This window comes from Rhipicephalus microplus, chromosome 9 (assembly GCF_043290135.1).
Source record: "Rhipicephalus microplus isolate Deutch F79 chromosome 9, USDA_Rmic, whole genome shotgun sequence".
Taxonomy (NCBI): Eukaryota; Metazoa; Arthropoda; class Arachnida; order Ixodida; family Ixodidae; genus Rhipicephalus; species Rhipicephalus microplus.
In genome coordinates this window covers 47441490-47513578 of record NC_134708.1, presented here as the reverse complement: position 1 = coordinate 47513578, position 72089 = coordinate 47441490, and the positions used below count along the sequence as shown (strand labels likewise).

Below are 72089 nucleotides of genomic sequence, written 5' to 3'. Positions count from 1 at the left end.
ACAAGAAGCTTCGCCTGTAAAAATTCTAGCACAAGCAAATATTATTTAAGCTTGAAGTTATGTTATACTGCGACTGTATTGCAGCTGCGCTCCTTGACTGCCAGCTACATGTCTACTGATATTTATGCTATCGTTAATTTATACTCATAATTGTACATTTTTCAGAAGTCCTACAATGCGTCCATATCAGTTCTTGTTGAGCCGTTCGTTTATTCGCAAGTCCTCAAAAAATTGGTGAGAGCAATGACGTAGTGTTTGAACTTATATTTCAACTCTAGGGTGCGCGGGAGCCATTGGCGTATACGACATCAGCGTCAGCATCACATCTTGCTGCAAGGTCGTAGCGCGTGATATCACGCCTCCTAAAGCCCAGTACTTTTTCCAGTATAGTATAACTTTTTCTTTGAGTACTATTCCCATTTCGCCAGAGGTGAAAACTCATTTTGTGCCGACGACATCGCTTTCTTTGCTGTGGCCCACGACAACGGCTTGCGAGCATACTTAGATTCGGAAAATGCCCAGGTAGTTTGCAGTTGAAACTGAATAATAATAAGCGTGCTATTTTTTGTTCTCCCTATTCGTGGCCCTTAGCCCATGTTCTGGAAGAGAATTATAAAAAAAAACGTTGAAGCTATTTATGAGGAGCTTCTCAATTGAAACCTTCATGTTGAATACGGCGCGACAAAAGAAGTACGAACAATGGCCGTTTTGCGCGGGTTGAACAGCCTTAGACCTGGGAGGAGAGGGAAAGTACTTTTGATGACGAATGAAATATATGTCTCTTTGGTGTTAGAATTCGGTGTCGTTCTAGTTTCTGGTTCACCAGCCTACAGGCTTCGTCTGCTAGTTCTGTTATAAAGCGAGAAGCGTCTACTCCACCCCTTTTATGCCGCTTTGACCTTTCTAGAGGGTGCAGCATTTCTGAGGATTACGCGTAAAACCCCCTAACCAGGATCACTGTAATCTTCACTTCTAATCTTTACACAAGTTTCTCCGCGCATTGGCACCCCACCGCGGTGGTCTAGTGGCTAAGGTACTCGGCTGCTGACCCGCAGGTCGCGGGATCGAGTCCCGGCTTCGGCGGCTGCATTTCCGATGGAGGCGGAAATGTTGTAGGCCCGTGTGCTCAGATTTGGGCGCACGTTAAAGAACCCCAGGTCGTCGAAATTTCTGGAGCACTCCACTACGGCGTCTCTCATAATCATATGCTCGTTTTGGAACGTTAAACCCCACATATCAATCAATCTGCGCATTCGCGCGGGTTTCACAAGCAGAAAAATACATTTGTTCAATCGTTACTTGATCCACTAAAGGCACAAATTTGTTATTTGCTTCCTATAACTACTCAACAATATTCTGCACATCTTGTGTACCACAATAATTTTTTTTCTCCTCGAATGACGTTAGACTATCATCCTCTGGCTTTTTAATTGGGTTGTTGCAAGGGCATCTAAATACTGAGCTGAAGAATGTTGTTATTGAAACGGACGCATGACAATCTCACGAAACATCTGGCATCGGAACGTTTTGCCGTGAACTTGACAGGTCATTTTCTCTGCGGTTACCGTGATCTAATCTTTCTTGCGCGATTTGTGGCAAGCGTATTATCTTAAGCCAGGTTAAATTAATTCTGTTCAAGTAGCGGCAATTATAACTGACTCATATTCTGCGTGCTCTTCTCTTTCCACATTCAGTGACACGCCTATACTGATAATAGTTAAGTGTCTTGTTCGCTCTCATCTGAAAAGCATTCGTTTAATCTTGTTACATGACCCCCAAATTTTCTTTAGCACAAATGTTACATGATTTGGAATACTATGCGCTCTACTATAAGGGAGAACAATACCCGGTCTCAGCACCAAGAAGTTACCGAGTAGTAACTGATCAGCTTGCAAAAACGACGCTTTCCGCCACCTATAATCCCCGTTTTCTCACTAATAGCCCACATACCGATGACGCTATTTCACAGCCTTAGAATCGGGCAAAGTGTATCCGACTAAGCAATGGCAATTTTTCTGGAGTACTAACTTTTTCTTATTTATCTGGTGCAGCGATCTGTCTAATTCGACATTATTGGATGTTGCGATTACAAAATTTCGTTGCCGTTTTCCCCCTCAATTTTTGCGTATATATATCAGGTTCTCTCTGTACGTTTTCCGCAATAACTAGAATACAATTGGTCATATTTTTTATACCTTGTCGCCACTCAAATATATTTAATAAAATCATACTACTGAAATTAATGACGACGATGCCGATGATGAGGATGATGATGATGATGCATCAAACATGCCTCATACCCACTGAGGAATATCAGCCAACAATTGATTATATTAAATGGTGAGACATTTTCAGTAGAATATCAATGACCAATATAAAGAAAGTGTACGTAAAACGGAAAGAGTGATCAGAGCACGTTCTTCTATATCTTGGGGCCACTACTTTGGAGCACACGCTCAGAGATGTTTTCTGCGCCGTTGAGTAGTACGTCATGATCACTGAAGAATAATATCTTCCTAAATTTGGCGCGCAATAAATTTTTTAATATTGGTAATTTGCATTTCGTATAAATATTTCACAAGCATAATAATCAACTACATGAGGCAAAACTTATGGCAGGAATTCTGTTTTTCTCGGCTAATTCCCTCCATTGGGTCTGTGCCATGTGCGGAAGTCAACAAGAAAAGCTGGTTCTTCTCCAATTCCCTGGATTTTTTTTCAGGGTCAGAGCTTCTTAAGGCATGCGTCCGTCCATCCCTTGTATGTATGTAGTAGTACTTAGCCACCGGTGGCACATATCCAATCTAGAGCTGGTATGTGCCACAGAGAATGTGAGATGGCGGTACTTTGAGTATTCACTAAATGGACGCACAGACGGACGGACAGACTAGCAGACACATGGACGGATGCATAGACGCGCGGACGTACGAACGGATGTACGCATGAACAGACAGACAGACAGATGGATGAACGGACTCACGGACGGATGTACAGGCAGACGGACGGACGCATGGATAGACGCGCGGATGGTCGCGCGGGTGAACGGAAGCAAGAACGAACGGACAGACGGAAGCACGGACGGGCTGACGGACGTTTCGCCCCACTCATCATCATTCACTTCGCGGATATGCTGTGTTTTTTTGTTTTTTGTAATCTTGTCGATTTTGATAGTTATTCTGTAATGACTAATTCATTTCAACCCATTCTATCTGTAATTGAATTAGTTTACAAGGCAATGCACCGTCCGATTGACGGCCTATCTTCTGGAGCGGGTTGCACGAATATTTTGAGGAACTAAGCAACTAACCATCCAATTCCAGGGAGGTTGTGAGCCATACATATAAGTCATCATCATCAGCAGCAGCAGCCTGACTTCGTCCACTTCAGGACAAAGGCCTCTCCCATGTTCCGCCAGTCAACTCGGTCCTGTGTTTGCTGCGGCCAATTTATACCCGCAAACTTCTTAATCTCATCTGCCCACCTAACCTTCTGTCTCCCCCTAACCCGCTTGCCTTCTTTGGGAATCCAGATAGTTTCCCTTAATGACCAGCGATTATCCTGTCGACGCGCTACATGCCCGGCCCATGTTCATTTCCTCTTCTTGATTTCAACTATGATATCCTTAACCCCCGTTTTTTCCCTAATCCACTCTGCTCTCTTCTTGTCTCTTAAGATTACACCTACCATTTTTTTTTCCATTGCTCGCTGCGTCGTCCTCAATTTAAGCTGAAGCCTCTTTGTAAGTCTCCACGTTTCTGCTCCATAGCTAAGTACCGGCAAGATGCAGCTGTTATATATATATATATATATATATATATATATATATATATATATATATATATTGCCACCGTAGATTGGATGGTGGCCACCATATATTGCCACTATCCCTCAAGAGGAAGTACGTATATATATATATATATATATATATATATATATATATATATATATATATATATATATATATATATATATATATATATATATATATATACGTATTTCCTCTTGAGGGATGGTGGCAATCTACCACCTATGATTCGATCAATCCCCTGCATTGAGTATGAGCCAAGGGGTGAGGAGAAGAAGAGAAAACAGTATGAGCCTGGGTTGATGCATCATCATAATCATTACCAGGCTGCCGCTGTGCGATAAGTAGTTCCATTACAGTTGTAATTATTGCTCACTCATTATCTGTGTGCTCTTTTCGCATCTGGTGAAAGTAAACCCTGAACTAAAGCACTTTAATGTACTAGTTCCCGCTCGCCTTCACTGTAATAATTTAATTTCCGTACCAGGTGAGAAAGGTTCGTTGGTAAATAAAGCACTCGTTATTTAGCAAAGGCGGCGCTTTTGGCGGTGATTATTCCCGTTTTCCCTCTAACAACACACATCACCATTGGAAAAGTTCGCACACAAACATTCAGAAAAAGCCTATCTGACCCTGTATTGACAGCTCCTCCAGAATTTAAGCACCTCTCATTTGCCTGGCGAAGCGATTTTTCGAGGTCGAGAATAATGGAAGTGCCTATAATCGAATTTCGCTGCCGCGTAATCTCCCTCCGCGCATATTCTGTGATGAGGAGGAAACCATTGGTCATTACATTCTATCCTTTCACCGGGTCACGTCCTTGAGGAGAAGATTCATAGTACCACCTCTTCGAAATCTTGGTCTGTATTTATCAGAATCATCTATTCATTCTTTTGGTGCCTCTACTGTGGTTGGTTGGTTGGACCCGAGAGGAGTGGCAGGGATGTTTTGTTGGCCATCAAGGAATTCATCAGTCAGCCTGAATTCTTGCTTAATTCTCACTAAATTCTTCATCGTTTAAATAATTTGTTATATAATTTGCTCTTAAATTCGATATATTAGTCAATAGTAGTGATACCTTAAGCCAGTAATGCACTAAAGAAAATACAGAACAAATTCATCTACTACTGGGCCAATTCCCCGCATCGGGTGCGAGTCATGACAGGAGGAGGAGAAGAAGGATTTGCCGGCATCAGTAACATCATGCACTGAATTTAGACATTTGGAATATCGATGGAACTCCAACTGGTGCCATACTAGACAACTGGAAGTCGTGCTAACAAGATTGTGATGTCGTGTGCCCCCTTTGAATCTATATTCACCCGCAGAGCCGGTCTCGGAATATCTCTTCTATGCAGCTTTTGTACAGATCTGGAATCAATAGACCATTATTTTTTGTCATGCCGCCGTTACAGTCTATTAAGAACACGTCTCGTTGTCATCCCATTTGCTAATCGTGGGCTGCCCTTCACCATTGAGGATATACTCTTCTTTGGTGATTCGGTTCTGGGCTACAGCCACAGGAATGCCTTTGATGCCGTTTGCAGTTATCTTCGTGAAACAAAACGAATGCGCCTCTAGATTCCTATCTTTATATTTGTTATCATAATAATATTTGGCAAATTCCAAACATCAATTTTAAACGTGTTCGTAATTACTGCAATTTCAGTTCAAGATATATATTATTCTGTCCGTTCAAAATGGCAAAAAAAAATATTACACTCTTTCTGTATTTACGTGTGCTTTATCTTCCTTCAGCTAGGATTAAGTAGCATTTGAAAGGCCTTGAATTTCATGTTCTCAGTTCTTGGCTAATCCCCCTGAGTGGACGATAGCCATAGTGGAGGCATCATCATCATCATCATCGTCATCACCATCGTCATCATCACTGTTTTCGTTTTACGTACGTTATTTTTCTCATAAAAACGGGTCAAAACGGGATAGTTAACTCATGTAATGAATTTTTGGTTGATCCCCCTGAGTGGGTATGAGCCATATTTGAAGGCATCATCATCATAACCTCGGTGTTCTTCCACTTGCGCAGTTCAAGTCGTGGCTACAATGCCTGTGGTTGCTCGGCACTCATCTGCCTGAGTGCCTGGCCCAAGCTGCTGGCATCGTTGCGTCCGTTCGATGCCTTGGTCATGAGGCATCGTCTACCAGCTACCCTAGAGTCTACCATCGACGCCTTCATGGTGAGAACTTCCGTCAGCTCTTACGTGATCGCTTAAACTTACAGAGCTTTGATTGCTTAGACTGCACAAAATTGTGTAGAATGTACGGTTTATTGAATAGTTCGTTTTTTTTTTTAGTGTAAGCTACTTTTTTTGCTAAAAAAACTTAGGTTGAGCATAGCTGGTTCAGGGTTGGGCGAATATTTAAAAAATTCGGATATTTTAACAGAATTCCGTTCTAGTCGATTAGTTGCTCTAATCTAGTGATGCATATTCTAAGTGCCAAATATTTCAAGAATATTCAAGAATATTTTTTAATGATAAGTACCGATTGGAAATGGATGTGGCTTAGCTCGGTGAGGTCTGGTTATGCGATCGAACGCGTTAAAAGGAAACGCCAGGCCCCTAAACCACCAACACACGTCCACACACACATGTTTCTCTGCCAGCGGATGCGTGCGTTCCTTGCGTTGCCACTTCAGACGCTGGGGAACGACATTCGGAAAGGTATTCGGTCGATGTAGGCTATTGCGCAGCTGCAACGTCACAACTAAATTTTGCGTGGCCTGTCGCGGGGTGTTCGTTGCTCACTTCAAGGGCACGAACAGCTACACAGCTACGAACAGCTACTCTGTTGACGAGGCCATGAAAGCTCTCGCTTAACAAAAAGTCAAAAAACGAAAAGTTGGACTTGAGAGGTAATGTTCCTTGTTTTAACCAGCGAATGGCAAGCATGCAAGCAGCCCGACGCTTTACGGAAATATTGATAATATAAAGATAGGAGCGGTTTAAATACAAAGCAGCTCATGGCGAAGGTCAATCCGGTGTGCATGACCACTCTTACTGCGTTAAGACCCCCAGGCGATCAAAATTTTCGGAGCCCTCCACTATATGGCGTCTCTCATATTATTATGGTGGTTTTGGGACGTTAAGCCCCACATATCAATCAAATCAACCCTTACTGCGCGTTCGCAAAAGCTTGGTGTTAGCGCGTTCCGGCCTGTGAAAGGGACTTGGTAAGACGCTGTGCCCTCTCTTCCTTAAACCCTCTCAGCAGTTATATGATGGCGTCGGAGAACGATATTCTGCAGACGGGCGATAAACTAACGTATTTATTTATTTATTTATTTATTTATTTATTTAATAATTTATTTAACTAATTAAGGTGCTTTCAAGGTGAGAAGGCACTAAAGAAAGGAGTGGTGGGAACAATCATAAATATAGCTTAAAATAAACAAGAGAAACAGAAAAATCAAGAGAAAATTACTGGGCATCGTGACGGTGAGCGTGAAATCTTTTCGGCCCGTTGTACAGGCGATGGAGACAAAAAGGTCGTTCCAGGCGGCGCTTGTCCTCAAATGAATCACAAATGAATCATTGTGCAGTTTGGTGTGACATGAGGCTACGCTCACCTTAAAGCTATGATCGCTCCTTGGTAATATAAAGCGAGATAGATAAAAAAAGTGCGTCCTTCAAATTACTGTTGAAATGATAGATTTTATGAAAAAAGTTCATCATTATCATCATGAATCTGACTACGCCCACTGCAGGGCGAAGGCCTTTCCCATGGTCCGCCAATCAACCTGGTCTTGTGTTTTTTTTTTTTCTGCCACGTTATAAAAGATCAAGGTGGGACAATTTGCTGCGCAATGAAAGATCAGACAAGTTTGGGGTGCTCTTCATGAATCTGACACTGGAATGACATGAATGATTTGATAAGATGTAACGTGCTGGGCGATTCTGAGTGACTTCGAGAGATCGAATGAGAATGGCACGAGTTGGGTCCCATATAGCGCATATGCGTGCTCTAAATTTTTTATACAGTGTTAACTTGGAGTGCTGATGGAGCAGAGGAAAAGTTACGGTGCAGATAGCCAAGCATGCGGCCAGCGTTGTTAATTGCATGTTCTACGTGTTTCCTAGTTATATCCTAGCCAGAGCACACTGGCACGCTCGGCCTGCCTAAGCTGCAGGGTAAAACGTGGTTGGTGGCTTCTCCCCCTGACACTCTCTCAGCGGTAACATGGTGGCATCGGGGAACGAAATTCGGCAGACGCGCGATGAACCAGCGTGCTCCCGCGTGGGATGCTCCAAGTGTTCGGGACGAGTAACAGCAACAGAAACTATACGGTGAATTCATGGTGTGCTCCACTTTCAAAGACGCGTTAACGTTGGGAAAGGCGCCCGTGATGAAAGGAACTTTAAGTCGACCCATTCGGTGCTTCGCATGCTGGTTCCTTTTCGTGGGAGATGGTGTAATTTTTTTCTCCTCTTATTTCTTTCCTTGCCATCTGCTAGTGTACATTTTACAACGTCATATTCGTGACACTGATACGTCAGTGGAGCTGTGTTGTACCCCGAAGTAAAACACTTTTGTGGTAACAGTCTGTGGCCAGTCAACGGCAGCTGTATAGTTTCGCGGCAGGTGTTGTTACCATGCCCCTTTGCTGGTAGAGTATTGTCCCATTTGTTGATATTACATCTTGGATGCATCCATCTGTTGCCTACCCCGTGAATTACTGTGAATGAATGTGAAAGAGGGCCAAACGTAATACTCAAATCAATGCTTGTGAACGTAGTAACAGTTTACAGAGATTTATATTCATATTAGACATTTAATGTATACCCGGCTTAGCGGGATAGCTGGCTTACCGTGATAGTGGGATCGAAGTCTGCATGCAGGAATACGTACGTTACCCGCACCGCTTGCCATACGCACGCTATTTTTCAGATTGAACGTTAGCGTGTTAGCGTGGTCTGTACATAGTGTGCGTAAAAATGGCAGCGCTTTGCGACCCCCGCTTCGAAGTGATTTTGGCGTAGTTGTTGAAAGATTGACTTCGTTCACAGCAAACGACTATTTAAAATGGCTTAGCTTGCCTTCAGTTAGCTTCAATGACCGAGTATTACGGATAAGCTAGCGTAAATTTTGAGATAGCTTACCATGTCGAACGTCTTTAGGCCTGCCTAAAAGATCGATATATACAAATTGGCAACATAAATATTTTCGCGCTTGGTGCGTGGTTCATATTAAATTATTTTTATTATTACTAATATCAACTTGTAACAATGCTTCGCGCAGGGACACAAGCAAACAATCTCGTTTTCTTTTCCTTTTCACTGTTTTTTTTTTAACTTATCAACCCTGTGACAAGTGGCGCAATCATCCCAGCTGGGGCACGTAAACCACGTAAACGCTATCCCGCTAAACCATAACAGGCTGTCCGCAGCCAACCTTTGCTGCACGCTGACACCATTCCCTTAACCCGCACTATCACGCTAACGGTAAACTATAACTGTATCTTTATGCAGGTGGACTGCAAATCACTTGAAGAAGCATGACCAATTCTGACCGACGGTGGGCTGAGATTTAATGCTTTCACCAGCCATTCGAGTACAGCATGGAATTTATGAACGAAAAGATCACAGATCACCTTGTTCCCTGTACGGCGTCAGAGAACGAAACGTGTCAAATTGTTACAAAGCTAGTGACGTGGAAAAAACTGCTACTTGGGTCCACATTTGAAATTGAAGAGGAAGCCGATACGTCTAACCAACACTCCCTAACGAATTTCATCTCCGAACCACAACCCGCGCATAACAACGATCCGCAGCAACTTCAACAATACTCGGAACTCCTTGAATGGTTGCTGACAACACATCGGTGCATCGGTAGCGTCAGCATCAAGCTTTCCATCGATCAGAATACAAGCTTGAGTCTCCTTCGCTCAGTCTGTAAAAACAGAGGCGTCAAAACTTTGAGGATAGGGGACATCAACGCGTCTGCAATGAACTCTCTCGCTTCTATTCTGCCTTCCTTGACAAATATAGAACACCTACATCTAAAGACCTGGTGGCTCGACCCGGACGCCTATTTACCATCTCTGTGCGCACTTCTGCGGACGTCGTCGTCTTTGAGAGGCTTGCACCTGCGGGGCAAAATCACCAACGAGCAGACGGTCGGCATGCTCTTAAGCACGTTCCAAATAAATCCCGCTCTTGAAGAACTGAGTTTCGAAAACTTAACGCTAGATTGGGACCCGTATCGTCAAGCTCTGAAGGAGTATCTCGGCTCGACCACTGGGCTGAAGGTCCTCACTATGTCCATGAGTAACTTGTCACTGCAGATGGCCGTGCTCGAAGGCGTTTTAGAGAACTGGAGCATCGAGAAGCTCTCACTGCGCATGTTCAAAGCAACAGCAGGCAGCACGGCCCTCGTATCACGAATAATAAAGGAGAAGCGTGCAATGCGCTCACTCTCAATTTTGACGTCACACGACCAACCTCTTGAACTGCCCTCGGTCTACGACTGCTGGGTCACGCCCCTTATCGATAACGACGTATTGGAAGAAGTGACGCTTCCTTCGTCTGTGCTCAGTACGACGAGGTGGTCAGATTTCTTCTGGGCCCTGCCAACGAAACGAAATCTGCAGATGGTGCACATTTTTTCAAGATCGAGCTATTCTCACATCCAGTGGCTCTGCGCCGAGCTCAAAGATAGTGGTGCGGAAGAAAAAGTTTACCTAAGATACGATTCCGAGTTCAGAGAAAACACCGAACTGCTGCACTGCAAGGCTATTTGGGAAGCAAACTTGTGGTCAGTAACCTCCAGCGATCGATTGTTAGGTGCTCTACGCCAACTACTAAACTGCCAGCACCTGAAAACCTTGGGAATCCGCATCCAGAGTGACCACATGAGGCTGTCATCAGCACTGGCCGAATTTCTGAGGTCGGCTAAGGCGTTACATACACTAGATCTTCACATCAGAGGCGGTGGTCCCCAACAGGCACAAGGTCAAAATCAATGGTGGCATATCATCCTTGAGTCTATATGTCAAGGAAAGAGCGTGAAGAATCTGTTTGTCAAAATGTCTAGCATGACCATCCAGGACAGCGAGGACTTGGCCGACTCAATCAAGCACAACACGCGTATGCGGGAGGTGTCCTTTGACAGCACACCCAGGGTGAACAACACCGCTTTCTTTCGCCGCCTTTCGGAGCGCATTGAAGAGAACTACACATTAGCGTCGGTGGCATTCTCGCGTGGCCTAGACACGGATGGCATTAGTCACTGGCTCGCCGTGAAGGAGACAACATGGAGGAACTCGGGTCTCGTACCACGGGCGGCGCGTATAAAACGAGCTTCGCAATCAGACAGGTACGTGCATAGAAATCGTGCTGTCGTCTTCTTATTCCGGTAAGCGCATTCGGTCGCTCTTCTAACGCAAATCGTATTTCGTTCTATTGTTAATGGGAATTAATTCGACTACTCCGCGTATGTAGGGCAATTCGTGGATGTCTGGTTAAGAACATTTAAATGGCGTGCATAACCAGGTGCGTTTATTTCCATCAAGATTAGGGGCCAGCCATTGACCAACATTGAAATCACCAAACATTATTTCGTAGCAAAGAAAGAAAAGAACTTGCTCAAGGCCACGACTGACGTGCGCTGATGAACGAACGCATCTGCTTAGCGTGCGGATGAAGGCGCTACAGTCATATGAAGGCAAAACTTGTGTAGCTGACTCAAACTCACTCATAATTCATATCTTGCGCTTTGGACTCACTCGGTCTCGCAAAAGTTTTCTTCAACTGGGCTCACTCACTAAAACATTACTCACGCGGAATCACTCAGACTCGTAGCTCATTTAGTGTTATCGATGACATGTCGGGAACATTCTTTATTTCATCTGGATAAATAATTCTCTCTTACATTTGACCAAGTTCTACTGCAATTGATACGCATACCGTCACAATAAATGTTATCCATACCACATGACTAGCACGAAATTAATTTAACTACTCGTTCCAACGCCCACCTAGCTGAACTACAGTAAGATTTCCGCTCTGAAGCGATACTGTCACATTTCAGTTTTCACTCAATCATTATACTTGTAAGCGGATATGAACATTTGTTCAAGTGCATAACATAACACTTTGCGTTACTAAAACCTTTTGGACTAGTTCATACATGTTTCAAGAAAATTAGAGCTAACCACGGGAAGAATAGGCAAAGGAGCGTGACATTCTTTACTTTTGTTTTATCTTCTCTTGGAGGTATGCGCCATTTAGATTTCTTATAAGTATTACGCTTTCCTTCCCGCTTACACTGCAATGCCACTTGCAAGAGTAAGACTTTCTCAAGCCAGCGTTACATACCGTGCAGGTACGTCACCAGTGCCGTGGACCGCGTCGCACGATACCCTGCCCTCTTGGACGAAGTTGCTAGACGCGCTAAACTCGACCAGGCAGAGTTGGAGGTTTTGGTACGAGACCGCCTGGCGGCAATACAATCCTTGGACGGTTTCATGCGTTTCGTCGGCGTCGTGAAGGAGCGAGTGGTCTGCCATCCTGCCGATGATGGCTGCATGCAACTGAACGAACTTAGCGAGGACTGCTGGAGACACGTCCGACGGTATCTCGTGACCGATGACATCAAGATCGGTGCAGTACAAGTTGACCGTGTGTGATCACGGAAGAAGGTTCGCTTATGTAGGTGCACGTGGGACCGTGTGCAGGGTGCAGGGCCATGTGAGCAATAATATGCTGTTCTCGCAATTTCTCGTATACTGGTCTTTTGCGACTTTTGTTTGCTTGAAATCTTGCGTCTCGACTTTCAGCTGAAACAAAATCATCCGCCCTTGTACACTGCGAAGACGGTCCATTCGCTAAGCGGTGTAAACTCACATATAATATCAACATTTACTCATGTGTCCCATTCCACGCCCATATTATACCGAGCGTCAGGCATATTACATTTGCGATCTTCACTAGGTAACCCTTAAGGAGGATGGCACTGGTGTCGATATATTACCGGGAAACTTCGGCAGATACCGCGTACCTTCTGAATCGATGTTCTGCAAAGCATGCGGATGGAAGGTGACTATGTTGTAATTTTTATTGAGTGAAATGTTAAGGATTAGCGCTAAAGATATGTACAAATGCACGTAAAGACATATGTTAAACAGCCACATATGATTTTTCTAACCAATAGTTTACAGTTGTGTAACCATATACCAACAGCAACATGGACATTACCAACAACAGAAGAGGTAAGCTGATATGAAGCGCTGGAGCTCACGAGAATGGTAGCCTTGGAGAAAGCTACATAAATCAATTTCAGTGGACTGTATCTAACTACTGTAGACATTAAACTGACGCGACGGCTGTGTCATACGAGTACACATGTAATGTTTATAAATTGGATAGCCAGCCCTGCCACCACGATTGACGTTTCACGAACAATAGGTTCTATATAGAAAGTAGTTGAGAAGCCTGGCGTAGTTCCGTGGTTAAATCCTTCATGGCCAAGCAGGGTGCTGAGGTTCGATTCCTGTTGGAACCCTGACATTCATTGTTTAAATTCGTCGTTTCAACGGTGGTGATGTCAGCTTTTTCTTAACGCTTACGCGTTAATATTTTCTCTACTTCTTCTCGCCATTCTTAGATATAAGCTCTCAGTCACATGTGGCACATACGCGTATACCTGTGGCACATATCCGCATGCAGGTATGTGCCACACGTCTGGTAGAAAGGGCTTGATGACGTCACATTTGATGACGTCACTTGATTGTAACATTATTCATGTCATGACCAGCCAGTGATATTCATCAAGCCATGCTGCAAAATAATGTTTTATTTGATATACCCCCAAGTTAAAGGAAGGAAGGAAAGAAGGAAGGAAGGGAGGGAGACAGGCAGGCAAACACACACACACACATTTATTTATATATATATATATAGACAGGCAGGCAAACACAGACACACACATTTATATATATATATATATATATATATATATATATATATATATATATATATATATATATATATATATATATATATATATATATATATATATATATATATATATATATATATATATATATATATATATATATATATATATAAAAGGGAAATAAGTGTATACCTAAGGGCTCGTTTTTCCGTGTTTTAACACAATATTAATGAGATATAACAGACAGTAATGCCAAGGAATGTCGAACGCGTTATTCGAAGGTCGTAGGTTCGATTCCTGCCCACGGCTGGTTATTTTTTCATCCACTTTTCTTTCTTCTTATTTACATTCCATTGGTTCTAATAACTTCCCCTGTACATTCCTTGGCATTACCGTCTGTTATATCTCATATATATATATATATATATATATATATATATATATATATATATATATATATATATATATATATATATATATATATATATATATATATATATATATATATATATATACGTGACGCCAAACAGGCTCATAAAGAGTGTAACACACTCGCCGCCATGGCTACTAGTGGCGCTGACTGACACTCCCACGTTTAAAGTGACATAGATACCCAATAAAGTGGCTGGGGGGATGGCTGTCGTGGTAGCTCAGTGGTAGAGCATCGAGCGCGTTATTCGAAGGTCGCAGGTTTGGGTCCTGCCCACGGCAAGTTATCTTTTCACCCACTTTTCTTCTCATTTACATTACAATTGGCCTAATAACTTCCCCTATACCTTCCTTGGCATTATTGTCTGTTAGATCTCATTAATATTGTGTAAAACACGAAAAACGATCCCTTAAGTATACACTTGCTTCCCATATATATATATATATATATATATATATATATATAGATAGATAGATAGATAGATAGATAGATAGATAGATAGATAGATAGATAGATAGATAGATAGATAGATAGATAGATAGATAGATAGATAGATAGATAGATAGATAGATAGATAGATAGATACTCAGTGTCTTCTGTAGGCAAAAAAAATGCTTCGCAATTAAAAGCAATTTCGCCGCAAATATCACAACGGCTGGTTATGTCCTTTCCAAATGAATGGACCAGCTGTGGAGCATGCGTGTTTGCCCGTGAACAATGTTCCATTTTTAGTGGTTAAATGGTGAGTAGTGAGTCTTACCCAGTACCTCTTGAGAGAAACAAGGCTAGGGAGCTCGCATGCAGTGGATGTTCAAGCTAGCTGAAAAGAGCGTCCTCATATTCAGTGCACTATTAATGAGAGAGTGGGACGTGTCTATAATTGGCGACAGATTACCGTGAAAAGCTTTTCCCAAACGCAACGAACATTCGAGATAATTACAAGCAGCCTAACTGTTGGTGGAGCAGTTGTAAGATAGCGGCACTTTTTCCACCTCCGTAGCAGACACTGGCGAGCAGTTTTAAGAGTGAAGCTGTTTATCAAATCGTTATTCAAGAGTCTATCACAGAAAGCTATCACCACTTTAACGTATATATGTGCCCCTGCGTCCTACAAGAAAACTATTACCATCATAAATGGAGATTTGTCACAGAAATTCGGGTAATTCTAAAACTCGCCACTGGTCCGATTAACAGAAATGAAGAAGGCAGCAGTTAGCCGAACAAATGGCTGCCTTAACGAAGTGTAAAGGGACGCCACGTTTAAGCATAAGACGACATAACATGACGCATAGCAAGGAGTCACGTGACATTTTTCGTACAAGAAATGACGTGATGATCCTCACCAAGTGGTGGTGCCAATGGCCAAGTGACACATTTCCACCAAAGGTGGAGTTACGGGTCATGTGGGCCGTTCCTGCTGGAATAATCATGTGGGCTACCATACCACCTACTTGTACGCTGCTTACAATTCCACCACCTCCAGTGGTAGTCGATCCGCGAACTTCTTTTCTCCTGCTCGGCAGCACACACCACCGACCATCATACACGCCATTGTCCTGCGATACTTCGTGTTTATAAAAACTAGTGTACAATCCAGAACCAACGTAGAACCTGCTTCATCTGGGCAAGACCTGTAAACAGCCTACAAGCAATCAGATTAGTCTTCAATATCGTCCAGTTTCACTGTTCCAAGCCAGCGGCTTAGTGGAAGCATTTCCAAATATCTCACGCTAGCTACAGACAGCTACAGACAAAGGCCGTCGCTATAGCTGCATCGCTATTATGACGGGCCCCGTCACCATTGTTATTTTTGTCACTGCCGAAACGTTATGTCCTCCCCATTTCTACCAAACCCATCGAATAACTCTGACCGAACCCCACTCGCCATACCGCAAGGTCTTATGGCCAGCGTTACACCGCCAACGTCGCTGGTGAAGAAGTTTTGATGTTGAAAGATAACGCAGTAAACAAAGAAAACGCGCCTGAGTCACTTGGATGACTGCACATACGCGCACGTCCAACACAACAACCTGTTCGCAAAGCTCAATGCTCAAAACTACTCAAGACGAATGCGGTAAAGTTTTAAAAGAGATAAAATAGAACTTGTCGCACGCAAAGCAGTCCCAGAACATATATGGAGTCACTCGCGTGCCCTGTACTTTTTATAATTATACATGCCTATTGCTTTTTTGAAAAAGAAATAGATCGCCTGCGTGAAAAATCAAATTCGAAACCGAAACTGCATAACGTTGCTTGTCAGGTGACAGCACTGGAATTTACAGTTGTGCAAATGGCAATCTGTGCTTCTAGTTGTGTGGTGGTTGTGTCAACGGTGGTGTTTGTTTTTCGTTCTTGTGGTGGACGGATGCGCCACTTTCATTTTCCGAACTTGTGTTTGGTGTCAGTAAAGTGGCAACCTGCCATTGACAGTGTGGAGATTCGCGAAGATGTCATGGTGTCATTTGATGTTGATGGGTGCAATGGTAAGTGTTCTCGGGTGCACTCTCCTGATAGCCGCACGGAACGTCAAACGCTCACAAAGGACGGCATGCGAACGACTTTCACGTGTGAATCAACCGGGAAGTCCAAGCTTCGTAGGTGACGTACTGAATGCTTGTGTTCTTTTTTCTCCTCTTAATTGCAAACCAAGGGAGGCACTTTTACTCATTTCTTGTCGCGAAAAATGGTGTGCGCATCGATTTTTTTTTCCGTGTGCGCGCGTAGTCTTGAAAACGCGGTATGCTGTTGAAATGTAGCAGTGTGTGTAATGAAGGCTTTGCTACAGCGCTAACGTATCAGCTCAACTTCGAAATGAAGGAATATCATTTGCATAGTCACTGTAGCGCCAACAATGAGCACATGTGAACCTCGAGACACGCTCACAGTGCGTGTGAGCGTGTGCCGCTTAACTAGCTTTTAACGTTGTCACTCTTGCTGACTTTATTTTTGTATCGAGTTACGATTACGTGTCTGTGTGTTTGCGAACCCGGCCGAAGACCTCAACCCTTCAATGGTGTGTCCTTAGTTTTTTTTTACCGTTTTTTTCGAGCGTTGCGGCCACTATTCAAGTGCAGTGCTGCTGTGAATCATTGCCACTCTTGCGAAGGGTAATTATAACGCGAGTAACCTAATTCGTTTATGTGCTGGAGATGTGTATTTGGAAGCGTGATAAAACAATGTACCTAACATTGACATCTATTTGTCATTCTTTCAACAACACTAGTAGTACCCTATTTAATAATTCAAAGATTTCTGTCAAGGCTAACGTTTCGGTGATACTTTTTTAATCGCTTTTAATTTCCTAGTGTTGGTACTACTATGGTCCACCGCCGCCGTTTGGCGATGCATGTGGTGGTGGCGCTGTACGCTATCGGAGCACAGCTTCATAGATATACTAAATTTAGAACTACATTACGAGGTCCGTCCGCGTGAGTTACTAAATGTCTGTTCCGAAACGGCAAGCGGTCGTTCTCCGAAATTAGCCCTGTGTGGTTGAAGTGGACATTGTGAAGCCGCTGGAGATTGTTTGCCAAGGCCATAGCCGGAGGCGATAAAATTGTACTAGTAAGTACCAGGTTCGGTTTCGATTCACTGACGAGCTGAGATCACGCACGTCGCAAGATTTGAACGGTGACCTTGCCTGGACCGAATTTTATACCTGGCGTCCCACCTGTCATGCGGCGAAGTACCACGTCCAGTCGTCTGTTCATGGTGACTTTGGCTCGAACACCAAGCTCCAGCGCAGTGCTACAATTTCTTAGTGCGATAAAAATTATAGAAACTCATAGTGCAGATCGGGCAAGTTGGTGCATTATAAGGTCGTGTTGCTATAGGGAGCTGAGTTGCCTCTTTTCTTTATGCTCGAAGTGAGCTGCGCTGTTGCAATATGGAAATTATGTGAACACTCCAAGCGTATTTAGTTGTTGCCGTCGCCGTCATGTTTTGTATAACGCTCCAAATGATAAAATTTCCCACCACGTCGTAGATTCTGTTCGAGTGACAGCTTTCGAATGCTGCAGACGGGTGCGGCTCAAGCATACTTGAGAAGCCCCTTTTAGTGGAAGAACGTGGCGGTGGAGGAAAGGCAGTAGATGCGTCGTTCTTTCTGCAACTGCATACTCTCATCGAAACAGCGTGACCACGTGTGCTATTTCTACAGACATCTGTAGCAGGCTTCTCCACCTGAAGCTGTTGTGCTCTAATGGCTTACTTCACGTTGAGGCGACAGATAGCACGAAACCGGGCCGCATTCTCTTGCGCCTTTGTTTTGCCGGGTTACGCCAGATCAGATCGTAAAGGGCCTAGTTGCTAGCCTCACTTCGCGGAACATTCGAATTTGTTGCTCTCGCATTCATTTACACGCTGTTTGCACGCTTTTTAAACAGTGTGTGTGTGTGTGTGTGTGTGTGTGTGTGTGTGTGTGTGTGTGTGTGTGTGTGTGTGTGTGTGTGTGTGTGTGTGTGTGTGTGTGTGTGTGTGTGTGTGTGTGTGTGTGTGTGTGTGTTGCATCAATATTATCGCGAAAACCAATTAACTGAAAAAAAAAAATACGGACACGTTTTTTGCGCGTTATTTCTCATGGTGCTACAACTTTCCAGCAGTAAATCTTTCCAAACTATCCGTCTTATTTATATTTGCTTTGCAAGGGGACCAGCGTTCGAAGAATTTGGGAGATTTGCGTTATATCTGCGAAGAGATGCGTCACGTTTCTTGGCAGCGACGTATGACAACTGAAGCCTCCGGGAGGGTTCACAGGCAGTGCTATCAGCCTCAGATAGTCATTCCGTCTCTCGTTTAACCCGTCGTGGGTTCATCAGTATTGCTCACATGATCACAAAAGTTATGCTTGCAAAATATCTAAATAACATGCTTGGAAATAGTATGAAGCTATTTTCACCAACATAAGACATTTAGTTAACGAGAAAAAAAATGGGTGGTATGTGTCCAGTTGCATCATGAAAAAGTGGGACAAAATCTGTGTCATTGTCTCATGAAAGCGCTGAATCCTTTTGTCAGGTTTCTTGCACCAGATGGCCCGATGTAGGTGCTACAGAAAGACACTTAAAAACACTGGAAAGAAAAATTTGCGGAAGTCCTTATGTACCGATTTGGCACACAATATGCGCCTGTTGCACGGCGCCTAGTGACTCTGTTTAAACTTTTTGCATGCGACAATTTAGGCTCGGAGTAAATAAGGGTGAACACTTCCGTAATGCCTGAATTTACTCCAGTTTATAAGATACCGGATAACGACACTGACCCTGACTCTGCCGCTGACACTGACCCCTGAATTTCCGCGAAACCATCTCACTAACGCTTACGCGTTAACACTGCTGTCGCGGAAAGTGGACCACTTACGGAAAGTATAAAGCTTCACTTCACAACAGCAATGTCGGAAGGCGCACACATGCTTCAGGCCGAGTGTCCGACCAGGCGGTACGCACAGCGGTTGCGCAGCATCTAACCACACCTCGTACATCACGCCATCCTTCGCCTTCTAGCGAATATGATCCGATACTTTCGTGACAATGTCAGACAACAAGATGGTCCGCATACGCCATAGCTTTACGGGATATTTTCCGAGGACGTTGCTACAGCATTATTAAGTTCACGCGGACGCACCTCTCCTTGTGTTCGAAATATAGCGGCTGTTAAGACCACATTTATTATGGAAAAACTGTGAACTAACCGACACATTGTAAGCATTTTGGGAAGTTTAAAAGACGCTATACATGTTCCAATAGCTGTTTCGATGAGACAAACTGTTCGCTTTTGTCATCACAGCCCTTCAAAAATGGTGGTTGCGCTTTCGTGCGCATAAATGCAGATGCATTCAAGCCCTGCAGTGAAGTTCGGTCCGGATCTCGTGGACTATTCATTCGTGATGTTCTCTGTCTGGAAATAGGTATCTGTTGACTTCAGCATTGCTCGACGGGAGTTCTCGACCGACTCTTTTTGCTTCAGGGCAACTGCGCAACTTCCCCCCCCCCCCTGTAATTAAACGTTATTAAACAAGTAATAAAGTAAAGCTTCCTCGTAGTACAATTTTAATCCCCAGGCAACAGATAACAGAATTAAACATTACTTTCACCAACATTATGCTGTTTAATTTATGAATCTACTGAATACTACAATACAAAAGTTTCGGACTGCGTCGGGGTAGGGAGTCAGCTAATTTTTGTTGCTAATGTTGCTATTGGTGTTGAAGTTACTGCCGTGTGCCCCGCTGTGGTGATATAGTGGCTAAGGTACTTGGCTGCTGACCCGCTGGTCGCAGGATCGAATCCCGGTGGCGGCTGCTGCCTTTTCGGTGGAGGCGAAAATGCTGTAGGCCCGTGTACTCAGATTTGAGTGCACGTTGAAGAACCCCAGGTGGTCAAAACTTTTGGAGCCCTCCACTACGGCGTCTCTCATATTCAAATGGGGGTTTTAAGACGTTAAACCCTACATATCAATCAATCAATTATTACCATGTGTTGTCATTGCTGCCCTTGCTCTAGTTCTTCACATGAAAAGTTGTCACCTACTCGCGGTATTGTCCAGGAATCGGATGTGTCCTGACAAACGCGAATTTTCGAGGAATAAAAATGTTCGGATGAATCGGAAGAAAAGTAATGTTCTCAGCATACACTTTTCGAAGCTTACGGCGAAAACAGTGTTCATTTTGAGAAACACGTTGCCAGCATTCTCGCTGATGTTAGCATTGCAAAGTGAGCACTGTTAATTATGCCATAATGGCTCTAACGAAAGTAAAGAAAGTTTTATGTTTCTCGAAGAGAATGGTATTGAAAGTCCTCAAAATCCACTTGACCACGCACTCACTTGGGCATGGCACTTTGGTGTGTGTGTGTGTATTGTGCGTGTGTGCGTGCGTGTGTGTGGGTCAGACGATTGCACGGTAAGTCATTACCATATGTGCTACAGCTTCGTCATACCTCTTTTGTGTGAACGTACGTTTGTGGTGTGTGTTGTTTTGTGTTATTTCTATGTGTTACGCACCTTTAGTGCACAGAGTTTAAGGCTCGTATACAGTGACTTAAAATAATCATCGTTCACATCTTTTACCATGAGACCCACGTCCATTGCTCTGCCATGGAAATATTTGGCCATTACTGGGTCTTGCACCATCAAACGACATGTGTCACTAATTAGCGACATGTGTCCTTAACGACATGTCTCATTAAGAAAGCTTCAAAAGCTTCGACCACCTGGAGTTCCATAACGTGCACCTAAACTAAATAGATCCAAATTGGTGCACCTGTCACCTGAAAGGACCACGCACTCGACAAGTCTGCGCTGTGTAGAAAAAAAAACACAGTCGACGAAAGGCCAAATATGATGTTATTTTGTCACAAAATATTTCCATGTCGTTCATTCGCTTAAATTTAGACTTCTACGCACGGTGATCAGGTGGTTACGGTGGTCGGCTGCTGACCCGCAGACCCCGGGATCGAGTCATGGCCTCGGTGGTCTCATTTTCGGTCAAGGCAGACATCCTCGAGACCCATGCATTTAGCTTTAGGTTGGTGTTGCAGAATAGCAGGTGGTCTAAATTACCGGAGCCTCCACCACGGCGTCGTTCATAGTAATGTCGTGGTTTCGGGACGTTAAACTACACAAATTATTAAATGCGAAGCATTTCTTAGCAAACTCCAGCGAATTTGAGCGTATCTATCTATCTGGCCGCTTGCGTTTGGGTATTCTCGAGGTCACACCCTTAACTTGGCATGAACCAAAACTATCACGGGAGGGTACGATGGTTTGACGAATGTGACGCGCTGGTCAAGACAAGAATAATGTCATAATCCCTTCGCGTGAGTCGTCAAACACTTAATTCCCTCCAGACAGTGCCGCATACGCACGGGTGGGTATGTGCCACTGGTATGCGGGTATGGGCCACAGGTGATTCCCACTTAGAATCTACCCAGGAATGACTAGAACACACACGGGCAATTTCAACAAGTGAGCGTTAAGCAATGCCCGACATAGGTAGCGTCGATCCAACGAAGGCCTAGAATAAATGCCAGTGTTAAGAAAAACCTGAAATAGGCAGTGCTGACTCCCCGACGAATGCAAATAATAAGTTTCAGGGTCCCACCAGGAATCGAAACCACGCATTCTACCACAGAGCTACGCCAATTATCTGAACTGATTTTGAACTAGACGCTATAATCTTCGCGAAACGTTAATAGTGGTTGCAGTGCTGCATAGCCAATTTTATAAACATTACATATGTACTCATTTGATACAGCCATCACGTTGGGTTAGCGTCAATTTTGGTTAGATGCCATGCGCTGAAGTTGATTTTTGTAGCAGTGTCCAGAGCCAGCATCTTCGCGAGCATCAGCGCTTTGTATCAACTTGTGGTGTTGCTAATATCCATGTTCCAGTGTACATCGTTGCGCAAGTGCAAACAAATGGTTATATAAACATCTGCAATTTTTCAACATATGTCTGTGCGTGCAACATTTGTACATGGGATTAGCGTCATTTCAGGACGTGTCACTCAATTAAAAATTGCAACATGGTCAGCTTCCCTCTGCATGCTTCGCATAACGTCGATTCCCAGGTACGTGAGATCTGCCCCCTTTTTTTTGTTTACACTTCTTTTACGGGTTAGCTGAAGCCAAAATGAAGAACCAAATCCAAATTTTACCCCTGAATACCAACGATAATCGGCAATATAGATCTCAGCTTCATTATAGATTTCAGGTATTTCGCCGAGATGCACACACTGGCGAAAAATGGTTGCAGAGGGTCTGGTGGTGTTGCCAGTAGCAGAAAAAAAAAACTGCGTATTTCGCAGTTTCAAGTTGAAGTGTACTGGTTCTTTAACAAAAAAAAAAACTGCTCATATGTTTAGGTCGGGAACATGCGTCAGGCAGACGTTTATCGCCTTTTGTGATAACTGTACGCATTTATTGTTAATTTTTTAGAATAGCAAAGTTTACTGAGACAGCGTGCTCGACTAGTGTCACGAGGTCAAATTTTCTGCGTATTAACTTCTTGATTGAAAAAAAAAGAAAGAAGAAAGTCCTCATTCAGCGCATGCGCACCCCTTCTGGTAGTCTTCGCGAGGCACGCAGAAGTCGATTCGCACCCCGCCGCGGTGGTCTAGTGGCTAAGGTACTCGGCTGCTGACCCGCAGGTCGCGGGTTCGAATCCCGGCTGCGGCGGCTGCATTTCCGATGGAGGCGGAAATGTTGCAGGCCCGTGTGCTCAGATTTGGGTGCACGTTAAAGAACCCCAGGTGGTCTAAATTTCCGGAGCCCTCCACTACGGCGTCTCTCATAATCATATAGTGGTTTTGGGACGTTAAACCCCAGATATCAATCAATCAGTCGATTCGCAAGTGCAGCTGGAAAGCACTTGACCTTTTTAAAGGGCCTCCATTTTCGATGCCGACGCGGGCTAGCAACAATTGTGAGCGACTTTATGTGTTTAAAACAAAATGTTCGGTGTTTTTAGTATAATGAGTTAAGAAAAAGTGCTTAATGATTTGGAGTACTGGTTCTGTGTGTTAAAAAAAGTAGTGAACTATTTAGAGTACTGGAGAGCATAAAGCTGTCCCGTGGGCCTGACATAGATGACGCCGTGTCGACAAAAATTAGGACGAAGTCACAGACAAAGGTGTTCGACAGTGTCAATGTTCCACGGTAGCATGTGCTTTGGTCGGAGTACTTGGTGTTTAAAACAAATGTTCGGTCGTTTAGAGCACGACATACTCTAGTACATGGAAGCGCAATAAGTTGTCCCAGGTGGTGTTATACTCTGCGTGTTTAGAAAAAGTGGCTAATTATTTAGAGTATACTCATTGCTCTACTATGGGTGAGCTGAAAGCCGTCCCGTAGGCCAGACATAGATGCGGCCGCATCGACAGAAATTACGCCCGGGCCGGGCGCCGTTGGAAAATCTGGCGCTCCGTATAGACCTATACTATAGAAGCGTTCAAACATATACCCTTCAGCACTGATTCTGGGGCTCAGTGTTAGTCTCTTTAGGTATACCTGCCTACCCACTCGAGCAGCCCTGCCTCAATCCAGCACTGATGCTGTGCGGTACAGCTTTGATTTTGTACGAAACGCCACAAGCACACCAGAAGGCACACCAAAACACCGCACCACACAACCGTGCTTTAGTGTGCTAAATCGAAGTCGTTCGGTTTATTGGCAAGCAAACCCAGACTGAAGTGCTTCTGCAATGGCATTCGGTTACCATGTTCACGGCAGATTGATGTACATGTCAAAGCGTTCCTAAATATGTTAAGGAAAACGTTGGAGGGTGACTGGCATTATAATTAGGTACGTCTCAGTAATTAAGCATTTCTCAGTGCCACTTTCTCGGAATATAATGTGTGTGTTTGACAGTGTCACTGAAAGAATAAAAAAAATTACGTGGGATCGGGGGTGGCGTTCGGACTTGTCCTGGAAGATTAAACTTGGTGACAGAGAGATAGCGCACCCAGCGCAAGATAGCATAGACACCAATTGACCCGATGCGAGACTCCAGACCGCACGTGCAACGTGAAGCTGGTACTGCTGGAAGAAGCAGCAACTCTTTGTGTCTACGCGGCGGCCAACCAATGCGTCGACGCGTTCAACCCGTGGTCCTTGCGGTCGGTCACATGCACGAGACCGCGCAGGCTGTTCCCGCCAAAACGTCCTAAGCTGATCACACCAACTTGGCTGGTGTCGAGACAGAGCCGAGCCTCTCTGTTAGATCAAAGATTCCAGAGGTTTCAATCACGCCCACTTGGTGAGGTACTCAGGAGCTGTTGCTTTTTTGGCAGTGACGAAGAGGTCATCGTACTAACGGTCAAGTTGGTGCGGAAGTCTGACACGATTTGAGGCCACATCTAAAAATAATTGCACACCATGTTGGTTATTGATTCGATTGATTTGTGGGGTTTAACGTCCCAAAACCACCATATGATTATGAGAGACGCCGTAGTGGAGGGCTCCGGAAATTTCGACCACCTGGGGTTCTTTAACGTACACCCAAATCTGAGCACACGGGCCTACAACATTTCCGCCTCCATCGGAAATGCAGCCGCCGCAGCCGGGATTCGAACCCGCAACCGGCGGGTCAGCAGCCGAGTACCTTAGCCACTAGACCACCGCGGCGGGGCATGTTGGTTATAGTAAAGATATATTGTAGAGAATGGAGACTGACACACAAAAGGTGCATGAGTACGCAAACACCACGCAAAAATAAGAGATAAACTGTTGCTGAAATGAGGTCGCATTGGAACATCTCTTCGTAACCCAACCTTAGCGCACAAAGCAGAAGTACCAGTTGACGCCTTGCGCGTCTATTAATGGAAATTCAGGGATAACGGCGCTTTGAAAGTGCCTCGCAGAGAGTCAATGGACCAGGTACACGCGTCTGATTAGTGTTTTTTTTTTCAAATATTAATCGCTTATTGCAACATTTCCTAGAAATTCGAGTTTTTCATTAGTGTATTTCAAAATCTTTCTGCACTAATAAACAGTTTGTACTCATGTTGATATGTTCACATGCATAAAACATCAACCACAATGACCGGCTATAAAGCTAATGTCGCAAGGCAAGAACTGAAACATTTAGCTTACAGTACTCCTAATCGTTCAACATTAGCACATACATGTTTAACACCCCGAGAGAAAAATTTTGATGCCATTCGTGTTCTCCACGCCCCTACACTTCTCGACTAATGAGCACAGGTATGCGCTGGTTCTCTAATAAGAGGCCGACAGCTCACCACAAGACTAAAGATAGGGAGTAACCAGTTCTTGTAATGCAACACCTGTTATCGTCAGCCCTCTCAATCGTCTGAATCCGTCCGTATCCTGCAAGGTCCTTAACTGGCACAATAAACAATGACGTGCGAATAGGCCGGAGTAATCGTGTGGTTGCAGATTTGGTACCCCCCCCCCCCCCCTTTCACATGATTAGGGAGGTATGTGACCACGCCACACGCTACCCTTGCTCACGCCTCTGCTAATATGCCACATAAGGCTTTCGCCTTTATCAGAGCCCGTGGCTTAAATTATCCTGCAAGACAAACAAATCTTTAGCGTGCAAGCCACATTTCGAATTTGAGTTAGCAGATAAGATTTTGCTGTAATTAAATTAGCTTAGCGATCGCAACTTCACCTCCAGGGTTCACCTAATTATTGCTTTCTTGGGTATGGATGTCAAGTAATGCGACCTTAGCAGTTTTAAATAAGGCGAGTACAGTGTATATGTCGGATTTTGGAACCTTACAAACCAAAATAATCTATGGCAGACGGCATTGATAACTGTTGCATACTGTGCTCTCTTTTTTATTCATGATTTATATTTTATTCATAGAACTTTAAAACGACCCTAACAAAAGCTGCACATCGAGTGCAATATGTAATCAGCTAGTCTTCACATTTATACGTGAGAGCGTAATTATCCAAGGTTGTAAGATGTATAATTCCCTTATTCTAATTACTATCAGGTACGCCGCATGTGGCAAGGACGCTACACGTGCAGCTTATGTAGGGTCACGCATACCAATATATTTCAAGCCGCACGCATGTTGCCTGACGGGAGAACATCGCACGTACAGCAGTCTACTGAATAGGGCTTTTGTTTGGATGTGTTTTCGACGTGTTTCGTACGAGTGTAAGAATTTAATCACTGCATTAGGAGTAGAGAGCACTGCATGGGCTTTCCTGCTAATTTGATTCCTAATTGTTGCTTCAAAGGATGCGCCACTATCGTGTGTTGTCTTATAGTGTTAATTACAAACGCAACAAAAAAAAAGAAAAAAAAATTAGCCGTTTTTTTTTTTTTGCGAGTAAAAAGTCGGTCAAATTCTCCCGTCCAGTTATGTCAAACAGATTCACTATGTCCAGTCGAAGAACAATGAAAGAAGTAGTAGCTCACGGGATCCGGACCGCCCTTCAATGGTAGTGCAGTCTGGTTCGGTATATATAGGCAGGATAGAAGCAGACACTGTTCTTTCAGACTCTTTGCGTTGGGATAAAATTCTTATGAAGTGATAGACTTTTTTGCATTACCGTTTCATTCGTTACTCTGCGCTGCAACATTGAAGCATACCTTTTAATTTCATGTACTTCTTTAATGCACGGCTTCGTAGAAATATTGCAAATTGAAGTACGCCGTAAGGTCCGTCCGCGTGAACTCTTCAACCTCCATCCTGAGATGGCGAACTGTCGTTCAGTTGGATATTGGGTTGCGTTGCTGAAGGAAGTGCTGCTCGCGACATGTCTTTCAATCGTTTAGCATGAAGTAGCTGAAAACAATTATTGAAGCTGTACTGCTATGCATGAGTTTTGCCTTCGGTTCGTTGGCGAGCTGAGATTGAAAGCCTCGAAGTACTTTTAACTTAACGAGGACCTACCTTGGACCGAGTTCTTCACCTGCTGACGAAAACGTAGGGCGGAGAAGCACTACTTCACCAAGGTGACAGTTGGCAGCGGTACTAACTCGAGCAAAAACAGGTCAGCGGGGCGTGTTATTGAGGCTGACTGATGGAGGCGGTTGATTGATATGTGGTGTTTAACGTCCCAAAACCACTATATGATTATGAGAGACGCCGTAGTGGAGGGCTCCGGAAATTTAGACCACCTGGGGTTCTTTAACGTGCACCCAAATCTGAGCACACGGGCCTACAACATTTCCACCTCCATCGGAAATGCAGGCGCCGCAGCCGGGATTCGAACCCGCGCCCTGCGGGTCAGCAGCCGAGTACCTTCGCCACTAGACCACCGCGGCGGGGCTGATGGAGGCGGTTGTGACCGATACTTGCACTCTTATTAGCCCGTTTCTTTGGGTGATTCACATTTTTATACGCTTTTCAATCTGCACATGTCATTTTCTTTTAACGACTCTTTCAGTTGATTCTTTACGTACAGCATTTCTTTTTTTCGTTTTTTTTTCTGTGTCATGTACAGCTAGCGTGTCGAGCTGTTGCAGGAACATAAGCCTTTGTCAAGCCCCACGGTCTTTGGGTTCTGATTTCTTTCTGTTGTAAACAGGAGAAATTAACTCAACTCAATTTGATTGAATTCTATCGTAACAGGCTTTAAAGGTTCTTCTAATTTTTTAATGTATGAATCTATTTGTGTATCCAAATATTTTAAACGAGTGTACTTACGTCTTTTATTAGTTAGAATGTGGATGAGAATCAAACCAGTGGCATTGAGCACCAGCACCAGAGTCACGACATTGGTTTCAACTTGGAAGCAGGTACTTGTACCATGTGTACTGGGTATTTTTATATTGAATCAATGGTTATTGTCTTTATTGCCATCGGATAACCGGCTGTTTGAAGCACACTTAGGAAATTCGTTCCGCCAGTTACGCTGCACTAATGACTCAAACGCCACCGTCAGTAACAATAAAAAGATACATACACCAAGCTTAAAGCGACTGGAATAATCGTGCAACTCTGCGTTCAGGCTATGAGCACTTACGTGGCGTGATTCGTTCACGATATTCTTGAACATAAGTCCTTTGAAGCGGGAGTTTTGGGACACCACAAGCACAAACTGGCTGTTACAATAGTATGTTCGAAAATGCAAGCAGGATGATTTTGAATAATTACTGCAAAAAAGGTAATAAAAATATCTACATATCGAGGTAGACCTCTAATGAGAGAAGTAGTTATGGATGTTCGAAGCGAATGTTACAAAAGTAAATTGCATCACTGAAGTGACATTCAAAGAAAACAGGCACACCGTCAAGTAGTAAAACATTTCTGTCAACATCCAACTTCCCATTTTTAAATCATGAGGAACACTGAAGTTCATAATCTATGGTGTATGACAGATGGTAAGAAAAGCACGTATATTATGCGCAGGAATGTAAGCAATTGTAGTGCCTATCTGTACTACTGTGGAATGATAGCTACTCGTATACAACTATTTCCGAACAGGTGAGAAGCCCACTTGTTTCATTACCTTTGTATTTCACTCGCGCATCTTTCAGACCGACATTATTTGGCATGCTTACCAGGAAATCCGTCACCGCGTTTTCCTGGGTGCCATAGATATAGCGGAAGAACACGCCCTCATCGGCGTCGTTCTCTTTCCTGCCACGATCGTTACACCTTGTTCTCGCTTTACTTCGAGCACAGCTTCGGAGACGAACGTGAGAAAAGCAGGCAGCGAAGCCCGTGGCGCACAGCACCGATCCTCTTCGCAGAGGCGATGGAGAACCGCAGCACAATGTTGTCCGCTACTGCGGCTTCGGTTGCGTGTTTAACAGTGCTTCTTCTGGCTACATGCAGCACCAGCGCTAGGCTGGACGTGTTTCTGTTCGCCAGGCGTCAAAACACGTGTTTCGCCGACCCGCTGTCGTCACGAATCGAGGACCGGGCGTTGTGCCCGTTCACGAGGACCGTCGACTCGCAGGCAGGCCGCATTCCGGCCTCCATCCCGACGGTGAGGTGCAACTGTCCCGGCAGCCGATGCAGTCAGATCAACGACTTTCACTGCCAAGAGGTTCGTGTTTCTATATAGCGCTAGTATCTGACGTGCAAGAACCCACAAACGAACTTTGAAAATGCTGTAAGAACTTTTGTACTTCACTCTTTATTGAAAAATAACTGTATCCGACTGTATCCTGTCGGCTGCGTCATTGTAAAAGAAGGAGACAAAGAGACAGAAGCCTTGCTACGGGCCGGCTGTTCTATTTTGTAGTCGTCGCTCTATTCCTCGCGATTGCCTAGCGGGCACTATCTTTTTTACAATACCTTTATATTTATCACCGTGAACGTGTTCCCTGTACCAAAGCTTAATCAGCTGGTTCTGAGAAATATAAGGCGTCAAGACCACGACTGTGCTGCTGCCTTTGAATACAGAGAATAAACGCGTCATTTTCTACCGGCGTTTCCAGTCAGTTTAGCACAGCCCGTGACGCCGGCTGTGTATTCAAACGATGTCGTGAGGAAATAAGTTCTCGATTGGTGAATATACGAGAGATATCAGCTGTGAATGGTCTGCTGTCTGCTTCACCATGAAGCCTCACGTCCTTCGTACCTGGTCTCGCCCGAATTATGTGCGCGATCTATTGACGTCGCATGGTTTGACCTGTTTTTGACTACGCAAGCGAAGATAATCGCGTGTAGCCGAAAAACGTCAAATCTTCATAGGCTGGTAGCTTAGTGATGACATCGTCAATCTCTAACATGTCAACAAATAAATGGCCAGGAGGAGACGGCACCTGTAGGAATGGTAGCGTAGAGGAGAAAACCTGGGTTGCTCAATTCAAAAGGCAGAAGAATAGGCAAAATTTTGGAAGAATTAGTCAGAAAGTAGCCTTCCCCAAGGGCAGCGGCTGCGACATTTCCAGGTATTGACTGCTTAAAATCAAGGAAACAAGAAGATAGCCAAAAAGTATCCAAAACGCTGTCTCTGCCGCCACTGCCTTAAAGTGTATACATAGGCCTGGTAACTGATCATTGGAGGGCTGTCAACCTGCACCTTGGCGCTTCGCCGTTATCACTCTTTCACTACCGCCCCACCGCGGTGGTCTAGTGGCTAAGGTACTCGGCTGCTGACCCGTCGGTTGCGGGATCGAATCCTGACTAGGCGGCTGCATTTTCGATGGAGATGAAAATGCTGTAGGCCCGTATTTTCACATATGTGTGCACGTTAAAGACCCCCAGATGGTCTATATTTCTTAATTCCTCCACTACGGCATCTCTCACAATCATACGGTCGTTTTCGGACGTTAAACCACACATATCAATCATGAGCTCCTTTACCACCATTACCAGTGCCAAACCCAGGCTGGACATCAATGTACCACTCCTACAATGACGTCATACGCGACGGTCCCGCATGCGACGATGACCGCATACTCCCCGGTTGCGCTCTTTAAGATATGGAAGCACGCAGCCCAATGTCACCCACAGCTTGGATGCTCCGTACACTTTCAAAAAAGGTTGCAGTTCACCTTCGCTCTAGTTGTCACATATGCTACTAACCAAGTAGTCAGTGCTGTTAATAACGGAGAAGTTGGCAACTATTACTGCCCTCGCCATTACAGGCGCAGTTAGTAATGGTTACTAATGCAGGTAGTAATGGTAACTAACTAGAGCATGTGGTAGCGGTGATCATCTCGCCTCCTGAATCAGTCGTTTTTGTAACAGTTCATTTCGCTAGCATTAACGTTCCGAAATACCAATGAGTAATTACGCTCATAATCTTATGAATCAGAAAAGCACACATACAGAGCAAATCTACGCGACACGTACAGTTCAGAAGTGGTTTCAGGAGTATTTTATATCCGTATACCTTCGAGGAGCGCAGCTGGTATCAGTGGGCGGCCGTGCTTCAGAATAAATCGCTCAAGTTATGATCGTCAATTGACACAGCGTCGGACAAGGCTTGATGCAGCGAAACTGAACTATTCCGAAGACTTGTTTGGCTGCTTTTAGGTTGTTTCTAGGTATTGGCTAGAAAATGCACGTCATTTGTTTTCAGTGACTTCTAGGTGGTTGTTGGCCTTCAGCTAGATCAAAGGTCGGCAAACTTTTTGAGGTAAAGGGTCAAGTTGCACGAAAGAGACGCCGCAGGGGGCCGCATAGCAAACATGGGTTGGGGAGCAGGGTTGGCGTGTAAGTGAGCTTTGCAGGAGAAAAAAAATTCGGCAAAATGAAAATAATTTTAAAGAAATGGGTTATAAATCACGATTATTTTCCACATTCATGTCAGAAAGCTGCAAGCTGCAACCAAACGTAGGCAACACGTGAAAAAGCCATTTTAAGTCAAGACCGGTATACGTCCGTCTTTAGATAGGAATCGATAACAGGAGGCGTTTCTACGTCGTGCGGTAGGCCACATAATATCACCCCTCCCCCCCCCCCAAGCCGCATGCGGGCAGCAGGTTGCCGACCCCTGCGATAGATGACGCTAGGTTCTTTGTATACGTCCTCATCGCTGAGAGGTTCGAGTTAAAGCGTACACGGTCACAGACGTTTCGCGGATGTCCCAACTCCAGCGCCGGAAACTCGCGCTGACACCAAGCGCTCTCTAACGGATCTACGGACGCGTTGTTGTTGGCGAAGGCTTTCCATGGCTTCGGAGTCTTCTCGGTGCCGCCGTTGTCTTTACTGTTACCCAGTATTCTCCGGTTGTACGTAGTCGATATCTACGGCTGCTCTTGGCGCATAACCATTGGGGGGGGGGGGGGGGATTGGGCAAGAATTGAGTGTTTATTTTTAAATAAAATGCAATTTTAGAATGATAAATGTTACGCAATAGAAAGATCACAGATTACCAATAAAAATTGCGGTACTTGATCTGATGCATATAATTATTTAAATTAAAAACACTTTCCGTAAGTTAGAGCAATAGTCTGATTTTCGTACGTATATAATGATTTAGATACGATAAGATAATGGTAATGGTTAATTAGTTAACCGATTAGTTTCATTATTATATTATCGCACTCTAAGACAGCCACGCATACCTTCCCACTGGAGAACCCATGAATGAAGGCTCCGAAAATCAAAATGACAGGCACAGGTCATACCAATATCATACCAATTTTCATACCAATATCGCGTAACGCTATTTCTCAAATTAGAAAAAAAAGCTGTTATAACTGGTATTAGAACAAAAAAGGGCTAAATCTGATACGCACAACAGGTTTTTTCACTATGTTTTCACGAAAGATAACGCAAATATCCCGCACATTACTACCCCTAGTATTTCAGGAATCAATGCAATACAAGTAAATGACAAGAGTTCTTAGTCTTTTGCTGAAACTGGACCCCTAAAAATCTTCGGGACCGTACGCCATTCTAATTCATTTCTTAGGTAATATACAGATTGGTGCAGTAAATACCTCGGTTTAATTTTCACCACATCTCTCCCTGAATTGATTGAAGACTGGAAAAAAGCTCAAATGACACGGAATCCCAAAGCAGGCAATAGCGATGACCTTCAAACTTTAGGCTAATATTGTTAACCAGCACTTGATGCAAAATGTTAGAACACATAATTTTATAACACTTGATCATTTTCTTGAAAACCAATGGTACTTTGTCATCTAGTCAACATGGGTTCCGTAGTAGGTTATCGACAGTAACGCAGCTAATAGTAGTTGTTCACGATTTCGCGCTATTCATTAGCAATTGCGCGCAAACAGACGTCATATTACGAAATTATTCTAAGGGATTTCACACCGTATGTCATGGCAAATGATTGCAAGACTTCGAAGTGAGACGCTGATATATCATATGAACATGCAGAGCGAATGAACCCGATATCTCGAATTTGAAGTCATTTGAGTTTATTTATGATATGTTTGGCAGGATATCTAGATGCAAAGGGCATATTCGAGTTTTGATTTGAAAAAAAAAAGAATAATTTATATGCTTTCAGGTACGCGAGGTGCTCCAGGTTGCCTACACAGAAAACGCCGGACCAACGACGTTCAGAAACGAGACGTTCACGATGGCCTGTGCCTGCATCACCAGCAGAACGGGGCGGGCAGTGTCAGACCGGCTAACAAGGGTCGATGACCACCCCAGCAGCCCTTACGGCAACCGAGTGCGGGACTTCAGGTGGAAGTACGCCATGAGGCAGTAGAACAGGCTTCGAGGACTTGTCAGCGCGCCACCTACTGCGGCACCACAGCATGCTCCTGGAGAGCAAGAATGACTATCTTAATACAAGCCGTGGATACGAACTGACCTACAAGGTTCTTGCGACGTCGGTGGAAGATATGGTTTGAATTGAGGCTTATTATATGGTTTAATGCTTCTGCCTGATCGACTTGTTCATGGAGTAGCTACGGCATAGACAGGTGGAGCACTATGTAGAGAGCGGCCTCGAAGAAAACCGGTTTAGACCCTTCAGGTGATTCTACCGGGTTTTAACGCAACACCCTTGCACCTTATATAAGGGTCTTTTTACGCATAGAAATATGCATACCATGCTCTCTTCTCAATGGCCTAAACACTCTTACCAATGTAAGACAGTGAAACGATAGTGTACCCGTCATAGAGCCTGAAATTACAGATCAAATTAGCACAGAATATGAATGTGCACGCCCAACTATGTGCATATCATAGCATATCGGGAGATACCCCATGGACGGTGTGTTCACCCTACACAGTTACACCGACCATGCAATATATATAGCCATAGTACCTCAAGCCGCTGTTGAGTGCCGATCAAAATGTAGTTCCTTGGCTGCCTGCCTGAAAATCTTTGGAAGTCTATAGGAAAAATAAAGCTCTCTACTTCAGGCACTGTGTAGTGGACGTATTAACTGCTTTGGAACTCCAACGTGCGTCCGTGGAATTAGAATGCCTTTATAACTCAGCGTAGCCCGATATGCATATATACGCGTTAGTAAAGCGTACACATCAAGTCGGTTACATATGACACATGTATACTTCAATAGAGCTCCAGTGTATTTATTTCACTGATTCCTTCGTCACTTCTGCACCTGCTACTTTACAAATGATCGGTGGGAAATACTTGAGCACGTCTAATGTCGCTCCTGCCCGAAGGCTAACTGGAAAGATCGACTCAGTTGGACGATAGTAACAAAACTACAGCCACCGGCAAAATTCGCGAAATGAATGGAAGTTTTCTTACCTATTTCTGCACTCCTCCCAGGCCCTTCGTCAATCACCGTACTAGATAAGCAACGTAGTTTGATGATGGTAGAAACAAGGGCTCGCAGTGCTCCACACAGCAGACAAAACATTGGCGCTTATACAACATAGCAGAAGCTGGCCAGTGACGTCCCTGGCTTTTGTGGTGACATGATAGTATTTGTTGTCGAGTAGGCCGACTTTTTCACGGGTCCCCGAATGCGCCTCGAAATCTATACTGATTGATTTAATTGATTTGTGGGGTTTAACGTCCCAAAATCACCACATGATTATGGGAGACGCCGTAGTGCGGAACTCCAGAAATTTCGACCACCCGGAGTTCTTTAACGTTCACGCAAATCTGAGCACACGGGCCTACAGCATTTTCGCCTCCATTGAAAATACAGTCACCGCAGCCTGGATTCGATCCCGCGACCTGTGGGTCAACAGCAGAGTACCTTATAGCCACTGTACCAACGCGGCGGGGCTGGAAATATACAGTGCTATAGCACATGGGCACACAACTAAACATCCGTCTCGTGTTGGGGAAAATGAGTTCTTTTGCGACTATTAACGAGTTAGTAGCCACCGATTAGGATCGAAATTAGTGGTTCACAAATGCTCTGTCACCACCTCTTTAACAGCACGAGATTAGGATTTCCGTGTTCTTGACGCCACTGCATTTCTAGACTGGTGAGCATGCTCGAGTGCAGGGCTCTGCATAAAAGAGGGCGAACTTTTGGTGCCTTGATGTGCGTTTTGCGTACACGTTAGGGTGAGGACATTTGCGGCCTGTACTACGGTGTGGCAAGCATATTGTCACGACGTCAAAACAGAGGTATGCCGCAGAGATTGAGACACCAGAAGCAGGTCGGTCTTTTTAATAGAACGTGCAAGCGGTTTTTTCCCCCCTTGAAGGCACACGCACAACTGCATCGTCTTTCTGGCACATGCACAACTGCCATCGTCTTTCTTGAGCAAACACGTGACAATATTGCTCCACATGGCGTCTTGTCGGCCTTTTACCACTCTAAGGTGAGAGGTACCGCAGCGACACCCCGTAATCGTTGGACGAGTCTGGAGCAAAACAAACTGATACAAAAATGAATATGAAGCGATGTTGTGCTTCTTCCTCTGGCCTCCTGCTTTCGAGGCGTCAAGGTGGGAGCAAGTCAGTTCTCGGAATGCAACATTTGTGACCCTCGGCCACCGTTTTATCGTGTAAAGCCCGAATGGCCTATAAGCTGGTCCACCGAACAATGACGGTCAGATGCGAGTAAGTCAGATCAAGCTATAGTCACACAAATGACGTAATCGAGGACGGAGGAGTCACATGATGTGTCACGTCATTCAGGTCCCTCCGCCGCCAGCTTTCACACGGCAGGGGATAATTCACGTTACAAGCGAGGATTCGGACATTGATCCCCGAGGATCCTAACAGTGATTTGCGCTTCCATCTTTTCATGAATTGCTCTGCGCGGACCGAAGCGGGGACGCGAGAACGGGTGGCGTATGGTGACGTCGTATGAGATTTCTGGGGTCGAATCGCGATTTCGTCCATCGTGTGAAAAGAGCTTAGGTGGGTGGACTTCGCGCTCCCCTCAGATCAAGAGGGGACAACTTTCCCTCCTAACAACCTTCAGCCCACGCTGATGCTGATGTACTACGCAATTAATACTTCACTGCTGATCAGAATCCATGACCTGAATCGCCCAGTAAAATAAAAAAAAATTGGCAGCATATTCACGGAGTGAATGATGGAGAGTGGGGCGAAGCATTCGTTCTTGCTTTCGTCCGTCCATGCATCCGTCTGTGTGACCGTCAATGCGTCCATCCGCCCGTCTGTGCGGGCGTTCATCCGTGCGTCCGTCCCTGCGTTCGTCCAGGCAACCGCCCCTGCGTCCGTTCATGCGTCCATCCATGCATCTGTCTGTGTGTCCGTTTGTCCATCTATTCAACACTACAAGTACCACCATCTCGCATCTTTTCATCATATATTCCCCATATAGATGCACCACCATCCAGCAGACATTCCAAGAACTAAACGAGAGGTGGCACACGCACACTTTCTTACGGCTTGCGCTTCGGGTCTACTTCCCACCTTTAACCACCTCGAGTTCATGGTATATACTAGTTCACTGTATTCGTGGCACTGCAGCCCAACGCTCGCTAAACCTTTCTAAAACTAAGGAGGTTACACCCATCGAGTATAACGTAGCAACCTTTTCCTTTTAATTAGTGCTCACTGTACATGCCAATGGCTGCTAATGGGAAATGAGAGACAGGAGAATTCGGCTTTTACTTTCTTACGGCTTGCACTTCGTATCTACTTCCCACCTTTAACCACCTCGAGTTCATTCATGGTATATACTAGTTCACTGTATTCATGGCACTGCGGCTCAACGCTCGCTAAACCTTTCTAAAACTAAGGAGGTTGCACCCAGCGAGTATAACGTAGCAACCCTTTCTTGACAGATAGTGCTCAATGTACATGCCAATGGCTGCTAATGGGGAATGAGAGACAGGAGCATTCGGCTGTTAGTTAACGCGCACGCCGCGAACTTTTTGTTGTTCAACAAAAGCACAGGAGAAATCTCCCACCAGCATCACCTTGCAGGTCGAAATGTAACACTTGTTACACACTACGAATACGAGAGACTAACGGGTGCCGCTTAAAGAAGCTTTCCTAGGAAAACTGTAAAAAGTAATGTAAGGTCCATCGTTAATGCGACGGCCTCAATAGTAGAGTACCTAGTACTCTAAATCGTTAACCACTTTTTCCAAACACAAAAAAAGTCCACCCATATCCACGAGGTGATTCTGATAATGGAATGAAGCAGTATGTATCCGATCATAAACAGTTGCATTCTATTTTCTTCTGGTTAACAGCCTTTTATTTTGTTCGTGTTAACCTTTTGTTGTGCCATATGCATTGATTGATGGGCGTCTACATGTGGAAGTTTTTCCGGTGTTAATCAGATTCCTAATACTCTGTTAGAAATATGCGCCAGTATTCTGCGTTGTCTCATTTCACTTAATATAAGCGAGACAAAAAATTTGTTTTGTATATTTGGTCAGTGAGCAAGAAGAGTCGGTCAAATCCTCCCGTCCAGATATATCGAACAGATTCACTATCTCCAGTAGAGGAATACCGAAAGCAGTAGTAGCTCACGGGATCCGAACCGAACTTCAAGAGCACCGCTTTTCGAATCGGTATAAATAGGCAAGATAGAAACAACCCCCTTCTTTTCAGGATCATTTGGTAACAAAATAATAGTCACAAAGTGGCTAGTATTTCTGCCTCAGCATTTCATTCATTTGGTTTTTCTTTCAAACGCAAAACATGTCTGTTAACGGTGAGTATTCGTTTAACGCACTACTTCACAGAAATGTCGTAATTTTACATGTGCCACGAGGTCCTTCCGCGTGAGTGAATAAAACTCCATTCTGGAGTGGCTAGCGATCGTTCGCTCAGATTTCGGATCCTGCCGTTGAAGAGTGCCCCGTCACGGCGCTTGACTTGACTGAAGGTAACAATGCTGTACTATTATGTGTGAGTTGTGACTTCGGTTTGTAGGCGAGCTGAGGTGCATTTTACTTGAACGTTTACCTGCCTTGAACTGAGTTTTTAACCTGGTGTCAAAAATTTAATGCGGAGAAGTAGCGCTTCGAAATGACCCATATACTACTTACACTCCCGTCACGAATGCATATTTAATTTGGACTTCCTTCTGGATATACGTCTTCTGATGGGACAATTAAGCGAACAATGATGGCTTTCGACCAGTATTTTCGCTATCATCGTCTCGTCGACCTGAACAAAATAACGTGAGGGAGAAAGGAGAACTGTAAAACGTGGCACGTGCAAATAATAAATGTAATGGCGCTCCTATCTCGTTTTATTTCAATATTTCGCTGCTACGTCGCTCTGTGTTTGTGGTGCGGGTCCAGCCATTTGTCCAACGCACGAATGTCCTCTTTCATAAAAATGACAATGTTCGTATAGGGATAATCTCGTTGCTTCAAAGCCATCTTTAAGATATCACAGAAGTTCCCTGGAATTCTGAAAGTACTTCTTGTTGGCAAGGTGGTGCTTATACTGGTTGCGCATGCTTGATTGTGGTAAAAACGAATTTCGTGAAACAGGGCGCAGAAAGTAGAAGAAAGATTAGCACCACGCTACTAGCTGTCAAAAGGGCCCCTAAGCTTCCTCTCAAAGTACATAGACCGAACAAATTATCCGTTTTCGATATTGCCAGTCTTTCCGGCATAATTCCTGCCGTCAAGGTTGTGCCCCACGTGACTTGATGACAAAATGAGCTTTTGACTGGTCCATATACGGAGAACATACGTTGCGAAATGTCTCCTACCCTGCTTCGACATGTAGTTAGACGGCCGTCCTAACTCGTGCTTCGTGTCTAAAAGCGCGATCAAGAACTTTCAATTCATTTTGTGCATTTTGAACGAGAAAAGCAGCGATAACTGCGCGTATCTAGGTCCACAGGTGAACTTAATATTTGGGCTTTTACGTCCCAAAACCACCACATGGTTATGAGAGATGCTGTAGTGGAGGGCTCCGGAAATTTAAACCGACGGTTGTTCTTTAACATGCACTGACAATGCACAGTACACGGCCCTCTTCCATTTCGCCTCACAAGAAATGGCCGCGATCAAACCCGTGACCTTTGGGTCAGCAGCCGAGCACCGCAGCCACTTATCCACCGAGGAGCACGAAAGGTAAACTCGTGACAAGCTCAGCGGTTAGTGGTGACTTTGTCCATGCGTTTTATGGAGACTTAAGCGGCAAGAACAAACTATCACCTCTATAGGAAAAGTAGTGAAGGCGAGAAACAACCCGCTCTCTCGTCTTTCAACTCAGAGTGGTTTAGGGGCAGTTCAAGGTCATTACGACAAGCATAAAGAAAAAAAATAGCTATATATGCACGGAGGGAACGATGATGAGGGGCGAAGCGTCCGTCCGTCCGTCCGTTCGTTCGGACGGATATGGACAGTCGGACAGAGGCACGGACGGACGAACGAACTGATAGACGCATAGACAGACGCACGTACGCATGGACGGACGGGTGAACGGACGCACGCACGGATATTTGTACACGCGGATGCACAGATGGGTGCTTCGAGCCACTCATCATCATCCGGTCCGTGGAGTAGTACGGTGCCAACACAACGTGCTAGCTGGGAACCCGGTGCGAAGGGGTAGGTGCTCCGGATTTCTACAGTATATATGCATATATGCCACATATACAGGGCGATTCAAGAACTGTTGGCTACATTATTTAAAAATCACAGAAAGGAGGCTTCCGCGTGCTACCTGCGGCATTCCCTTTACCTTGGCAGGAGACATTTTCAGTTGTAACTGAACCTAATTACGGCAGTAACCATAGAAAGCAAAGCAATTAACTTTTTAACCTTGGACGATTTCCGATCGTAGTCCAATGGAAGAATTAGTCTTCCCTACGTATATTCCTGAGCCACATTGAAATTTCGAAATGGCGGCCACTGGTAATCACCACAAAACGGTGAAATCTGGATCATTTAGCTGGCCAAATCGCGAAACCAACGCACCAAACAGTGCACCTACCACTCAGTTCGAAAACGACCACCGTGACGGCACTGTTTACCTCGTCATTATCAGCCGTCAATCTAGACACTTTCCTTCATGGCATGCTATCGGCTGTTCATCGAAGCTCGTTTATTCTTCTCCCTTAATTCGAGGGAAACAGTGTCTTCCCTTCGTTGAGGGCATTGTCGAAGTGAATGGCAGATGCGCTGCTGGGTGCGTCGGTTTCGGTTTCGCTTGTTGAATCAGACGCATTTCATCGCTTTGCGGTGATTACCAGTGGCCGCCTTTCCCGAATTTCTAAGTGGCTATGGACTATTTATTGGATGGACTTTAATTTCGACTTTTGGCGGTGCCCACTATTTCCACTCGTTAAATTGGTACTTGCTTTAATTTATATATTTGCTACGATAAGTATATATTTTGTGCGCAGCAGAAGATGCCTTCTTCCACAGGCAAGGAAATGCAGCAGGGAGCACTAAGATGCCTCCTTTCTGTAATTTTTACACACTATTGGACAAATTTCTTCTTAATACACCCTGTATGGGTATTTACAAGCTTCCTTCTTGGCGTATTCTCTGCAGCAGGTATGCCTCATTACAAGGGAACAAGAAGTAGAGGAAGAAGAAGACTGAACGAGGACGCACCATCATGGCAGACAAGCCCGATACGAAAAGCCCTTCTCGTTCTGGGAGGTCGCCGTCCCCGGCGGAGGCGGCCGGCAGCGAAGCGGCCTTGAAGCGAGGCGCCGGCTCCCCGCGGAGAAAGGCGACGTCATCGTCGCCTTCCAAGAACCGCGGCTCGCCAGCCAGGAAAAGCCGTTCGTCTTCACCGTCGCCGGCAAGGTCCGTCACCGGTAGCCCCTCGAGGCGTCGACGGAAGACGAGCCCGCCGTCTTCCCCGAGGTCGAAGTCACCTAAGTCGTCGTCGCCCAGGCTGTCGTCCAGGTCTCCGCGGGCTACGGTCAGTGGTAGCAAGGGGGCATCTCCCACTGGCAAGTTGGGGAAACGCTTCAAGTCTAGGATCAGCGCGGCCATTCATCGCGATCGGGAACGGCGCAGCAGGATCTACCAGTGGTTCAAGGGGTGAGATTGTGCTTGATTGTGTTGCTTTCTCAAACCCGGTAAATGACCCTAAAAATCTCCTTAAATGCAAAGAACCACCGCCTTTTCCTCCTAGCGTTTTCCATCTTATCGGCACAACTCGTGACGCCAACAGTCTGTTCACGTGACTTTATGACAGAAAAACTCTAGATTGGTCCATGTGCGAGTGATATCTAGCCTGCTTTGCCATTCATCGTTGTACGATGTCTCGATACTTCGTGCCTTAGGCCTCCTTGCCCGAATCGGCACCTCGTTCTGATTACTGCATTGAAGGGCCCCTGCAACATTTTTTGAGCATGATCAGAAAACGCTGCCGACCGGTAGTAGAGGCTCCCATATTATAGCGCAGCACACAGCCTCGAATAAAAAGAATATCAAGGTCAGCTAAGAGTTGCTTTCTCTTCTTCTCTCGACAAATGACAGAAGACACTCAAGAATCATACGTAGCAAGCCCATCTATCAGCCATTGGCTGATTTGAACATGGCGCGCTTGGTCCTACAGGGAAGACCGCCGGAGGACGTCACTTGTCCACGCGTGCGCACGCGATCACACTCAAGAAGCCGTGCGTTCAAAGAAAAAGAAAGAAAGAAGTGTTCAAGGTGACGAGGCGCATGCTGCGTAGTTTCTTTGCCCCTGTATTCCCCTCCCTGCTTAGTTTCCAGCGCTTTCGTCAGGACGAGAGAATGCGATTGCAGCATGCGACAAATCTTTGTAACTCCACTCCCACTGGACGGATTCTTGAAATTTTTGCAGCGTTGACTTCGTAAGACAATGAGCTCTTCCAGTGAAGTAATTGTGTGGTTACTCTAAAAGGTGTTTCAGGGCCCATTAATTGAGTCATTTATCGAAAGCTTAGTTCACCTCATTTAGTGACCGCTAGAACACCTTTCCCGCCTGCTTATAACCGTTGCTTCGACTTTAGCCTCGCAGGACGGAAGGGATCTCCTCGAGGAGGCAGTTCGCCTCGACTAAGGCACAGCGGTCGTAGCAGGGCCAGTCCTGGCTTCATGTCACCGTCCAAGTCCGGCAGCGTGCGTCGTAGCCACACGGGGGTGAGCTCCGACAATGTTTATGGGTGCTACTTTTGTTGCTAATAATAATAATAATAATAATAATAATAATAATAATAATAATAATAATAATAATAATAATAATATAATAATAATAATAATATAGTATCATAGATAACAGGTCTGTCCAAGCCAAAAGGTGGCTTGCGTGACTAGACCTATCACACGGTCAAACGACAGATTGCGTGCATAAATGTATACTAAGATTGTTGCGTACAACCAGAGGTGCAAACAAATGGTTGGTTAATATTCGTCTTGAAGAGTACAGCGCGACTGGCCCTTGCGCGCACAACCTTCTGAACTGCTCCTCTGCTTCGGTAATCGGTGCACGCCTCAACCGTGCCGCTAAGAAACGTGCGACTGTGCGCGTAACATCGGCCGTTTTAAATTATGACGCTCGCTCGCTGAATATCGTGCCGACCAATTGTGCCCTCGCGATCTCCCACGACAGCGCAGCTTTGGCCGACTGGGTCGGTCCTATATGCCGTCTACTGTCGCCGACAAGGGCTCTCGCAAGTGGTGCCCCGTCCTCGGACTCCTGTGACCGTGTTTCATCTTTCCTTTATCTTCTGTGGTCGCTCGCTGTCCTTGCGCATCTCTCTCTCTCTCTCTACCTTTAATCCTATCCTTTTAATCCCTCCTCACCCCCTTTCCTTGTGAGCTACTGTTAAGGTGTCGCACCAAATGCAGACAGTTACGAGGCTCACTTTTCTCTTCTTTTACCTTTTATAACCACAACCTCTATCTCAAAGTATGAACGCTTTTTGCAAGCACAATTATCAGGTGCCCGCCCACTACGTCATAATTACTCTTTTCGCGAACCAGCGGAGGGCCCACTATACGCACCCGTAAGGCAACTCGTGAACCTATACATAATGGTTCGATTTGTTGATGCTTCTGTTGTTCATGACGATTGAATACGTCTGAGGACTTTGGAATTATTAAGCCTTTAAAACGCCCTCTTGTTTCGCAACTCGGATGTTTTCACACCAGGCGTGTTTGTATACGCTTTTGCCATGCTATAAAATGCGCTACGGAGGCTTTATCCACGACATGACAATCGTAGTGTTGTTGTTTTCTTTTTTTTAGGAGCGAAGCTACTTTGGTTTTCATGAAAGCCGTTGATGCCTTTACCGTATAGTTTCCCGTTGGACCTGAAACATATGGGTTATATGTGTCTGCGCCATACACATAGCTATATATAATAGTGCGAATAAAAGTTTAAAGTAGACCATATACTGTTTCTGTTCACCTGTGTGTCCGTTCGTCCGTGCATCCGTCCGTCTATTCGTTCGTAAGTACATCCGTCCACACATCTGCATATATTAGTCGGCAGCATCAACGTAGACGTTATGTAATTCGGGGCTTTGCTTCGCTCCATCATCTAGCACTCACTTCACGGATTTGCGCTATTTGTTTTCCGAATTAGTTTTAAAAGATAGCGTGAATATTTCGTGCAAGTGATCTCGAGGCTTTGTTGAAGGCTGTAAAATTATGGACTCAGTATGTGGCTCGAATGATTTGAGCCCTTGATGGGCATAACGGAATCATAACGGCTATGTAAATTGCGTTGTTTCTCACCTCTGTCGGTACTGTTTATGTATTGTGTTATTACTGTATAATATGCCAGTGAAAGTAACAAAAAAATTCGTGACTGTGTGGTAGAAAACTGTAATTCGTAAAGAAGACGGCTTGTGTTCGATTCTTACTCAGACCCAAAGTTCTGTATATTTGTTATTTTATTTTCTATTTTCTCGATTTTTCGTTCGTGGACAAAGTGTTTTTTTTTACTCGCAACCAACGACACAGGAATATCTGCGAAATGAGCGTCTTAACGCTATCGCGATAAAAGAACGTGCGACCCTGCAACCCCTCTACGACAATTTTAAACACATTAACGAGGAATAATAACGACTATGATGAAGGCGGAACATGAAGATAGGGATAGAGCAGACGACTACAACAACGATATTACTACCACGACTACTAATACAATAGTACAATGATAATCGTTGGCGCGCTCCACTTCGGTAACCCTCAGTGTCAGATCGCGGTTCGTGACGGCAACTGCAAGATGTTATTATTACCGTTGATGCAGAGCCCGAGCCGCAGCGCACGTGAGCACGCACCTCCTCGAAGCAAGTACGGCAGTAGCACTCTCCTGGCCCTGGTGGTGGTCGCGTTTGTCGTGGCCGTGATTATCTTAGCGACGGGGCGCTATCTGCGAAATCACGCGGCTTCAACCCTGCACCAATGCGTCGGCGAGACGTGCCACCGCTACGAGGAGCTGCTGTCCAACGCCATGGACCCCGAGGCACAGCCCTGCGACAACTTCTACGCGCACGTGTGCGGAACTTGGATCAAGACCGCCAGGAAGCCCGTCTACGAGGTGAATAGACAGTTCTAGTTTACAGTTAGCGTGATAGCGGAGGTCAAGGGAATGGCGTTACCGTGCAGCAATCGTTCGTTGTGGACAGCGTCTTATAGTTAAGCGCGATAGCGTTTACATGGTTTACGTGCCCTAGCTGAGATGGTGGCGCCACCTATCAGATGGCTAATAAGCTATAAACCGTGAAAAGGAAAAGCAAACGAGAATGCCTGCCTATGCCACCACGCGAAGCATTGTTACAAGGTTATTTTACTACTAATAAAAGCAAATAAGTATAATCCACGCACCAAACGCGAAAAAAAGTTGTTGCCGATTTGTTTACATCGATCTTGTAGTTAGGCCTAGATGCGTTAGAAATGGAAGCTATCTCAAAAATCACGCCAACTTATCCGTAGTACTCGGTCGTCGAAGTTAACTGAAGGCAAGCGAAGCAACTTTAAACAGTCTTTTGCTGCTAACAAGGTGAATTTTTCAACAACTATGCCAAAATCACTTCGAAGCGGCCCTCCGAGAGCACCGCCATGTTTACGTACACTACGTGCACTTATGCAACCACGGTAACCTTAAATCTGAAAAAATACCGCGCGTATGGTAATCGGTACGGGCAACGTACGTGTCTGCGCAGGCGCACTTCGATTCCGGTATCACGGTACTTCCGGTAACTCGGTAAGCCCTGTATACTATAACTATCTAATGTTGTGTACGGAACGCGGTAAAAATAGCGTCGAAAGTTGGGCGAGTTGCAGCGGAATCGTGTGAAGAATTGCACAAGACTCAAAAAAAAAGAAGTAAAAAAAAGACACAGGAGTTCGTGTTCCTGCGTTTCACTAGCCAGGTCCATTAAAGTCCTTAACTTTTTATTGCGGTATTATACGTTAACAGTATTTTTTTATTACTGCTATTTCGATATCGCAAAGGAGTAGTGTAATGCCGAACGGCATTAGTCACAGCCGCTGCCAAGCCAAAGGTGGCGCGTGGTCTGAATAGGCTCGCGCACTCACCGCCTTGCCGCTTCAACAAACCCGCTTAACCACATTACCTCCAGTGCGTTCGAGCCTTTTAACTGCGCATGCATTTCTTAGTCGGGCTATGTCAGGCGTCCGTCGGAATCCGTCCACCACCCTGTCCGATAGCAACAGCTGCGTGCCCGGGCGCTTATCCTCGCCCCTAGCAAACAGAGCATGCGTTGCTAGAGAGAGTAGGAGACAGTAGGTGCAGTGCTTCGCCGCTCCTTCTCTCGCCGTTCGCTCTCTCTCTTCTTTACGCCTGACTTGGTCATCTGCTCACGCCTCACTTTCACAGCTCGCTGGCTGGGCGCCTCTTGAGAACATTCGAATGTGTGCTCGAGACGCCGATCTGAAACGCCAACGCCGAGCGAAGAACGTTGTTTGTTTTGCTCACTTCATTAAATTTTTCATCGTGCACGCTAGCTACTACAGCTGGAAACGTATACCCCGTTCCTCGCGACATAAAAATGCCACGGGCAGCGAACGGTGTTATTGGCTGCACGGTGCACACACGCACGGATGCACAGAGGAAGGGACACATTATGTGATCATGTATTTTGTGCTGTCATATACTCGATTAATGTACACATTAGGTCGGTTATTTTACACAAGTGTTCTCGTCTTGTGTCGATCCCCGGACCACGACAAATTTTTCAGCGGCTAAGAGGCCTCTGTTTCTAAGAAAACCGCATGGATTTCCTTGTGGCCTCGTACCAAAAATGGGTGGTTGTCCAATTTCCTATAGCCTCTCCCCCGCATTTCGTGTCTCCACAGAACTAATTTTGCAATATTCATTGTGTTGTGGTCTTCCTTTCTAGGTGTTATCTTCACCTAATAGTTACCCGTTGAATGCAAGAATCACTTCCTTTACTTAAAAACCAACTTTGGCCGAAGCTACACCTGCTGGTACTATGCATCACTCTCAAAAAGCTCCTTCTATATTGGTCTAACTACTACAAGTTTTCAAAACGGGCCACCGCTTGTGGGGCCCTGAGAAATACCCCGGTTCACTCGTGCCAACACGTGGTCGCAAGCTGCTAACATTGGAAGTAAACTGACTGGCTACCTGGATTGCTGGCTGTCTCGCTTCACTGCAACTCTTTTGCGTGAAGTAAGGTCCACGAAGGAACGCATCCGCCCCAGCATTAAGTTGTTTTAGACTTTCGTCGTTCCGTATGTGGACTGTTTCCCAAGGCATTAAGAAGTCTCCTGGACGACCATGGTTTCATGTGCACGGGCGCTGTGGTATTCTTGGCCGCCAACATGCTAAGCTTTATGTGCAAGAAAGTAAATGAAGAGGATAAAGGGGGCAAATATTTTGTAAATAAAATATACGCATTTCCATGAAGTGAGTGATGTCGAGTGGGTGAAGCAAGGTCCTAAGCTCCATGACGTCTGCGATGAAGTACGGACGAATGTACGGACGGAGGGACGCAGAAGATTATCATGTATTGTGGTTTTATATAGTCGATTGGTGCATACATTAAGTCGTTTTTTCTAGGGGCGAAGCTTCTTAGGTGTGGCTCCTTCCCTCCTCTGTAGCAGAATGTATTTCGCAATTTATAGCTTATGAATTGCTCAATAGATGGCGTTGGGTGTATACGTCCTTGGAAATATTATCATTAGATGGCGTTAGAGGTTTTCGTATAGTTGACGATTTTGTATTGTTGACGAATGGGCGGGCGTAAGGATGGCCAGACAGGCATATGGACGGACGGACAGACACCTGGCACCTCGAAGGGTGCACCTCGCACCTGAAAGCCGTCTCCAGGTGCGAGGTGATATACAAGATACCGACAACTTGTGAACAACTGCATTTTGCACCTATGAAGCAAAAAAAAAATGCCTCACTTTCCCGAAGAGAATCGTGAGAAAATGCGGATGCATTGCGTAGCGTACAAAACAGCAAATAGGGCCGTTCGCCGCACGTGGCGTTTTTCAATCGTGAAAAACGCGCTAAGCGCTTCAAGCTCTAGTGGCTAGCGTTCACGGTTAAAAATACTATAAAGTAAACAAAACAAACAGCGTTCTAGGCTCAAAGTTAGTGTTTCACAGCGGTGTCTCGAGCACACGTTTCTGGATGTTCTTGAGTGGCGCCCAGCCAACGAACGGTCCCGTGTGAGGCGCGAGCGGACGAGAAAGTGGGGCGTAGAAAGGAGAGAGAGTGAACTGTGAGAGAAGGAGTGGCGAAGTGCTGCACCTACCCTCTATACGCTCTGTCGCACCACATGCCCCGGTTGCTAACGGCGAAGATAAGCGCACGCTCCCGCAGCTGTCGCTATGGGACAGGGCGGTGAATGAATCCCGACGGACGCCTGACTTAGCCGGACTAAGAAATGCATTCGCATTTAAAACCTGGAGGCTTACAAAGAAGGTTCAGCTGAAATTGAAGATGACACAGCGAGCGATGGAAAGGCAATTGGTATTCGTAACCTTAAGAGACAAGAAAAGAACAGAATGGGTCAAGGAACAGGCCGGGATAAAGGATATATTAGTTGAATTGCCCACCTGCTTGGTCTTCGGACTGCAGTATGTCTTAAATAAATAAAAATAAATTCAAGAAGTGGACATTGTCCAGGTATGTAGCGCGTAGGCAGGATAACCGCTGGTTATTAAGAGTAACGGAGAGCCCAGAGAAGGCAAGCGGGGCCTCGTGTTACTCGCCCTGGCTACCTTACTGAGCGTGGTCAAGGCAAGGTTTGCCAGTGACTCGACGCGACACAATATGCTCTGACCATCACAACATCGCAGGTCAACTGGGAACGGTTCCTGGTGGAGATCGCGAAGCGCACAGCTGACCTCAATCCGCTCGTCGGCGCAAACCAGCGGCCGGTGGACAAGGCGGTAACCTACATCAAGGCCTGCCTGTCCCCTTTGGAGCGAGACAACATGCCCGAGGTGCGCGCCGCACTGGCGGCGGCGCGAGTCGTGTGGCCCCAGGACGCCTCCAAGACAGACTTCCTGTACAGCATGTTCTACATGTCTTGTCGCGTCTTTCAGCCGGTGTTCCTCACCATTGATGTGACCATAATGGAAGGGCCTCGGACGCTTCTTTTGTCGATCGGAAACCAGGTACGCCTGAAACTGAAACGCCTGAAAAAATAGGCGAACACCTATGTAACGAGATAGCGGATAAAGCAAACTAGATACGACATTTCATTGATCCCACTTTTTTCAGTAACGTTCGTAGTTTTTGCATGAAACTTCTCACTGATGAATGACCACTCCAACATGATGAATGAACATTCCTCAGTATAGCAACTGAAGCGTGATTGTTGCTCCGCAAATTCGGATAATTGAGTTTTTTGTGGTTGATATAGCAGGCCGTCACGTGACTGAAGAAAAGGTACGTGGTACATATTGAAAAGCTAAAAGACGTATAAAGGTGTAATGTCTGCACATAAGAATCAGCCACTGATTTCAGAAAATATTTACGAATTGATGATGGTAATGTAAAACAAACTGCTGTAAATAAGGACTCATGCATTAGAAGGGATAAACCAATACCTTCATGCTATGACTGCCTTTGTTATTTTAGCTGTACGTAGTAAATAAACTCCGTATTGTGTGTCAGAAAATTTTCTCGAACAAGACACTTACCTTTCAGACAAGGTAGCATAGTTTTTGCACTTATGGTATTCCGGTAAAGGCAAGGGCGTTGCTGTATTGCCAACGGAAGCGGACAGGAGCCCAATGTAGCGACACATGCGACTCTTGTTCTAACCACAATTACATGACTGCCATAAAATGAACACGTTTTATTGCTGTCGAACAGGGTTCCTGAAAAGAAGGATACAAAAATAAAATAATAAGAAAGGGCGACATGTTCATAAATATTTTTGGTCACAGCAACAACAGTTGTAATCGTATGATTGAAGTACGCCGGAACAAGACGTGCACCACGTTCTTCTCATAACGCTCTCGGCAGCTCTGTATTTTCCAAACGCAGATGTCTCCAACACGTGACCCAAAGGCCACATGGACCCCGCGACTTCACGAGGACTTAGATATTTGTGCTTTTATTTAAATGATACTTCCAGTGACTGCTCACTTATTGCGATTTATAGCGTTCTGTTCAGGTAAGCTAGAGAAATGGGAATGCTCTCGAGCTTTTTTTTTCCTTAAGGCACCCCATGCGGTCATCACGGGTAGAAACATCACCCCGTAAGAAAACCTTTATATCTCACAGTTGCAGTCCAGAGTTTAGTCATTCTTAACATTTGCATCGGTATGTTTCCCGTTTCTTGTCACCAAATGCTCTCCACAAATGATCCACATGAAACATATAAGCCATGCTTTCTTCAAATCGGCTGCTTCAGGTGACATACTGCCTTCCCTTTTCGTCCCCCCTCCAATTCAACCTTCTTCATTTCACAGTTCTTGCGGGAGTGAATTTCGGCTCGGTGGACCGCCACAGCCGAGGCGAATTCGGGACCGCTTCTCTAATGCTATGTTCGCGGGCAACCTAAATATCACGGTGCCGTATGCCTTTGCTTAAGACCACAAGAAGTAGACAGCCATCCCCGTGTTCTTTTTCATATTGTTACGGGGAATAAACTTACGGGGAATCTACTTAGCCCGTGACAATATCAGCCGAGTGTGTTTATTCCTCCCGAAAAATTTCTGCCCCCTGCCTCCAATATTGGAGGCATTAGAAACTTTCTGCTCCTAACCTGGTTTTAGCATGACCTGAGTGATCGGCCCACTTTTGACCAACTGACGATGTCACGTGGTGACCTCATCACGTAACGTCGAGTTGTGGGTCAACATGGTGACGTCACAAATTTTGGTCATCTGTTACGTCAAAACGGCGTCTTTGAGTGACGTCAAGACGGGATCTTTTACATCACAAGGGTTGACGCCAACGTCCACGGCCGCTGTTCGAGCTTGTTGTGGCATCAAGGGTTTCTCACTAATGTTCCTACTTTGTGAACATTAAAAAATGAATGCATCCTCTGACCCTCTGAAAGTAAAGGTAACTACGTTTCGCCGTTGCAGTTTTTGTCCACGTACTACAAGATATCCGAGCACGTGGCCCACAACCACATCAAAGAGCACTTCCGGGTCAGCTATGAGAGCCTGGCGCCCACCAACGAGACACGAATGAACCATTTGTTCAACCACTTCATCACCATGATGCGCTTCATGGACAACCACATGCCCGTGACGGACTCGGGTAACAGCAGCGGCGACCCGGCGACCTTCCTGGAGTGGACACCATCCGTCCCGGAGTCACGCTGGGACACCCAGACGCGACGCTTTCTGAACAGTCCACTGCGAAACCTGACCGGTTGGTTCGTCGATCGTGTGGGCGGCTTCAGGGCGATATTCGAACTACATCAGGCCTTCGGCGAGGAGAAGATGGCCGACTTTTTGGGCTTCTTTGCGGTACAGACCCTCGTGGGCTTCACGAACATCCACCTGCTGGAGAGCTTCTACAAGGCCTCGGACATCGCCATTGAGGAACAGCGAAAGGCTTGCATCACGACTGCCTATCAGACGTTCGCCTACGCCATCGACAGCTTCCTCCAGGAGGGTATGAAGGGTGCACAGCAGGATGTCGGCACGCTCGTCAACTGGACGATGGAAGCCTTTGGACGCCTCCTGGAGTCCTGGGACGATTTGTCGGCGCTCGTGGGACACTTGGAGCCCGCCCCGCAGCGCTCGAACCTGAATCAAGCGTTCTCCATCCTGAATTCCTCCAGTCGCATGTCGGTAGACAACATCTACGCAGCGTTTCCTGAAATGGCTCTTGATGTGAGTATATGCATCTATGCCGGGCAAGGACGGTACAAAACGAGGCAGGAATGTGTAAATAGCGAATTTCATTCATTTCAATTTCATTTTGTGCCACGAAACAATAGAGCAAAAACTTTCGACTTGCTTCAACACCGGGGAATACATAAATTTAGCGGCGTTACTGCTGTTCAATAGTTTAGAAAAAAATATCGTTCTAGCACGGACGTCGGGGCAACTTGAAGAGTGGTTTGTGGAAGTACGAGACAGTTCGAGAAAATGTACTCCCTTCTCGTGAGACAATTACTTGAAGCACCCTTCATGATCAGACATGCAATCCTCACGAACCCGAGCCTCGCACTCCGCACACCGAATCCAAAACGGTCTCAACAGCGCAATGGGACCATACTATGGAGTTAGCGACATACATGACATTAATAGTATTATTATCGTTTGAATATATACGTCATTATAATCGTTTGATTATATACGTAACTTGATTATATAGGTCGTACGCTCCTGGTATATCATAGCCATTTTCAATTTCACCAACTTGACGAAGCGTATGTGAGAGCACCAGGGTCGTATCTTGTAAAGCATGACGTACATGGCCTGCATGTCTTGATTTTTTTCTGTTCCGACCAGTCATTTTTATTCGCCGTGTACTCATGTGATCTCATACCAATAGGAGTATTTATTACCTTTGTGAAACGGTCACGAGAACACTATCATACGCGATGAAATAGCTACATAGACGCGATCAAAGTTTCTTTGGCTCGGTACAAAATGCTTGGCATCGGAGAATAATGAGTGTGTTGATTTTTTCGTATTTTTCTCATTATCCCAACATAATGATGCATTCTAAATACGTGCAATTATATAGTAAATTTATGTGTTCACCTTTATAGACCGAACTCAATGGTTTTCACTGAAGTAAACTCTATTCGGGAACGATGCTAACACTTGCGTCCTTTTCATGCACCCCATTTAGAAAATAATACGATTCCCTTCGGTCAGACGATGAGACTCGGAAATTGTGGTTTCTCGTTTTCCAGATTGCTGGAAATTCCTAGTATTATTGGTTTTTCAGATCTCGGCATAACAATCTGAATGAGTAATCACTGTATTTTGAAACACAGTATCCTTTTGACTTTTTATGTGAGAGAACATTAAGCTTACCGCTATTACCGCTATGTCAAAAAGCTCCATCAGAGGAGCTTTTCGACATATAAACGGACTACAAGTTGTCTTAATGGCGTGGCAAAAACTGCTATAGAAAGAGACAATACTATCGCAACAACCCATTTCTTAATGTTCCCTTAGTCAACCTCCAGAATTACAAAAAGAAATCACCACCATATCCACGAAGTGAATGATGTCAGAGGAGCTTGCTCGGAGGTACACCAGGCGTTTCTTGGCGAGCCAATTCTAGAAGTAGGAAGGTTTGCGAACGGGCAGGTGCATGATGTGTACAGTACGTCGAAGGCAGCGTTGACGGGCTTGTTCCAATGCCGGCACTGCGCAGTGTTAGCCACATTGATCAGCACATTAACCACCTGCCTCTTTATGTCACACTTGCCGCTGCCGTGAGTCAAATGCCTAACGCCCATAGAAGGTGGACGTGAAGCTATCAGGCGTTCTTCAACGGGGCTGAGAAGAGGCAGGTGAGGGGGCTTGGGAGGATATCGGTTCCCGTTCGTAACACTTATCAAAGGAAGCTGTCACGTACTGCCATGCCTGCGAAGTGACGAGAACGAAGTGGACAAAGTCGCAAGGAGGCGATTGCGCGGGTCATCGAAAACCAATGCCTTGTATAATTGATCCGGCGCGCACACGAAGGCTCTCTAAAGATGGATGGATGGATTGCTATGGCTGTACCCTTTAGATCGGTTGGTGGCTAACGCCAACAACCCGTAATACAGTGAACAAAAAACTAGATTTATTTTTCCGTTTAAATAGTGAAGTTGAGGACTCGTACTTTGCAGTGAAGGGTTTAATTTTCACTCGTGCCTTGACTTTAGCCACCAATCAGATAACCTCCTTCTAGTTAATTCTACCCGCTTAAAGTCTATTTTGCCCTCCCTGTCCCTAAACTCCAGTGCTTCGAAAAACTCTGCGCCATCATCCTGAACTACAGGGTGAAGCCCTTTACAGAACATTACCAAGTGTTCGGCAGTTTCTTCTTCCTCTCCACACGCACTGCATACCGTGTCTACCCCTTCGTATTTGGCCCGATATGTCTTCGTTCACAATACTCCCGTCCTGGCCTCAAACAGTAGAGAACTACCCCGAGTATTATCATAGATCCTTTCCTTGGCAATTTCCTGCTTAAAAGTTTGATAGATCTCTAGTGCCAATTTCTTAATCATGCCCATTCTCCACATATCGGTCTTAGCTTCCTTCACCTTCTTCTTAACCCATAATTCTTTTTGGCGTGGCCGCCTGTTGTTTTCTAAGTATTTACCAGTCAATTTTTTGGTTCGCTTCCTCTATTTTGTATCGACATTCTTCATGTACAAGTAGCTGAATACCTTCCTAGCCCAACGCTCCTCCCCATTTCTCTTAATCGCTCCTCAATATTTTTTTCTTGCTGCTAGCTAGCTTCTCTGTCCTCAAATGATGTCCATCTTATATCACCTTGTACTCCCTGATTTGGTGTTGCCGTGAGCTCCTAAGGCAAACGTACGTATTCCATGTTGCTTAATTTCTAACTTACCTGAAGTTCTGATCTCATGCACAAGACCACATTGCTGAACGTCAGACCAGGAACCATGACCCCTTTCCATAGTGCTTTCACCACATCATACCCATTGTAATTCCACAGTGCCCTGTTTTTCAACACTGCTGCATTCCTGTTACCTTTAGTCGTCACGTATATTTCGTGTTTTCTTAGGTGCTCGGTCCCATTGCTTATCCATACGCCTAGATATTTGTATTTATCTGTTATCTCTAGCATGACCTCCCGTATTCTAAGTTCGACTACCTTCATTATCATTAAAAATCATGACTGCTGATTTTTTCTTACTGAATCTGAAATGTAATCTATCTCCTTCAATACTGCAGATGTCCATCAATCTCTGCAAATCTTCCTTGTTGCCCTAGGTGGCGGCGTGCTATCTAGTGAGTTTTGTTAGAATCACCGCCTTGGGTGGTGACTTGAGAAGTGTACTGCGGCAACACTGGAGTACATCGCGGCCGGACAAGGCGCGGGCATAACAAGCTTGTCCACCAAGCTTAGCTCCTAAAGAGACAGTTATTTTTTCCCGGTGTTTTTTCCCAAATTTTCATCATAATTCGTGACGCCAGCAGTCTGTTCATTTGACTTATTGAGAAAATGAGCCCTCGATTGGTCATCGGTTGCGAATGGTGGCCCACAATGTTTTGCCATGCAGTCCCACGTCCTGTAAGGCTGTCTGTCGTCACTTTCGTGTGCAATACACTCGATTCACTTGGTTTCATGCGTTCTAGACTGCGCAAGTGGAGACGACCGTACGCGCTGCCAAAAAGTGTGAAATTCTGATGGGCTGAACGCTTACTGCTGGCATTGTTCACCTGTTTTTGTGGCGAAATAAGCAAATAAGCCAGAGGTATAGGACATTGCGCCGGTAGGAAGATAGATAAAGGTCAGACAAACAAAAATTGGCAGATCCCACGTACAGTGGGAATCGATGATATGCGAAGCATGAATAACAAATGTTGATATGTCACATTAACTTCAGCAAAACGCTACGAGGTGGACTTGCATGTCACATTTATCATGTTTTGATGCGTCGCTTACCTTCATCGTCTCTTCACATTACGTGATACCAAATTTAGTATAGGTGGAGCTAGCGAAACGGCCGCGGGCGCGCTATGAGCGTGCTATGTTATCATGTTCTTACATGGCACGAGTGTCAGGATTATCATATTTGCACCAATCATATATTTCGTCATCGATTGACGTCACGTAACACTAAATCTGGTATATGTGGAGCTAGCAAAACGGCCGCGAGTACATCATGAAGAGCCCAATATACTCTAATGTAGCGTTGACGCGCGCGCGCGCTGGGCACAGCGACGCTACGGTAGCAAAACGCGAGCACTCTAAGTCTGACGCCAGGCGCGATCGGCGCGACCAGCGTCCGTCGGCGTGGCCCAACGGCAACCGTCGCAAAATGCGTCATGCTGCATTTTGTGCCGATGCCATAGAGTAACATTACTCTCTGCCTATGCGTTCCCCAGACAACACTGCGTCTCTCTCTTTTCGTGATGGAGGGACGCCGGACGCGCTGAATCGCGCATGTGTTAAAGCGACGCAGCGCGGCGCGCGCCTGCGAGTATATGGCAGGACTGGTGCCTGTCTTGGCAACGCCGGCGTGACGCGACGAAATGAACGCCGGCGAGCACGCGCACAGCGTCATGTCAAAGTGTATTGGTGCCTTAACTGTGGCATGTAGTCATGTTCTCACGTGACACAAATGGCATGATTAATATTTTTCTACCAGTCACATATCTTCGTCATCCATTGGCGTCACGTAATACCAAATTTGGCATACGTGAAGCCAGGGAAACGGCCACGAGTGCATCATGAGTGTGGCATGTATTCATGTTGTTACATGACACGTATGTCGTGATTATCATGTTTGGATGTGTAATTTACCTATGTTGCCCATTCGCGTCACGTAAAACTGAGTTTGGTACATGTGACGCTAACGAAACCGCCTCGAGCGCATCATGCGCGTAGGATGTAGTCATGTTGTTACATGACACGCATCTCATGTTTATTATGTTTGCACCAGTCACATACCTTCGTCATCTATTCACGTACCGTGATACCAAATTTGGTATATGTGACGCTAGCGAAACGGCTGCCAGTGCATCATGAGCGTGGCATGTAGTCATGTTGATACATGACACGCATCTCATGATTATCATGTTTACACCAGTCACATGCCTTCGTCATCCATTCATGTACCGTAATACCAAATTTGAATATGTGACGCTAGCAAAATGGCCGCGAGCGCATCATGAGCGTGGCATGTAGTCATGTTGTTACATGACACGCATATCCTGATTTTAATGTTAGGGTCTGTCGCTTGTGTTCGTTATGCAATCATGTCATACCATACCAGTTTTTCAACATGCCATGTGAACGAAACCACCTCAAGATCTGCAGGACTATGAATTGAAAATCATGACATTCATGACTTACATGTCATGATTTTCATTATATGACTAGTCAAATATGTTCTTAATACAGTTATGTTATGCCACACCAAGTTTCCTATTGATATTATTATCGCAACGGCCAGGAGACCTAAACGTCGTAGGCGGCTAGATAGATAGACAGATACGCTCAAAGTCGCCGAAGTTCGCTAAGAAATGCTTCGCATTTAAAAACACTTGTGTTTTAACTCGGAGGGGTTTAGAGGACCTTTAATGTTCGATACACAAGATGCGCACGACGAAAAGACTCGTATTTTAATAGCAGGCTTTCCTCGCTCCTGTAACGATCTTTACGTCCCGGCTCTCCAACATGCAGGCTCCTTTGAGCGACAGTATCAACGTCTCGGCCTACATGCAAGCCCAGGTTTCTAAGTCCGGGCAGCCGAGCCAGACGCTGTATGCCGGCTACCAGGCGCTTGACGCGACCGTCTTCAGTGGCTTCCGCATCAACCCGCAGCTGCTCGCATTCCCCTGGTACGAACCGGACGCCCACGTCGGCGTCCTGCTAGGCGGTCTGGGAGCGAGGCTCGCCGCGGTGACCTTCTACGACTACGTCGAGCGCACCGGCACCAACAGCACGCTGTATTCCGAGAACCAGGATTGCCTTTCGCCGGCCAGCAACGTGAGTGTCGGTGCAGACGTCGATGCCGACCTCCAGGGAGCTGTGGCGGCTGCCGCAGTCGTCGCGGACGTTTACAAGGAGGTCGCCCGAAAGAAAGACCCGAAATGGACTGGTCGCGAGGCTCCACCGCCGTGGACGAGCGAGAGAATGCCTTTCGTGTTCTTTTGCTGGCTCAACTGCGGCGACTCCGAGAGGGGCCCGATGATGTGCAACGCGCCCATGATGCACAACTGGGACTTCGCGCGTGTCTTCGCGTGTCCCGAGGAAGCGCCCATGAACCCGAGCATAAAGTGTCGCATGAGGCTGTAGCCGATTTCGCGATTGTACAATAGCCCTTGTGGCTCCTAATACGTGACCTAATACGTGACATGCGATTGAGAAGCGTTTTAAGTGTATACGTGTTCAATATATACAGTAACGCAAATACTGTATGGTAGCCCCGCTCACCCTGCTATATTATCCCTGGTATTTGTGTGTGTGATAATATGGGTGCTCTAAAACGGTATCTTTGCCAGTGTGTACCTTTTGTGTGCCGAACCTCTAATGCGTAAATTGTAGTGGTGGCACTGTGTTCTGACGACGCGAGCTATAAATCTTATATTTATATTCGTCAGTATGTTCCATGTGCTGGAGTTTTATTGATGTTTCTGGCGCTCTTTCTGAAAAGCCAAAGATACTGAAATAATAGATGATCCATGGTAACTTGGGGTACATCAGGGCGCACATAAATATACAATGAAAAGTGGAACAATTTTTCTGGGTAGGCGAAAAATTCTTATCCTATAGTGACCCCCTCTCACTATTGAGAGTTTTTTTATATTCCGGACTTTTAAGAGTAAAGCTCGTTTTTTTATATACTCCGGACTTCCGGTGTAAAGCTCTGGCTGGGCGAATAATTTGCTTTGCACCGTCGGAGTATTTTTTGCTTTTTTTTTTTACTCCTGCAAACCGATTTGACTTCGTGGCACCTTCGCAGTGTTCCTTGCGGTTGTTTCACTCCAGCTGTCCAGAGTTCTTTCGTGGTGCCAGCGAAGTATGTACAAATTTCATTTTTTTCTTCCGGACAGATTATCAGTCAAAAGCATCGGCAGTACGCTTTTATATTATTGCTCATTGTTAGTTTCTTTATACTAATGCTTCACGCGTAGGCTAGATGAGATATTCTGATGAAACTCAGCAGCGTCACCCCTTACGTTTATTCTTCACAGAACTCTAGCTGATTAAATTCAAGGAAACAATTGGTTTTTTGTAGAATCATTCATAAACACTAAGCACCACATCCAGGTTGACGGCAAAACACTTGGGAAGTGAATGCCAGAGGAAACAATAATAAACAAAAAAGCCACCGAAAAGAAAACCGAATCAGATCACTTGAAAACAACAAAATTTTAAGGGCAGCGAAACGAAGTGAAGCCCGGAATGCTGAAAAAGGATTCATAACAAACAAATTAAGTGTAGTCGCTGGTAACAACCAAGGAGGTTTACAAAAATTGGTAATAACCAAGGAGTAACCACTGTTCACCATCCACGAAGTTCGTGAGTGTATGCGGAGGAAGAAGAAGTTTGCCCTCCCCAAATTTACAATGAAATGAGTAATCAACGAAAATTTGTCAAGTAATTGTTCGAATTATAAGTTTAATGGTCCTTGTTTATTAGCACCGACAGTTGGGCGTATTGGTCGGGGTTCATAGTGAAGAACGGTGCAAAGAACATGAAACACAGGAAACAAAACGATGAGAACAATGATGAGGAGATCCGGCGCCCGTCATTGTGTTCTCATCGTTTTGTGTCCCGTGTTTTTTGCGCCGTTTTTAACTTTGTCGTTCTTAACACGGAACAGTTGCACGATGTGACGATTGATGGCGTGTTGATTTAAAAATAATAAAACTTGCACATGATTTAAAATCGCCGTTTTTTAAAGCCCCAATCAAGACGATATCAAAACTAAGCACACCGCTGGCAAGCAGGAAAGTGTCAGCCGTTTCAGTTGTAGTTCTTACCTGTTTCTTTCACGCTGTACCCAAGAACACCACGACCTGATTCCGTGGTGCTGCTTCGAAAATACGCGGCAGCCACCTCATAGCTACTTCTAAAAGACCAATGCCCGAGTTCCTCGCACTTCTTTGGGGTTCAACAAAGGAACGGATAGGCAGTACACACTGTTGGGTCCCTCTTGCTAGGATTGTTGAGTGCCACTAAACCGAAAGGAAGAACGTAGAGCCAAACTGTTCAAGCGATTTTTGAGAAAGATATCCAGCCAATGTAAGGACTATAGATCCGTAAAAAAAAAAGTCTAGCTATGACGAAGCAGCTTAGGGTCTCGGCTTGTCCTGCCAAAGCAAGTCCTGCAGGCGTGCCATGTCGACGTCGCGCTCCATCTTATACGGGTGTGCTTCATGAAAATTCGGTGAATCTCTCTACTTGCCACCGGTTCGTGCTATGCATAGCATGTAGGCCTAAAGCTTCACGTTTGGCTTAGCAGAGCTGTAAGCCTCGCCACGGTGGTATAGTGGCTAAGGTACTCGGCTGCTGACCTGCAGGTCGTGGGACCAAATCCCGGCTGCGGCGGCTGCATTTCCGATGGAGGCTGAAGTGTTGTAGGCCCGTGGGCTCAGATTTGGGTGCACGTTAAAGAACTCCAGGTGGTCGAAATTTCCGGAGCCCTCCACTACGACGTCTCTCATAATTATATGGTAGTTTTGGGACGTTAAGCCCCACATATCAATCATTAGCAGAGCTGTGAAAATCTCCGATGAAATCAAACCAAGGAGATGAAGGTTCTTATCTAAAACGAGAGATGTACAAACGTGCATCTTTGCGATAAAGTGATTTATATGAAACACAATTCTTGAAACTTACGTCAAAGTGATGATGTGCATGGGAACCGGCGGTGAGTGAAGCATTCCATTTCATACTACGTATACCATGAGCTAAAGGTTCCACGTTACTGACGAAAACATAACGTTTCGCTTAAAAACGCTCTCAACAACGGCGACAAAGTTTGCCAAGGCACTCAAGTTTGTTTGTTTTTTTCGAAACCCAGACACACAAAGGTGCTCCTATATTCCTTTCTACCAGAGTGTCTGTCACGGACGGCCATTTTTGGCGGCCCCGCGTCACGGCAATTAACGGGCGCCGTACTTTCCTACTGACCGTGGGAACGGCGGGCACATGAAAGGGAGCCGAGAAGGGCAGAATGGGGTGCTCTTCTTGGAACATCGCCGTCGACTCTCTTGTCAGAACTCTCTTCGACTTCTCGCATCCGATCGTCGGGGACACAACGCTGCCGGTCATCACACGTATGCCTTCACCTGTTTATATCTTCGAACTTTCTCCTCCGTAGTTCTATTGTTGTTAGGTTGTGTAGTTTGTAATAGTTCTCTCTCGTAAGCTGAGTTATTGTTTGTTATATATGTTTTTTGTTGTATCAAGTGTTGATGTATTTTGTTAGTTGTATTGAAGTGTTGTATTAGATCCCGTGTGCTGCAATATCACTAGAGTAAAGTTTGTTTTGTTTTCTCATGTCTCTGATCTCTTCACTGTCTCTGCTTGCGTACGGAACGAACCAACCTGCTGTCATTCCCGTCGCTGACTTCGCGCTGGCGACGATAGAGTGGCAGCTTGTAACAAAACTGGCGTCCTCGAGACAGGACGTTCCGTACAAGAGTGAGACAGTGAGGGGTGAACGAGAACCGTGCGGACAGCGTGGTGATAGAGCCGCACAGTTGAAGCGGTTGTATTCTGCATATGATTGTGCTGTTTTTATAGTGGCATTATAGTGACAGTTGTCAGTATGGAGTGTATGGATTTGGATAAGTGGATCGCGCACGGTAAACAGTTAGGCCTCGAGGGCGCCGAACTGAGACAATGGGTTAAGGAGCAGCAGGAACAGGCGCAGGCGTTAGCCAGAGAAGAGCGGGCACTGGCCCGGGAGGAAAAGGAAAATGAAAGGGAAGTGGCTAGGGAAGCCGGAAAACGGGAAGTGCAGTTACTGCAATTAAAGATTCGCCTCAGTGAGAGTAGCAGGGTGAGCCGATCCAGCAGTGAGCACGGCGATGCCGGGGAGGAGCCGAGTTTGAGAATACACGCAGGTAGACTGCTCGTCACCTTTGACGAAGGAAGGGACGACTTAGATGCGTTTATACGTCGGTTTGAGAGCATCGCCAGAGGGCAAAAGTGGCCTGAAAGCCAATGGGCGACGGCGCTTTCGACATGTCTTACAGGAGAGGCACTAAGTGTTTATGGCGGGCTACCAGCTACAGATGCAGCGGACTACACCAAAGTTAAAACCGCCCTCCTGAAGCGCTTTCGCTTCAGGGCGGATCGGTTCCAAGACAAGTTTAATAAGGAGAGGCCAGTAGGGGGTGAAAGAGCAACACAGTACGCGGCTCGCTTAAGACATTACTTCGATAGATGGGTTAGGCTGTCCAAAACTGAGACAGAATTCGACTCCCTCCGCGCATTGTTGATTAGAGAGAGGTTTTTGCATGGATGTGGTTCAAACCTGGCATTATATTTGAAAGAAAGGAGGGCGGAATCCCTGGGAGACATGCTTGAGCTGGCAGACCAGTTTTTGGAAACTCATGATGGAGCAAGCCTAGCGAGAACAAAGAAAGATAGTCCCATAACGGACGAGAAAGGGAAATACGAGAAAGGAAGCAAACATGCCGAAATGAGAAGGGAAGCGTCGAGTACAAACAAGAGCAGGGACTGCTGTACCGACAGTACACAGAGGCCAACGGACGGCTTGTACGCCAATTAGTCGTTCCGCACTGCCACCGAGAAGCTGTGCTTAAAACAGCACACGGTGGTATAATGGCAGGACACTTGGGCGCGCAGAAAACCAAGGACCGAATCTCGGAGGAGTTCATTTGGCCAGGCATCACAGCTGACGTAAAAAGGTTCGTGGCCTCATGTGACATTTGTCAGCCGCGGCACCGTACCAAAGGGCCGTGTACCACATGTTCCTCTGGGGAGGGCACCCATAATCGACACCCCGTTCAAGCGAGTGGCGATCGATGTAGTGGGACCGATTCACCCGCCCTCAAAGCATGGGAACCGATACATTTTGACTTTGATGGATTGTGCCACCCGGTATCCAGACGCAGTGGCGCTCCCGAGGATCGAAACGGAGCGAGTGGCCGAAGCCCTGGTCGAGATGTTCTCCCGATTTGGCGTCCCCCGCGAGGTACTGAGCGACCGTGGCACGAACTTCACATCGGACCTGATGAAGGAAGTAGCGTGGCTCCTTTCCGTGCGCCAGCTCCACACCACCCCATATCACCCCATGGCGAATGGCTTGGTGGGAAAATTCAACGGCACCTTAAAATTAACGTGCGCCGAAAAACTGAGAGATTGGGACCGCTACCTGGCACCTCTCCTCTTTGTCTATAGGGAGGGTCCGCAGGCCAGTATGGGGTTTTCACCCTTCGAGCATCTCTACGGCCGTCATGTGAGGGGACCCTTTGCGATACTGAAGGAGCTGTGGACGAACGCTGACTTGACTGAAGAGGCTAAGACGACGTACCAGCATGTCTTCGACCTTCGGAACCGTTTGGAGGAAACGTGCCGTCTGGCATACGAGGAGTTGGAAAAAGTTGGAGCACGGTACACAAAGCTGTACAATCGAAAGGCGAAGGAGCGGAGTTTCAACCCCGGAGACAAGGTACTGATTTTACTTCCCACCGACACGAACAAGCTGCTGCTGCAATGGAAGGGCCCTTTTGAAGTCCGGGAAAAGAAAGGTAAAGCTGACTACGTCGTAGACACAGTTGGCGGCAGAAAAATCTTCCACGCCAACTTACTGAAAAGATACGAGGAGAGGGACAGCCCCTCCACCAAGGTGTGCAACGTGACATTTGGTGTTGTGGAATCGAGCGAGGACGAAAATATTCCAACCCCTGACTGGCTGAAAGTAGAAGGGGAAGACGTGAAGCTCTCCGACAAACTGGGCGCTCAGAAGATCGAACAGCTGCAAAGAATTGTCAGGGAACACGCTCGTATTTTCTCCGATGTCCCGGGCAAAACTGACTGGGTCCACTGCAACCTCGAACTCACCACGAGTAACCCCGTCCACGTGAAACAATACCCTCTTCCCTTTGCAACGCGGGAAGGTGTAGAGAAAGAGGTGCGGGAGATGGAGGAGCTCGGCATCATTGAAAAATCAGAGTCACCTTATGATTTGCCAGTCATTTTGGTAAAAAAACCCGATGGTACAAACCGACTGTGTATCAATTTTCGACGCCTGAACAACGTTCTGGTGGCCGACTCCAAACCTATGACAAAAACTGACGCGGTGTTTGCTACAGTGCGAAAGAAGAAGTATTTCTCGAAGCTCGACTTCGTGAAGGGCTATTGGCAGATGCCGCTGACCGAAGAGTCCAAAGCGAAGACGGCCTTCTCGACGACATCGGGACTATATCAGTTCCGCTTCATGCCATTCGGCATCAAGACAGCGCCTGCTGTATTTGCTAAGTTGATGCGGAAGGTTGCAGAAGGTATGCCTGGTGTGGACCACTACTACGATGATGTACTGGTAGCTACCGAGACTTGGAAAGAGCACCTGAGGTATCTGGAACTGCTTTTTGAGCGCATACAGAGGGCCGGGCTTACAGTGCGCCCCAGTAAATGCGAACTTGGTGTGGAAGAAATCGACTTCTTGGGACACCGAGTTGGCAGGGGCAGGTTGCGACCACTGGGGAAAACACTCGACAAGATCGAAGCTGAACCACGTCCTTCAACCAATCGACAAGTGCGCGCCTTCCTCGGTTTGACCGGGTACTATCGGGAATTTATCCCGAATTACGCAGAAGTCAGCGCTCCCCTTACAGATTTAACCCGGAAGGGCGAAGCTAACTCGGTGAAATGAACAGCAGCCCACGAGGAGGCTTTTCGAAGTCTCAAACAACATGTCTCTACGGAGCCGATACTACGGCTACCAAATTTGCACCAACCATTCATACTTCAAACGGACGCATCGGACACAAGTCTCGGAGCCGTGCTCATGCAGGCCCACGAAGGCAAGCTCCACCCCACAGCTTATGCCAGCCGAAAGCTGCTTCCACGGGAGGCTTCCTATAGTACCATCAAACGCGAATGTCTCGCGTTGGTGTGGGGAATCGAGAAATTCTCCATGTACTTATATGGAGTACATTTTTGTGTCCAGACAGACCACCAGCCTCTGAGTTATATCCAACAGGCAAAACAGCTGAACGCTCGAATACTTCGATGTAGTTTACTACTCCAAGAGTACCAGTTCACCATTACGCAAATTAAGGGTAGCGAAAACGTGGGAACCGATTACTTGAGCCGGATATAGTTCTTGAAGTCTATGAGCATGTTATTTTTTTTCCTTTCGTCGTTTGTTTTCTGTTTGTATGTGCATATTTCATTGTACAAGAAGTGTATTTTGAGTTATTTTGTTTTTTCTTGGTGCATTGGTTGTTTTTACATGTTGTAATGCACATTGAAGGATTTCACTAAAGTAGAGGAGCGCACCTGTTCCGTATTGTTCGTAGTATACATTCGTGCATTGTATTCTGTATTGATGGCTGCCGTACATGGCTATTTCTTTTTCTTGTTTGCATGGCGCATTGATATTGTTGCGTGTAACTGACGCTGGCACTCTAACAATTGTTTTTTCCTTTTGTTGTTACTTTGATGCACTCTCCCTATTTATGTTGTGTATGAGAGGGACAGTCCTCATGTCTCCGTTGTTGGTGGTGTTTTGTACCTTGTTGCCGAAAAATTCCCCTCCGTGTGAGCCAATGTTATGAATTACATTCTGATAGTGGAGGGCAATGTCACGGACGGCCATTTTTGGCGGCCCTGCGTCACGGCAATTAACGGGCGCCGTACTTCCCCACTGACCGTGGGAATGGAGGGCCCATGAAAGGGAGCCGAGAAGGGCAGAAAGGAGTGCTCTTCTTGGAACGTCGCTGTCGACGATTGATCCTTTTGTAACTGCGGCGGCGTCGGCAAGGTCGTGGAAGGCCGCGATGTACCCCGAACAAGGATTAGGCTACGGGACGCACCGGCTGAGAGCCAAACAGTCTGACCGTTTCCCACGGGGAAAAGCGTTGGAAACCCTCTGGTGGCCAAGCCGTACGACAACAACCCAACAGGTTGTCACTTTCGCTAGTTGAGGGACCTCTCCCAATTAAAAAGGGGTGGGGTCAAAATATTTTTGGGGCGGAGTTTCCATCAATTAAACGCGCATGATTGGACCCATGTAGAGGTCTCTTGTCCCCAAGGAAGAGAGCGAGGAGACACGAGGGGGATTTAAGCGCAGGATTTTGCCCTGCTAGGCAGACTAATCGCTGACCTACATGGTGTAGAAACAGATCAACAAGCATCTCTTCTAGAAGTTTTTAGTGTGGCTCTGTATCGGCTGGCCACCTAAACTTAGCCGTTCGTCTAGTTGTGACGCGATATTAACGTCTGCAACGTAGGCATCGGGACTTCGCCTCGAGTTAGCTCAACCTGCTCGAAGTCACCTGCAAGCACTAGCCTCCCGGAGCCACCAGCGTAGCAACACCGCCGACATCGCAGTCGTGCCAGAACTCTCTTCGACTTCTCGCATCCGATCGTCGGGGACACAACGCTGCCGGTCATCACACGTATGCCTTCACCTGTTTATACCTTCGCACTTTCTCCTCCGTAGTTCTATTGCTGTTAGTTTGTGTAGTTTGTAATAGTTCTCTCTCCTAAGCTTAGTTATTGTTTGTTATATATGTTTTTGTTGTATCAAGTGTTGATGTATTTTGATAGTTGTATTGAAGTGTTGTATTAGATCCCGTGTGCTGCAATATCACTAGAGTAAAGTTTGTTTTGTTTCCTCACGTCTATGATCTCTTCACTGTCTCTGCTTGCGTACGGAACGAACCAACCTTCTGTCATTCCCATCGCCGACTTCGCGCTGGCGACGCTAGAGTGGCAGCTTGTAACAGTGTCTTATGCGCATTAAGGTACAAAATAAAATTAGTCTTTTTTATTTCGGTTCTGCCACACCCTGCGTTGGCATAGCTTTAAGTGTGGGGTCAACCATCCCGCCCCGAGGGTAATTCTTGTAATACGCCCTCGACAAGTGTGAAGCATAAGAGACAGCTTTCAGCTGTAGCATAGTAGATTGACCGAGTGCTCTAAAATTGTCAACAAATTTCTCTTTTTATTACGCCATCTCACGCCCATGTTTACGTAAAAAATGCCTCCTTTGTCATCATCGTTGATGTATACGTCTTGCAAGAAATTGTTCTGTTGAGTTGGTATTGACATCTCTGAAAATAACTTTTTCCAAACACGGTGGGACAGCTTTGTGCTCTCGCATAGTGGAGTACCTAGTACTCAAAGTCGTTAATTACTTTTAAGTGTGGAGCATTTCTTAGTCGCACGATGTCGCGCCTCGGCATCGGCGGTGACGACGTCCACACCGACACTGCACATGCTCGCATCTCACGTGTCGTGCCGGCCCAGGAAGACACCCGCACAACTGTCGCTGGCCTCCCCCTCTGTCGCCTCGCTAGGCCTACTGCATGCTCGCGCGGCACAACCGTTCACTGGCTGGCCACCGCGTACATGTATAGCACCAGATCGCGCGCTCGGAATTCAGTCAAGGGCGTGTTTACTTGGCTTTCACTTGACGTTGAAGGCAACGCTCCTCCTTCATTCAATAAATAAGAATAACAAAGACGAAATAACAATTAGGATGCCCAAACCATACTACCGATTACCAACAATCACGTAATACCCCCCACCTCGAGCATTTACTCCAGTTTCCCCCGTGAGAAGATGCGGGTGGCAATTTTTTTTCAACGCCCTCATCGCTTTTAAGCAATAAAGGTACATGCCATGGCATTTCTACATTTATAGAGACGGCTCGCTGCTCCCCTATGTACTCGAAATGATTAAACACTTTTTTTTTCTGAACACAGAATCCACCGTCTGAACGAGACTGTTCCACAGGGATAGGCTCAGCGTCGTTAACCAGGATGGCTCGCTGCTGTCCCATAGTCGAGCACAAAGCACTCGAAATCTTTAAACGCTTTTTTCTAAACCCGCAGGTCTAGCGCTGTTCGACGATGTCAATGGCTCAAGCATAGTAGTCGACCCGGCTCGCTGCAAAATCGTTAAACAATTTAAATCGGACACGTAGAATCACAAAAATATCTTTTGACTCAGAATGGCTTAGTGCTCTCAGTTAACAAGGCTGTGTTTGTACCGGCAGCTTTACTATAACTTGCCTCAACCTCACAGTAGACTTTTAACCCCCCCCCCTCCCGAAACCGTACATCTCATCGCCTCTTTAAATTTGGCAGCACCTAGCGGTGGCACGACTTGTCTTCTTTCAATCTTTTTTGTTAATAGCCATTGCATAACATAACGTACAGCCAGACAGAGTTATCATGGAGCGTAAACCTATTGTGTTTGAGCAGTTGCTCACTGATCACCTCACGTTGTAACATTCATTATGACCGTACACTGTTTTCTTTTTTCTTCCCCCTCCTTTCTGTACCCCATTCAAATTTAACCTTTGTTCTGCATCTAACAAGTATTGCGTTTCTATGAGATGTATGCTTCAATACTGTGATCCTGGGAACCAACTCAGAAGATGATGCGTTATGTCCTTGCCTTGTAGTATTCTCAGCGTTTGTTCAGACTCTGAATCGTTCACCACTATTTACGAACAGATCTATTCGAGACACCACTTCTTGAACGACATCTGCAAAGCGATGGTGTGTTAGCGGACTGGTGGTGAATAAAACACGAAAGATTCTGTGGTGGGGTTGAAATACCCACGCACACTGCACGCTTCGAGCCTCCCCAGGTTTCGCCCAAGTTGAGCTGAACACCCTTTCTCTCTCCCTGCGTTGTGCTTCCTCCTAACACTTACAGCAAAAGCTTTTACCACGCAAATCACAAGGGCCAATTTGAACGCCGTGTATCTGTCCGCTGCCACCCACGTTGTTCGTACAACCATATCATGAAATGAAAAAACAAACCACTGAGCTCATGGTGGGTCTCGAATCTGCAGCATCATCCGTGTAAGCTTAATACCCTACCACCGCGCCACGCCGGTGATTGAACCTCCTTCGCAAACCTATGCAGGCTTCATGTCGGGTAAGGAATTGCTTTAACGTATCTAACAGCGCGTTCTCAAACAGTAAAGTAACAACTAGGCGTCACACAATGCGAATCGCGTAATGAGTGCGTCGTTGCTCCAACCCATTACAAAAGCCTCGGGCATAATTCTTCATCGCCTTGAGCAACAGCATCAACAAAATACACATGATTTCTGACACCTGTACAGCGGGTATCGCAATTCTCCAAAAAAATAGTGAATCATTCACTACTGCACAAAAATTATAATTTATGGCGGAGTGGGTAGCATACATGTATGTTTAGAGTAGTTGCTCCAAAAGTCTTGAAGAAAGTCTCCAGAAATGGCAATAGTCAATCGTTTGCTGTGAACTTATACCGCGCGTTCTGCGCCGTCTTGGCGTTGTTGTTGTTGTTGTTGTTGTTGTTGTTGTTGTTGTTGTTGTTGTTGTTGTTGTTGTTGTTGTTGTTGTTAATGTTGTTGCTGCTGTTGTTGTTGTTGTTTACTTTACAGGTATATCCGCACGCTTCTTAACATGTCGGCCCGTATTCGCTGTAACAGCGGGAAATCGATGGCCCGCGATTCATGCAGTGCCACCTACACACAGCAATTTATTTATTTATTTTATTTAATACATACTGCAGACCATGGTTAGGTCCAAGCAGGGGGGCACAAGAAGATAAAATGCAAAAAAACAACAACACAAGCAAACAAGGCACTTATACAGGGGGTAATTCATTCCACTCTTGTATCGTACGCGGAAAAAAAGAGTACTTGAAGGTGTCAGAAGCAGCAAAATATGGGGCGAAAGCATTCGGGTTGTGGTGCCTAGTAGGTCTTGTTTGTAACGGTGACAAGAACGGAGATGGGTCAATGGACAGTGCACCTTTACTTAGTGAAAAAAGGAAATCAAGACGGAAGCACTTTCTCCTGGATTCAAGGCTGGGGATTTTGTTAGCAAGCATTATTTGTGAGGGAGAATCAGTACGTGAGTATTTAGAGTAAATAAACCTTACAGCTTTTCTCTGAATTCTTTCTATTTTACGGATGTTGTGATTAGTGTAGGGGTCCCAGACTATACAGGCATATTCGAGCTTAGGTCTAACAAAAGTAAAGTAGCTGAGGAGCTTGACGTTAGAAGGGGAATTTCTGAGTTTGTGTTTTAAGAAGCATAGCTTACGAAAGGCAGATGAGCAAATATTGTCAATGTGTAAATTCCACGAGAGATTGCTTGTTAGTGTGACACCGAGGTATTTATGACTGGTGACTTGTTTCAATGGCGATGTACCTAGTGTGTATTGATAGTCGTACGGAACTTTCTTTCGTGTTATGCGAAGATACAGTGTTTTGTCGGCGTTCAGCACCATTCCCCAGTTCTTGCACCATTCAAGTATATTAGTAAGATTGGTATTAAGTTCACACTGATCAGCACAGCACAAAACATCCCGAAACAAGACTGCATCATCCGCGAACAACCAAATTTGCACACCAGTTGTAATTTCATTAACAATATCATTTATATACAGTATGAAAAGCAATGGACCCAGCACACTTCCCTGAGGAACTCCCGAAGTGACATCAAGATAGCCGGACCCTATTCCATCTATTATGACCAGTTGTTTGCGGTTTGTCAAGTAATTTGCAACCCATGTGACCAGAATTTCGGGGAGGCCAATATTTCGCATCTTAAGAATTAATTTGTCATGTGGTACCTTATCGAATGCTTTACTGAAGTCTAGAAATATTGCATCTATTTGACCGGTGTTGTCTAAGGTGTGTGCAAACGAATGAAATACTGTAACTAACTGTGTGACGGTGGAGTACCCTTTCCTGAACCCGTGCTGGAAACCTGTTAGAATATTACGGTCGTTTAAGTATTCAAGAATACGAGTGGCGACAATGTGTTCCATTAGTTTGCAACAAGAAGATGTTAGTGATATTGGACGGTAATTTTGAAAACATAGGCGGTCGCCCTTTTCAAAGATAGGTCCAACCAGAGCTATCTTCCAGTCTTCGGGGAGCTCGCCATACATTAAAGAAGTACGAAATAAAACAACAAGAAATTTAGCCAGTGACTCAGCATAGCGACGAAGAAATATGTTTGGAATGCTGTTGGGACCACATGATTTTTTTTTTGTATTAAGGTTCAAAAGCATAGATAACACACCAGAGTAAGAAATGAAGCCAACATCACTAGGACGATACACTGCGGTATGCGCCAACATACATGCGCAAGAATCAGAGAATACACTTTGAAAGTACTGGTTAAAATGCTGAGCAATTGCCTGCGGGTCTGAAATAACAGAACCACCCACTACAATTTCCTTTACCGGCTTCTTTTTTTCAGAAATATAATTCCAAAATTTACTGGGGTCATTTTTAATAAAATTAGGCAACAATGTTTTAAAATAATAGTCTTTGGAGCCACGAACCTCACGTGCCAAAGTATTCTTTATCTCTTCTACAACGGGTGATTGTACATGTCTTTTTTTAAGCGTTTAATTCTTCGCTTAAGGTGAATTATCTTCCGGGTTACCCAAGGCGTGTGTTCATGGACTCGTTTGCACTTGTTTGGCACAAAATTTTGTATGCAGTGTTGGCACATTTCTTTAAATTTATTCCAAAGGGCGCATACGTCGTCCCCATCAAAATCATCAAGGGAAGATTCCAAATGCTCAATTATACATTCATCGTTAGCTTGTGAATAATCCCTGAAAGAGCGTGATGAACATTTATCAGTACTGACAGACCGACCCAATGGCAGAGAGGTACAAACTAGATGATGATCTGACAAGCCCTTTTCTACTGTTACTGTACTCTCTCTAAAATCGCGGTGAACGAATACAAGATCTAGTACAGAACTGGATGTAGCGTTGACACGAGTGGGTTCTTTAACTAATTGGATCAAGTCGTGAGTAAGCATTATATCAAACAAAATATGTATTTGTTTGTTGGATTCATAGTCTGTCTGGAACCGCTCCCAGTTGACTCCTGGGAAGTTGAAGTCACCAATCAGTATTATTTTGCTATTTTGGAACTGGAGCATGTGATCCCGTAATTTGGCAACATAATCAATTCCGGCATCCGGCGGTCTATAAAGAGCATAAAGAATGAAACTGAAGCCCCAACAAGACAATCTAAGACATGCGCACTCAAGCCCAAAAGGATTATCAACAAAGACGGCTTCTATTGATCTCTTGATCAAAACGGCAACCCCGCCCCCCCTAGATTCCCTATCTTTCCGGTATATATTGTAACCAGGGGGAAAGCGTGGTAGTCACTTACATCACTGCGCAACCAGGTTTCAGTGACTACCGCAATGTGAGGGTCATGTTGAAGTAACAGAATTTCGAACTGTTCTGTTTTGTTATTGACACTTCGTGCATTTAAATTGATGATTCGCAGCTGTCGTTCCTTGCAAATGTTTATGTTATTTTGTGCGCCGTGTCTGTTAAAGGGTATGGAATGGTTCGTTTGGTGTTTACTCTTGCCTAGTGTGATGACCCTATTGCCAATGCATGGAGCCGTGTCATTGGGCGG

The 72089-nt window shown here is 45.5% G+C and overlaps 3 protein-coding genes across 4 annotated transcripts; all 3 read left to right on the top strand.

Annotated features, from left to right (window-relative positions):
• The first annotated feature begins 5842 nt into the window (after positions 1-5842).
• On the top strand, positions 5843-12546 carry LOC142771328 (uncharacterized). The gene is made up of 3 exons (XM_075872805.1): positions 5843-6000; positions 9292-11137; positions 12146-12546. Exons 2-3 carry the CDS (start codon positions 9381-9383, stop codon positions 12447-12449), a joined length of 2061 nt encoding a protein of 686 aa, XP_075728920.1. The 5' UTR covers positions 5843-6000; positions 9292-9380; the 3' UTR covers positions 12450-12546.
• Positions 12547-29259: 16713 nt separating this feature from the next.
• LOC142771327 (uncharacterized) lies at positions 29260-33903 on the top strand. The gene is made up of 2 exons (XM_075872804.1): positions 29260-29626; positions 33518-33903. Exons 1-2 carry the CDS (start codon positions 29333-29335, stop codon positions 33722-33724), a joined length of 501 nt encoding a protein of 166 aa, XP_075728919.1. The 5' UTR covers positions 29260-29332; the 3' UTR covers positions 33725-33903.
• A 7022-nt stretch (positions 33904-40925) lies between these two features.
• LOC142771734 (uncharacterized) lies at positions 40926-58077 on the top strand. Of its 2 annotated transcripts, none has more exons than XM_075873582.1 (5): positions 40926-41406; positions 42348-42477; positions 44594-44884; positions 48643-48963; positions 57149-58077. In XM_075873582.1, exons 1-5 carry the CDS (start codon positions 40973-40975, stop codon positions 57761-57763), a joined length of 1791 nt encoding a protein of 596 aa, XP_075729697.1. In that variant the 5' UTR covers positions 40926-40972; the 3' UTR covers positions 57764-58077. The 2 variants fall into 2 exon arrangements, with proteins under 2 accessions (XP_075729697.1, XP_075729696.1); XM_075873581.1 differs by lacking the exon at positions 57149-58077 and adding an exon at positions 50890-52987.
• Positions 58078-72089: the final 14012 nt, after the last annotated feature.

Excerpts from the sequence above, each read along its gene's own strand:
- LOC142771328 (XM_075872805.1), top strand. The coding sequence starts at position 9,381 with ATGGAATTTATGAACGAAAAGATCACAGATCACCTTGTTCCCTGTACG. Across the intron at positions 11,138-12,145 it reads CGAGCTTCGCAATCAGACAG|GTACGTCACCAGTGCCGTGG; the intron begins GTACGTGCATAG and ends CATACCGTGCAG.
- LOC142771327 (XM_075872804.1), top strand. The coding sequence starts at position 29,333 with ATGGAGAACCGCAGCACAATGTTGTCCGCTACTGCGGCTTCGGTTGCG. Across the intron at positions 29,627-33,517 it reads ACGACTTTCACTGCCAAGAG|GTACGCGAGGTGCTCCAGGT; the intron begins GTTCGTGTTTCT and ends ATATGCTTTCAG.
- LOC142771734 (XM_075873581.1), top strand. The coding sequence starts at position 40,973 with ATGGCAGACAAGCCCGATACGAAAAGCCCTTCTCGTTCTGGGAGGTCG. Across the intron at positions 42,478-44,593 it reads TGCGTCGTAGCCACACGGGG|AGCCCGAGCCGCAGCGCACG; the intron begins GTGAGCTCCGAC and ends CCGTTGATGCAG. Across the intron at positions 48,964-50,889 it reads TTTTGTCGATCGGAAACCAG|TTTTTGTCCACGTACTACAA; the intron begins GTACGCCTGAAA and ends TCGCCGTTGCAG.